Here is a 60,530-nt window from a genome sequence, read left to right as displayed (position 1 = left end):
TAAAAAACGTAAAACGTCTCATTATATTATGACCTCTTCATAGTGTCCAGAGAGTTATAGACAAAAATAAAAATAACGTAGAGGCAAAAACCACGGGTGAAGAGTGAGTGAAATATGCGACCTTCGAGTCGGGAGAAAGGCTCATTTTTACTGCGGCCGCTTCTCCGCTTCTCCACTCCGTAACTCGAGAACAAAAAAATTATCTGAACCCGCGGCTTCCATCTATCTTCTAAGTAGAAAATTCCCTACGACAAAAATACTTTTCTCTAAACATCTAAATATACGTTTCATTCATTATGTAAATAAACATTTCATAAATACACTCTACAAGCTGATTTTCAAAACCCATGCTTATTTGCGAAATTGAGGTAATTTGTTTCCCTACTTCATGGTGGTTTAATATACTATATTCTCGAGAGATGAATATGAATCGCCTGACTCTCGGAGAGGACTACAATTCTTCAAGTTCACAAAGCTGGCACGGCGACCGATCAAAAATACGTAGATAAAGCAAAAGTGTGGTGATTTTATATTTCTAATAGTTTTGCGTTAATTTCATTCGCTAGAAATAAATTCGAAGGGTCAGAGCTCTGACCCTTCGATTTATTTCGCATACCTCTTAGAGAGCACAGTGCCCATACGTCGCCTAGGCTAGGTAAATGATGTAAAATGGTTGTATACAAGTCTGAATGTTTTTTTTTTTTTTTTTTTTTTTTAGGGATGTCAATGTAGTTCATCTGGAAGACGGAATCAACGGGTTGAAATGCCAAGTTGACCCTGATTTTACCGATTTTTGTTATGAGAGCATCGCATCATGTATGTATTTTTTCCTTGTGTTTGCTAGAACTGGATGAACATATTAGATCGGTAAAAAAATAGCGCAAAAAGACGAAGGGCTAGTAAAAAAAAACACACAAACACAGCGCTGACTTACAACTGAATGTTTACTTCGGCGCCATTCAGCAAGTAAACTTGAAACGAGATAAACATACAAGCATTAGACCCGATAACACGTCATCTTCACATCAAACCAACACGTGGCTACACGTATTTACCCGCCTTTCTGATAAAATTTGTCTCATCACTAGCCAGGGCATATGACGGAACACTTATGAACATGCCGGCGTCAAGGTTGGCAATAAAAAAAAAACTTCGTCAATTTCCCGAGCATACTTAGCTTTATGTCGGGCTAAAATCTTAGTTTCATTAAACATTGGAGAGCATCCACATCTGTCACAGTGGACCGCTAAGTTGCCAGACGGGGAGGAGTGTAAGGGCAGAGAATGTTCTCACGCCCGGTCATTAGCACATCTCCCCGTCTGCCCAATGTACACTTTTCCACAGTACAACGGAATTAGATACATCACCCCACATGCGCAGGCAACAAACCGGTTGCGGTGCTTAACTTGACATTGTGCACCCTCGCGACTACCTCGATTTACGGCTGCACACAGCCGCCCTAACTTAGCTGGAGTCGAAAGCACAACTGGTACGTTGTACCTACTTGCAACCTTCTTGACACAGTGGGACCCCCTGCGCATATACGGCAAGACCTTAGGTCTTATCGTTGGTTTTTATCTTGCCTCAGTGCTAGCAGGCCCTCTAAATACCTTAACCAAAAATTCTAAGACGCCCATGACAACTCCCAAAGCGAAACCAGCATTTGACAACCTTTTGACTTGCAACAAAAAAACTGTCACCTCACCTATGGTGGCACGACTTAAACAAGGCAGTGCGGAGATTGGACAGTGCAATGGCTCTTTTCACTGTCTTAGAATGTGCGGATTCATACACTAAGAGCCCCTTCTTAGACCTAGGCACATGGGCCCAGCACAAATCCGAGGGCTTACATCGAAGATTGAGATCTAAAAATTGTAGGGCACCCTCGGAAGTGATCTCAGACTTAAACCGTAGTCTCGGAGAGCAATCTGTAAAAGCATGTAAACCACGCTTTTAATATCTGTGTTATCGTTGCCTTTCAGCACAATCAGAAAGTCATCAACATACCTCCTCACTTTGACCTCCCGATCGTCCAGCCGCTCAGCAATTGCCCTATCACACTTAGCCAAATAAAAAATTGAGAGTAACGAGAAACAAATAGATGTTGTTTTTAATGCATAAGTTAAAAACTAATCATCTGTCGTCAGTTTCGCTACTGGCATACTGAATAAAACAAAAAGAGGTCTCACGTTCTTGTATAATTCCTGTGTGTCCGCGATGACTTCTGTTTGAGATACACATATAAGGTGGAATTTTCTCTGGCCGGAAACATACCACTACAGTTATAGTTACAATATGATAGAAACTTGAAGTACTTATTTTAAGATTTTATTGAATTTGTTGTAGATTCTCTGGTCCAACGGAAAAATAAACATCGTGATTCAAAATCAGGGCGAAGACAAGTGTGAATCTGAACTGAAAATACAGAAACATCTCGTATCCCCTCTTAAAAGCGCCCGACGAATCATTTCTTATCATTATGCTGATGGCTTTATTCTCCCCCTAAAGTTTTCAGGGAGTGGGTATGGGGTCGCGCTGATGGCTATATCGTCTAGAGTAACACATTTGGTTCAGGTAGCGATATTCACTTTTATTTTTCCACACCACGACAAGTTGGACGAAACTCAACTATTCCAGCTTGTTTATGTTGCTCAAGTGACAGCCGAGCCGTTCTTTAATTTCCAGTTTATAAAGAGTATAAGATGTGACTAAATAATATAACCTGAAACAAAAGGACGCTGTGTTATAATCGTACTGTTCCATTCGCGGTACCAACGAAAAAAAATATGGCCGCCAAGTTTGCTTTAATTTCGATCGAGTTTTGATTAGATCGTCATGTTGACGTGGACTGAAAAAGTGCAAGCAGAGGTAAACGGCGTAACAAAAAAAAAAAAGCGTGTCTAGCAACCATTATTTGCGGGTACTTACCTCAAATGAACATATTCATTAACCGTGGAAAGAATTTTGGTGGTAAGTCAAAAAGTATATTTACAGCTTTGAAGCTGCACTATGATGCCGGTTGCGCTGCGAAATCCCAGCACTAAAGCATAGAATCACGGAGAGCACATAAAGTTTCTGTTTTTTTTTTTTTTAACTTTAGGGTTTTTTTTTTTTTTTCTTTTAGCGGTATAATTTTTTTTTTTACTGAGGAGATACACAAATTACAAAATACGGCTTTCTGTGCCAATTGAAATACACACGGTAGAGAGTTGTCAGGAGCAAAGTAAGTTTACGCTACGTAACAAATATCGGCATAAGATTTAAAGGTAATATATTCTGGCGGTTAAATATTCAGGACTAGTGTAATAGTCAACTGAAGTAATCTGGCGTCAGGGTGAGCCAGGAGTGCGAGGTTGCAAGGGTACCTCTAAAATCCCCGGCCTCTCGATTCAACCGGTTCGCCGATGATCTTTGTAGGCGCAAGCGATTTGTTGTTTATACGTTTTTTTCTAGTACCTCTGAAGGATTCAGGTCAACTGTTACCGGTTTAGTTTTGCCTAGGAGGTGTGTGTTTGAGAACTCCAGGCAGTCTTCACATTCGATTTGTGCAGCTGCCTGAATAAGCATCCGAAGAACAATTATAGGATCCACTGCTTCTTTTAAATTAGTATCCGCTAAAAAGAAGTAAAAAACAATTATTTTGCAGACGTTTTGTAGGGCTGGGCAATTGAGCGATCAACCTACCGATTCATAGATTAATGCTTTAATAGCGATTAATTTGTTTAACCAATTAATCGGTAAAAATTCGACGAACCAAAATTTAAAAAAAATGCTTTCACCATGCAGACATGGACGAGCACACCTACACGAAGTGAAAAATTTAGGTGAAATATTAACTTAAGGTAAACTGTAAAGAGGAGGTTTGCAACTTAAGACAAGTCCAGAAGGTTACACGTGTCCCAGCGATTTCAACGCCGTGCGAGTGTCCGTTTAGCGCAGTAGAGACTACTGCGAGCAATCAAAGGAGGCCGCCCTTCCCGGAGAATATCAACGAACATTTTTGCCTCTTGAAGCTGAAATAATAATACGTGAGTGTGAGTGTTTTTAAACTGTTCTCAACTGTATATCTAACTTGATTCACAAATAAGATTATTGCGTCTTTTAACACAAATTCAGCACAAAAAAGAGATGCAATTTTTACTTTTAAACAATAATATGTACGCATGAAAATGAACGAGACCGATTAATCGATTATTTAATCGATTAAAAGGTGGCGATTAATAGGGTTAAATTTTTAATGGACGCCCAGCCCTAGTTTCAGGTTCCTACCAATTCCGTAAGGCATTCGCAGGACCTCAGCCTGAAAGTCTACACAGTATATAGCAAAAACAAAAACAAAAACGAAGCAGAAACACTGGAAGTTTTATTTGGAAAAATGCGCACGACTATATCGGTCAATAGAACGTTCCTTCATACAAATATTTTGCGAATTCTTATTTCATATATGATGACTAAAGCTCTTTTTGTTATATTCTTGCTCCCTCTGGCGAGTGCATGCATAAGCGGGCCCATTTACTCGCTGTGAGCGCCCAGTGACCCAAACCAGTTTCTCTTGAAACCTAGACTACACAACACACTGGGCAAGGCATTTAATGTACAGGGTGCGGCCGTAAAAACTTTCAGATTTCGCACACCTGCAAAAACCGAATTTCAACCGTACATACCTGAAATTGGGCACACGACCTTCGTTTATTCCAAAGTTTTTTGCCTATATTTTTTTTTTTTCAAACGTCAACTCGGGAGTCACGAATTATGAGAAAGATAACAAAAATGACTGACGTGCATTTCCTATTGCCTATACCCGCCCGTTCACCGTCTGCAATCTGGTTCGCGACGCCGCTCCCAGGTGGCGCACTGAACGCAAAACGCGGGAAACGCCGCACGAAAGGCTGGCGTCAGGCAAGATAATCGCGATAAAAAATGATTTTAACGAAATATATGAACGATTTTGCCCTTTGACTTGAAATTTAAAAACTGACAGACGCCCTCCTTTAATAAAAATATATTCTAAAGCAGACGAACGTGTGTCTTCCTTTGTCGTCTCCTTATCTGTTGACGGGTTCGTTCCCGGTCATTTGGAATCAAGAGTGCCGCTGCTGAGGCATCTTGATTTCTCCTATTTATTGTTTTTGTAGCACTCTCTGCTGCAGTTTTTATCAAAATATTTTCCGCTCCGCCCTGCGATACCGCAATACTCGGCAAATGAGTGTGCCCAGTCAGTGAAGTGGTACGTGGAGCGGAACTTGGTGGGCCACAGCACAACGAAAATTTCGCACTGCATTTCATAAACGCCCGCCTTCACGCCCGACAATTTTGACTTGGGCGGATCGTTTTGTGGGCGGAGAAGACTTTAAAAAGAAGAATCCAGTCAGTGAACGTGAGAGCCTACCGAAAAATGAGGAGCTCATTGAAGTGATGCTTGCTGTCTTTGAGAGCGACTCGCAATTGTCAACAAGACGAGCAACCAGGTTGTTTGGAATTTCTGAAAAAAAAGCGTACGACGGATTCTGCGGAAAAATATTTTGCACCCGTACAAGATGCAAGTTGTTCAAACCCTACACGACGGCAACAACGTCCTGCGTTTAGAATTTTTCGAGGAGTTGTTGCGAATTAAGAGCAACCTGCAATTTCTTTTATTTAGTGACGAAGCAAACATTCACCTTGATGGACGTGTGAACCGCCAGAACAGCAGGATATGAGCTCACGATAACCCTCATGCCGTGGACGAACCGCATCTAATTTCACAGACGGTGACAGTGTGGAGTGGGATTTGGCATAAAGGCATAGTGGGCCCCTTTTTTTCGATGACACCGTTAACGCAGAGGCCCACTTGGACATGCTCAAAATAGAAATACTCCCTGAGCTTGAAAGGTACCACATAACAAAAAAAAAAACTGCTTTTTCATGCAGGATGTAGTGGCTCCCCATTACTCAAAGAGTGTGATGGCATGGCTCAATAACACGTTTCTTCGGCGGTGGATGGGTCGGGGGTTAGACTAAATGGACTGGCATCCACGATCCCCCGACTTAAACATGTGCGACTCTTTCGTATGGGAATTTATAAAAGGACTTGTCTACAAGAAGAGGATCCCTAACATGGAAGAGCTAAAAAAAAAAAAAAATTGAGGGCGCGTTCCTCGAGATTGACGATGGGATGCGCGAAAGAGCTTTCCTGGCGCACGAAGCTCGACTTCCGCTTTGCGTGTCTGTGAAGGGCGGGCTCATCGAATCGGCCGAACCCTAGTGGTTTAAAGGACCATGCACTGCAGCATCAACATTATTTAAAATCGCCGTAACAGAAGAGGCGTATCAGAAGATGTATTTTTCAAGAATAAACAATTGAATGAACGCACAACTTCCACTTCCTGGCGGAATTTAAAATATTAGTTTCCCTCTTACTTTTTCTCTCGTGCAGCTTGCGGCACGCAGAGAGTAAAGTAGAGGCTGCTCATAGAGGTACCAATGGGAAACCAGCAAAAGGACGACTATCTCTCTCAAATACCAGCCATTTCATCACCGGCCCGCCGAAATGACTCTAGCGCCGTAAATGGAGCTCTTATTAATATGATTGTTTTTCTCCAAATATTTCTTGCGACATGTGTGTTAATTATAGCCAAGCTGTATGAAAAAAGATATTACTTCATGAGCTACAGCGGCCCTGTAAAAATCAGAATGAAATGATAACTTAATACAAACTTGTCTGCAACGGTAGCAGCACCACTTGTTATTCCATGTTGTTAATAAATTACCTCGTCACATCATGGTGCCTTCTTGCTTGCATGGCGATCTGTCAAAACTTGAATTGAAACAGGTAATTTCAACAATCGTTTATACATTTCGTTAAAATCACTTTTCATCGCGATTGTCTTGCCCAACGTCAGCCTTTCGTGCGGCGTTTCCCTCGTTTTTGCGTTTAGTGCGCCACCTGGGAGCGGCGTCGCGAACCAGATTGCAGACGGCGAACGGGCGGGTATAGGCCATAGGAAATGCACGTCTGCCATTTTTGTTATCTTTATAATAATTCCCTACACCCGAGTTGACATCTGAAGAAAATAGGCGAAAAACTTTGGAATAAACGACGTTCGTGTGCCCTATTTCAGGTATGTACGTTTGAAATTGGATTTTTGCTAGGCGTGCCAAATGTGAACGTTTTACGGCCGCCGCACCCTGTATATGCTTTGTCATAGCGTAGATTGTGTTTCCGGGATCGCATACGTATTCCACCTTGTCAAACCTCAGTGCACACTGTTAGCGAGGCAGACCATGTGCACTGGGCGTAACATCTTTGAAACTTTTAACATCTTTAGAAACAGGTCACAAACCATTATTTATAGCGCCCTTTCTTTACTGTTTCTGATAACCCACAACTTACTGTGTCGCAAGCCACTCGGTGGAAATAGTGACACCAGTTTTATTAAGATTTTTAAAAAAATGAGAGCACAAAACATCGTCGAAACACGATTTTTAAAAGCAATTTTTTTGCTGCAACGCCTGTTTTTTTTTTTTAGGCGCAGAATAATCTATTACTTTAAAAAAATCCATTAAGACTGCAGGTGAGGTGGTGTCAATTTGCTACATTGTTAAACAACCTGGGACCCGTGTGTTAATTTTTTTTAAACCATTCAAATATAAAATTTACTGCTAAAGGAAGACAGACAAACGTCTATGAGACGTCTGTTTATATTATTTACTGTCCCTTCCACATTTAAATATTTTCGGTTTCCTTACTCCAGTTTGAGCTTATTTAACATCGATGTAAATATATACCACATTTTGAAATTCTACCTTCTTTAAATTTACTTCAACATTTGCTTTGAAATAAAAACGGATGTTGTGTACTGCAGGTCGCCGCTGTGGGACCAAGTCTTCTTTGCCTGCTACAAATTTTCGAGGCAAGGGGAAAGAGTGGAAGAAGGAGGATGATCATGGCAGCCGAGTTATGAGGATGTCACATTAAACGTAGTACAAACTACTGCTCTATTCGAAACGTCGTTCTATGGATGCAGGAGAGGCTCCTATCCTTTCATCTTTATAGAAGATGTTACCTTTTGGTCAACTTCAAGGTGTTGAGCAGGAAGCCGCAAAGGACTATAGCTGCTCGTTTTATGTCCATCGTTGACTATCCGTCCTTGTGCTGTATTTCTAAACAGGTCTTGTGCATTACAAATCAAAAAGGCGTCGGGAAGAAAAATTATTTTCCAGAATAGTGTTATTTGGCATGAATGCTCGCGCGGCATAAAGCTTTTCTAAACTGCTTGCATGCGTCGATATTACATTCCTTATATTTATATATATATATATATATATATATATATATATATATATATATATATATATATATATATATGCGTAAGTAAATCGAAAAATACACTTCTTTATTGTTATTCTCTTAGATCAAAGCTCGTAAGGCAGCAAGAATGAGTACACCGTACATAACTGCTGACGGTGCTGGCATGGAAGATCTCGAAATGTCATTTCCTTCGAGTGTTTTTTCTTTCGAAGACGTCTTCCTGGGGTCCGAAGGTCTGTGGCCGGGTGGCGTTTTCACTGTAGGTGTCGTCGTCGTCGTTGTTGTTTTTCTGTCACGAATAATAAAGGCGAATGTGAGAACACAGCAACTACAAACAGCTCAAAGTGAGTGGCAGAGACAGAGCGGCGTTGAAGGTAAGGTAACTATGTGGCATGCTCATTTCTCTTTAACACTACCCCTAACGGTAAACCCAAGTACTCCCTAACTAAATATCTGTTTCGCAGTTCCATCACTTGAAAGAAAGAAATATAAGCGATACAACGAAAGCTCGCCATTCTTATGACCCGGAGCGCCGAAGCGTATCCACTTTCGAACTACGACTTCAGCCATTTAAAGTGAGCAAACTTGTTTTGTTTTCCCTCTTTATAGCTTTAGAGGGCGCATATTTACGCTGCCACATTGGTGATTTTAAAGTATTCGGGTGTTTTGTTTATTCCCAAAAGATCTCGGCTTCTTACTTTCGTCAGTGAAAACGCATCATCTGCGATTTACATCACGCGTAGACCCGCTAAATTCGCAGGAACATAGTGGCACCCGGCGACGGCATCGAAGTGGTCGATCTTGGGACAATTCTGCTGGCTTCTCCAGCTTGAACCATCGCTGCCCTGGGAACACTTGCTCGCGCATTCCCCACCGCTCCCCCAAACGAAAAAGCGGGTTCCGCGAACGGAGAACCGGATACGCATCGCCGAGTAATGCGAGCGAACACGTGACCCTCCTCTCCTTTGTCGGTTTGTGATTGGTCTATCGCAACGCTTTCCCACGACTTCTCCCGCGTCCAAAGTTGAGCCGCTCTCTAGTCCCTTGCGGCGCGTTGCGAAGCGCTATGCGACGGCGCCCATCGTGCCGCAAGCAGCCGCTTCTGGCCGCAAGCTCGCCCCTCCGCGCACTCAAGCCGTGTTTACATGAATGCAACTTAATCGCATCGAATCCAGTAGTCGCATACAATCGGGTCATGTAAACGGCATAATGCGCTAGGGAAGCGCATCGCATTCAAGTCTCTAGACAGAAGATGATCGAGATGGCGAATAAGCATTCATTCAACCCATGTAAAGGAGGTCGCATCGCATTTTGAAAAGGGGAGGATTATGGGAAGGCGCTGGCTGTAGGAGCGAGTGAACAGCTGAGAGATGTGGGTAGCCAACTTTGTCGGCCGCGGCGGGTAGAGGTACGGTGTTGTCGCCCCCAGTTTTCTCCCGAGGTAGGAACGAGAGCTTTTATTGCAGAACTAAATGAGCGGAATATCACTGAGCTGCTCGGAGAGGGCGGCCCCCGTCCAGGACTTGCGAAATACGACTTACGCGTCCGAGGGAGTTCCTAGAGGCTTCGGCGCAAGCACGAACGACGCCGAGAGCTCCGAGCACTGCAGGGTAGCGCAGAACGAGCAGCTCCTACCTCGGAGCCGTTCCTGGCTGCGCCGGAGCCTTTCGGCCTCCGGGTCCGGTCGCGGTTGGCAACGTTAGGCGAGGCGAAGCGCACTGGCGTCCACAAAGCGGTTGGAAACAATCTCGCTCGCCAGGCCGCGCGCACTCACATCGCCTCTGATCCAGAGTGGCCCAGCGGCCCGACCCGGAGCCCATAACGCTTGGGTTTTGATGTTTCTTCCGTCTCGTAACTTTTTGCACAGCATTGAAGAGAGCGGGCACGATCTTTTACGCTCTCCGGAAGCGTCGAAAGGCCTTTCCGTGAGATGCACCGGAAAATGTGGTCACGAGGTGCGGCCGGTGAGCTTTGACACGGCGTGACGCCATCTTTGCATAGGGCTTGGTGCGCATTCATGTAAACGTTGCCGCGTCGGCTGTATTCGAAGGACGAGTGGAGTTAATGCGCTGAAGTCGCATATATGTAAACGCGGCTTCAGACGAGTTCTAAACTCGAATGTGCACATGGGCCGTTACACGGGCCCTGTAATGGTAAACGTGTTCATTACTACGGTGAAGTGCCAATGTGAATATTTAGAACCATGTTATAACGAGGCTGCCGGAACTGCCACAGAATCGATGTGAGCCAGTGTTCAGAAATTTTAGTTATGCCTATGGAATCAACTACTTAGTTTGAATCTAACAGCTACTTTTATTTTCATTTTACCTGCAACAAGGGTTTTTCCTCAACGAGCTGGTATTCTAGATTCTTAACAATAAAAAAAAAACAAAAACATCTTAGGCTACTTACTTTTTCAGCAGATAGGGCCGCCAATATTCGCAGCGATCCTTCTTTGGACCTAATCCCCGGGTGTAGTTGTTGGGCTGAAGGTAGATGAATTCGGGGTTCTCGGCAGTGTACTTGGGCCACTCAGCGTCTGACAGTGGAATCGTTGGTTTCCTGAACACAACACAAAAATAACGATCCTTATGACGCTCATTGTAGACGCATCAGCTTCTAGCACTATGCATTTTGTGGGATACCGGCAAGCCTCTGATTTCTTCGCTTTTGCTATTTATGCCGCCAGTGTAGTGATGGAGCGAAGAATTGTCCGATTTATGTTAGCAGTCATGTACTATGGCGTGCTAGCGGGAGCTCCGTGAAGTGCAACTTCCCGATATTCCAATTTATCGCAGTTCGATGGCTCATACGTTGTAGGCTTGTTGCAGTTAGTTAAGGAAAGCCTCGAATCTCTTCATCGTTTCATGGTACCAAAATATGCCAGGAAAACTGCTTCAATTATCTTCTGACAAATGCCCACGCGTCTCACGGCCCGTAAATCGTTCGGAAAACGAATAACCCCCATTTACGGGGGAAGCTTAGCGTTTATCGCGATACCATTGCAAAGCAAATACTTTTTCTTTTTTAATTAAGGTCGTCGATGTTATTTTAGGCATCAGAGATTACGCGTTCAGTGCGATATACCGGATGACCTTTCAACAAGGCATGGAGTTGGGCTAGTTGGTGCATTATGAAAACTAGAAAACAACGCGAAATACACGAAGAGCAAGAACTAGAAGTGAACGAACACAACGCTGTCTGGCAGCTGAAATTCATTCCTGCAAGGAAAAGAAAACTCGTTCTTATGCTTTCTGTATTTTGCGCTGATTAGCTTTCAAGTTAACATTTTATATGCGTGTCTTTTGCCAAACTCCCTTCAAAAATCACAGTTTAGATCTTCCATTGCGTTTCGACTAGTTTGCATGGAAGTAGGTAGAAAGTAAATTTTATGGTGTAATACACACGCAACACATCAATTCGTCGGTTCCCTGGAATACGAGTAGGCAATGCGTCTTTTACAAATAAAAACAAAACGAACGTTTCTACCAAAACAGTTAGATTGGTCTCCTTTGGCCTTTTGCTTTTATTGAATGGGCTTTTTATATGCTTTTATGTTGTTTCTACGCCTCGCAGTACATTATCTGGCTCTCTTTGTTATAACGAATTATATTTACTGTTACGTTGCACAACCTAATGTCTTTTCGCTTGAACCAGAACGTTTAGAACTTCTAAGTGAGCTATGTGACTAGTCACAACTGTTTCACCAACTCGGCCTTAACCTTCCAAAAAACGTGTATTCTTAACCTATCTATATCCACATAGAGAAGGAAGCTATGTTTATTCGGAATATTTGATAAAGCCGAAAACACCCAACGCTGCTCGTACGGACTCATCTTTCCCATAGTAAGCTCGCGTTTATTTTGTTTTCTTGTTTCGCGCCTTTCACGAGTATAAAACTTCCATTCGAGTTCTCCAATTCATTACAGCTAGACCTCGGAAAAAATGGTGGTGTCCTTCTGAGCGGCAGTTAGGTCATCCGTCCCACTCAGATCGGATATATTGCACGTCACATAATCGACGGACGCATGTAGAAATCAACATGTCATGAGCCTCTCCGATTCTACCGGCTTAGGCGTGTTAACGAACGTATTCTATTCGTCTCTCTTTTCGAATTTCGCCGTGAATTCAAAGCTTAGACTCAATGTTATTATAGTACTGAAACAAAGATGTCTAAGCAGTGCGTCTTTGTTATACCTAGATCACTTCGCATAAATTTGAAGTCATGCTATAGTGACAAAGCTTAAGAAACATCGGTCTTGCCTGCCTTATAATGTTCACGCTTTGGGATTTTTGCTTTGGGATTTTTTGTTATGTGTTCTTAACATCTCATTCCGCAATCCCCTTGGCTGAGGAGCGATAAGAAGGTGTTCTGTGCTCTCCACGTCCTGTACTTTTTAAGCTGTCACAACTTTTTCTTAGTGCGCCGCGTCTTCGTATTAATATTGTTATTTTTCGTATTATTCGGATGTCTCAGAATGGCGTCTATTCTGAGCAGTGAAAATGTAAAAATACAAACCCTTCGTGAACGAATGAGTACAAAGTCCCAAGAAGTTGATGCATAAAAGTCATATCGTCTTCAGAATATCGCATTTTCTTCAAAAGAAGCTCCCGCTCCTCGCGAGGTGCGTTAAATCGAGGCTCGTTGACGAATATGGGCAGAGATCCCAACAACATGGGTATTTCAGAGCCGTGTCCGACGCCGATCCATTTTGGCCATACACTGTAGGATGCCCTGTACGCGATCACGTATCGGTACGTATTGACGCCTTGTTGAGCAGCCTTCTCGGCAAACAAGTTGGTGGGGCACACGAAGCCAGCATCGCCGATGATTTCCGACAAGATTTTCACAAGCGTTTCGTTGTCAGGGTTATCACTGTACCCCTTGAAGTAAATCTTAACAATTTCTTTCCCAGATGCGATCGGAATATCGAGCATAACCTTCAGCCCAAGAGAGATACCGAGCGAGTGGTCGGAGTTCAGGAGGTCTAAAAAATATGGAATCGTTTTTCGAAGTGCATGGACCATGAAAGTTCCCTCGTCCTGGACTGTCCCAATAAGAATGTCTTTCACGTTAATGTTCCAATCGCCATCTTCGAGGGGATCGTATGGAAGAATCTCGTCGCCATACCTGGGAACGAATGTTCTTCTTGCCGGATTTAGTTTGCTCAGAGTCGACTTAATCACAGATGCGTCAGTTTTCTTTAAACAAACGAGTATTTCTTCAATCTGAGTGGGTAGGTCTTTTCGGACATCGTAGCAACCCAATGCAACGGAGATATCCACAAATTTTCCGATTCCTTTGAATGACAACATCAAAATCATCGTGAGGGGAGTTCCACTCGCGATGACGAGTCTGTTGAAAAGCCCTTTGCTCAGGGGAGAAATGGAATGCAGTCCCGCCGCAATGGCCCCGGCACTCTGACCACTGAGCGTGATGTCGTCCGGATTTCCTCCAAAATAACCGATGTTCCTCTTGACCCACTTGAATGCCATGAGCTGATCCCAAAGACCCATGTTCCCGGGCAAAGCGGGTGAATCCGCAGATAGGAAACCGAAAATGTTAAGGCGGTAATTTAAGGAAACGAAAACGACGTCCGTCAACGCGGCGAAATTTCTGCCGTCGTACACGCGGAGGCCCGAGTCCCCGAACTGGAAACCGCCACCGTACAAAAAAATCACAACGGGAAGCTTGACTTGGCACGATCCGACCTGCCCGCAGTCTCGCGTGGGCCTCCAGATGTTCAGAAACAGGCAGTCCTCGGACGAGTTAGAATAATTTAGCACCATATCGCTCGAAAAACGGAAGTCCAACTGCAGGCACGGTGTAGGCACTTTCGTGGCAACGAATGTTGCATTCCAAGGTTCCGTAGGCTGGGGTTTCGCAAACCGGAGATCGCCCACTGGTGGCTTGGCATATGGAATTCCGTAAAATACATCCACGTCTCTACCGTCTACACTCAGTGTTCTTCCTTCTACAATGCCGGAGTGTATTCGCACAACTGGCTGCTCGCTTGAAGACACACGGTCGAGATAAAACACTGAGGTTGCGCATGTCACCATCAGAACTTGGAGAATCATGTGCATACTCTTCGAGGGACTCACGGCCGCAGATTTCTCCTTTACCTTGCCAGGCCCTAGTGGGTCTGCAATGACACTCAGCGAGTGACCGTGAATCTTGGTCGCATACAATATAGGAGGGCAGACAGAGGCAATATAATTCTCCGCATGACTAAGGAATCTAAAATGCAGATTCAAAGGCCGCACGAGGAAGTTAGATTAACAAGATTGTGAGTGCAGCAAACATTCTCCTGATTAACGAGCAATTTGTCACCGGGCAATATGCGTATTATAATTACTCTTAACGAAAGCGAAATACTGGACTCTTAAGAATTCTGACCTCTTACGTAGCGTGTGGGAGTCGCTAACTCTTAAGAGTTAATAAAAATTTTAAATATAACGTTGTAATGTACGAAGCCATTGGCGCCAGGCTATGTCATATCACAAAAGTAGGCACAAAATAAATAAACATAAAAAAGGTTATTAATTTTTTTTAAATAATAAAGGCGTAACATATTTACATATGAACTCAGCATCTGTGTATTTGTGTAAGGTCTCGTGCCTAATTTGGTTTTACGATTATATTTGCCTACAATATGATAGTTACAAATGCATATTTCAGCTTTTGCTCTGGTCAACTGAAATTATTACTTTACATTCAACAAATACTTTTTTTTTATTTGCGTAGAGTTAAAAAAAATGTGCTACTCCTCGCGCATATTTATCTGCATGATATTGCCTTAGTAAAAACACGAGTGACTCGTATTTTTTATTGTATTCACTTTAACGCTCACATTTTTCCTGTACAATTCACGCATGTATGCTCAACCATAACTATCTACGGAAGTCGGCAGTAATGACGAGGCGCGAATCATTGTTGCGCGCGTAAAGGCAATTCGCTCTGCGACATTAAGCGTGACGATTTATCGCATCTGTAGTAGTCTGTGCTTCCACTTTGCGCAACCAGAATATATGAACCTTGTTGTATTAAATATATGAATCGTCCGTTGTTTATCCAATATCTTGAGCTATATAACTCAATAGCACATAAACCTACCTCCTGGTTTTGTCTACTATTGATAGTAATGTATGACGATATAAAATTACATAGCAAATATTCGAAAGTGACGTTACATTACCCGATAGTTTCTTGTTGCATATATTATCACATTCAACGCAGCGCATTTTTGTGTTGCACTAGTCTAGCGATACTGTGTTGTGTTGCTTCTTAAATGATGTATGCTGAAGAAACTAAATAATTCAAACCATGACAGAAACTTCTGTAGAGTGTATCATTTCTATTATATCAACGTAAACATAAGGTTTTTCCTAGTATTGAACACTATCGAATGGGACTAGCTGTAATATTGGTATCCAAGTAATTTATTGGAGGTTTTTGTCTTAAAATAAAACACCAACAACACCGGCCGGAACTGCCTTGCTCTGAAATAAAAACTATTCTTCTTATTTAGAGTGGTTCAAAACATTTATTGGCACACAATCGAGTTTTGGAGACTAAATAAAGAAAAATAATGGAGTTGCAAGACAAATAATAGTGGACTAAATCTAGCAGCAAGTAAAAATAGAATTGTCTGTAATCCTGACTAACCAGTTTATAAGGTCTGAAATGTTTTGTTTTTTTTTCATATTGAATACATTATTAAGCTAAAAATGGTTGAAATGGAATGAACGGCGCTTGATATTGTGGTATGGCTAAATAGGAGTGACAAGGGACTCGGACGCTGTACAGCATAGAAAAGCTCGAGCGTTAATGTGGGATGGTTCTTGAAACACAACAAAATGAGGACATAGGTGCATTGTTTGATATTCAGCCTACATTATATGACGTGCACATCAACGTCACATAACGCAGATAGCGTAAATTTATGTTGTGTCTAATGACGTAGAAACAGAAATGCATACGAATTTATGTAAGATGCTGGTTTTATGTTCTTATAGGATTTAGGTTTGTTTTAGGCAAATTACGTGAAAAAGCCAGAGATAGAATATTGTGAGGGTGTTAATGTCAGTACTCAAGAAGTACAAACAGAGGCGGTCGCTCCGTTAGAATCTATTTGTCGAAGTACCCCCCCCCCCCCCCCCCCAAATCGAGAATTGCGCGGGGCACCTCATGTCACGTTTCCCGTGGTGTTTCTTCGCCAAAATATTTACATTTCTTCTAAAAAAAAAAAAAAAAAAAAAAAAAAACATAGGAAGGTTGATTCAACATATGTCCATGGAGTCTGTGCTTTACAATTATCGTCTATTCGTTTGGCTCTAATGAAATTTGTGTATTTACATATTTAGGAGAACTTCATGAAACGCTTTTCACATTGGCTTCAATGCACGCCCCCATTATGCAAAATGAAGCAAAACATCCCGTTACCGTCTGCTAAATATTTTCACTTTTTTATATAATTAATTTTGATTTTAAAAGGCTCCGATATCTGCCAGGTCAGGTTGACAAACTTCACTTCAGCGATCAGGGTTTTTTCCTCCAGGCGCTTAAGCTAGTAGAAGCGTCACCAGTAATCAATTTTAATGTCTTGCTAGCACTCATCCAAGATGTAGTAGATCTTGGATTCTTAGTGACGCCCCCGACTAGATCCTACTGCTTAAATATTTTTACAGCCTTATTTTTCTCTAAACTTGTCATGTGACGTAAAATTGTCAAGGCAATATATTGATCCTCAATAATAGAACGTTATGCTGCATTGCCTATATAAACCACAAACATGTCATCCGCTTTAAAGAACTATTTTGTCTAGTTAGAACACTTACGTTAAAAATTTTTAAACAGAGTTGTTTCATCCAGTAATAAAATAATCGAACTTTCAGCGGCATTCAATGCGTTTTTAGAACGTTTTTTTATGAAGTGCATAATATTTCTTTCTTGCTCTCAAATACGGGTATTGTAGACATCTCTACATCATCACGAAATAGTTCAAAGGAACAAAATGCAACTTGATATTATAAATAAATGTAAATGGTAATGCTACCCTCAAATTAACCGAAGCATATTATGCAAAAAAACATAAAGCCTTCCGAAACCCACCCTGTTCTTAAGAAAGATGACATCAGCAGCAGCAGGTCGTTTGTGAAGTTCAACTCTTGCGGTGAAACCTTTGTGCGGGTGGGCACGTCAGCTGATTGTCCCGTCAAAGCAGAGTCTCGATTCTGTGCACCACTGAGAGTGACTAGAGACCCTAGCATAAAGGGCAAGTCATCGGCATGGCCCACTCCAACATCAGTTGGCCAACGGCTGAACGAAGGTCGATGAGCGAACACGTACTTGTAAGCGCCTCTTCCCTGCTTCGATGCCTTCGAAGTCAACAAGTTTGCCGGGCAGTTAAACACCACGTCTCCGATGGCCTCGGCCATGATTGCAAACACAGTTTCGTCATCGTGAACAACGTCGTAGTCCCCGAAATAAGCCTTAATAATTTCTCTTCCAGCCGAGGCAGGTATATCCAGAAGACCCGATAGGACGAGAGTCATCGCGAACCTGTAGTCGCTGTCCTGTACATTGTTCAGTTGAGGCACCACTTGGCGCAGGTAGCGCACAACTAGTGTGCCTTCGTTTGAGGTGTGTCCTGCGAAAATGCTCTTGACGTTTAAGTTTTCCCACGAATCCTCCACTAGTGGGTCGTTTGGCAGAAATGCATCTCCGTGGCCCGGAGGGTAGACTCGGCTAAGTGGAGCTTCCGCGCAAATTGTTTCAACTATCTCACGCGCGTCTATCTTTCTTAGGCAATCTATCATATCGGGCACCTGAGACATCCACTCCCTTGAGAAGTTATAACATCCAAGTGCACTTGAGATCTCTAAAAACCTCGCAACTCGCTTGTGAGACACTGTGAGAATCGTAAAAAGAGGGGTACCACTTTGCAGAATAAGCTTGTCAAACAAGCCTTTACTATGAGGCGAGACGGCATGAAATCCTGCGGACGCAGCTCCAGCGCTGTGTCCCCACAGCGTCACGTGCTCTGAGTCACCTCCGAAGTAGCCTATGTTGGCATGCACCCACTTCAGCGCAAGGGTCTGATCCCAAAGGCCTACATTACCGGGAAGTTCGGGCGTGCCGAGTGACAAAAATCCGAAGAACCCGAGACGATAGTTAAAACTCACGAAAACGGCGTTGCACGTGGCCGCAAAGTTGCTGCCGTCATAGGCAGGGAGGGAGGAGTCTCCCCATTGAAATGCGCCACCATGAATGAAAACCACCACCGGCAACCTCGCCCGGCACTTCGTTAATCCGTTGCAGACACTAGCTGGCCTCCAGATGTTCAGATAGAGGCAGTCCTCGGAAGTATTCGAGTAATTGACACTAGCTGCTTCAGAGAGGCCCACGTAGAGTTGGATGCATGGCGTCGGCTTATTCGTGGCGTTGTACGTTACGTTCCAGGAGGCAGCTGGGATTGGTTTCCTGAAGCGAAGATTTCCCACGGGAGGCTGTGCGAACGGAATACCACTGAAAACATCGACCTCACGCTGGCTCACCGTCCGTCGGTTCCCGGCAACCAATCCAGATGTGGTAAAAACCAATGGCGTCTCAGCTACTGTAACTGACGCGAATCTAAATATGCAAATGCAGGTTAAAACGGTTTTGATCTTGACAGGCTTGGATACGCTCATCATGTCCGCTGTGTAGCGAGCAGGTATTTCTTTCTAAAGTGAACAGCGGTCATAGCGAGCAAAAGAAAACTTCCATAATAGAATAATGGTTGCTGAGATTAGTTCCCTCTTTCAAATTGCCTTCTTTCTCCCCCATTTTAAGTTTTAGCCAACCTGTCCAAACCCGCATAAACAAAAAAACATGGGGAAAGAGGACTGTGACAGTTGCAACACAATGGTCTTCTAAACGTACACAGAGGTAAACAAGCTGCCATTCCTGATAAGAGCACAATTAGAAGCCCGAGGTCAAAACCGGTTTCGTGAGGTTGGCAAGTGGCCGGAGACTAGCGTCGCGTGCACAAAGGTCTGACCTCTTGCCTCGAGGATCTTGACATGAATACCCAAGGTTCTCGGAAATCTACGGTCTGCGTGAAAGCTGAGAATGTTGAAATAGCTTCACCTGAGGGCCATTTTGACTCGTCCGCACCTCCACCCTACTTAATCCGTGAGACGCCGACCCCGGGGGGTCGAGTTTTCAAATAAGCGCAGCAGAATTTTGCTCAATGGTAACTTTGAATACTTAGGGCAGAGGATCTGCAGAAAACATCTCTGGATTTTTTGAAGTTAGCAATCATAAACAAAACAAAAGACGTCACCAATAAATTAACCGTTTTTAACACAGTAAAATATATTGTTCAGCTGTCTTTAAAGTGTAGCTCTGCTAAAAAAATCGGCTCAAACTTAGTTACTGCTATCGCGTTAGCGACACGAAATATAATCCCAGCTAAACTATTACGTCAAAGCGAAGCCGCTTACTAGGTGAAAAGCGATATTAAAGACGCAGCCAGCTTCTCTTTAGCAGGTGGACTGCGGGTTAGCTGTTGATCAAGCAACATTGGGCTATGATGTAGTACTGGTGCTTTAAATTATTCCTCCATGCCTTTCCTTAATTGTGTAAAGTAGTAATTAAAGCTGCTTCTGTTGTTTTCTTTTTTGCGTGGTTTCCGTTCATTTTGAGATATTTGTTTGTATATTAGTGTTCCTATGTATTATTTATGGAATCACGCTGTACTTTTCTGCGCTGCGCCACCGCATGAACGCCCAGAATGCTGGCTATTGCCCCAGAAAGTAGCGTCTCCTGAGCGGAGAATGAACACTCTACACCACGCGACATCCAAGAGCGTCCACCGTAGGCACTGCGCGTTTAAATCAACCTAGCGATAGAGTCAACTACCCCACCGCGCAAACTCTTGTGCCTATAGTAGACAAGTCCGGAAGCACCTACACGCTAAAAAATGTTTGTGCGTCTACTTTCCCGCACAACCATCGGAGAGCCAATCAACGTAACTTACGGAGGCAGCTCAGCGAATGACAAAGCCGAAATATATGTTGAGACCAAAAAACGCCGTCTGAGTTGAGACATTGAGCAATGCAAAACGTCAGGCTTGCATTGCTTAATGTCACAACTCAGACTGCGTTTTTTGGTCTAAACATATGGTTCTGCCTTGTCATTTGCTAAGCTCCCTCCGTAAGTTACGGTGATTAGCTCTCTGAGTGTTGTGCAAAAAAACAGACGAACGGGCTTCTTTTTTTTTTTTTTTTAGAGTGTACGTGCAAACAGCCGGACAGCCAGTGAAACTCACACCGCTCAGTCCTACGATGCTACAGTATTAAAATTCGTTCTATTGATATCATTTATTTTCATTTTCAGTGGTCCGCACCCAAAGTGCTCTTTTCTCCAAGTACGCAGCGCGTGGAATTCGTTTTTTAGCCTCTGACCTTATGAATACGCACCGATTTGACTACATTCACCACACGTTTTTCAGCTGCTAACCTTATGAATACGCACGGATGCTTCCCACATATACGCTCTATATGCCCTTACAAAAATTATCAATGAGTGTCTCCTGAGTTTCTTATGTAATATATAAGAATACAGAGAAACTTTAAAGAAAACTAATTTATAATTTTTGTAAGGGTGTACTTTGCAAAAGACTGCAAGAGAGGCAGCTTACCTCACTTCTTAAAATGAATAGCTTCGCTACCGGTCAGCCATGCCGTATCACGAAGCGCAGCAAAAGCGTGACGTCGTTGTCGCCTTACAGCTGATGATCAGTGTTGTCAACATTCTCCATTTGATAGCTTCGGCCTTGTCGGCCCAAAAATCAAACTTTGAGCCATGATGTTTACTAAACTTCACGCGATATGGAGCAAAACAAATATAAGCAAAGTGTTTGTCCGTTCATTGCGCACTTCGTGCGTTTGTTTACCCCCAAATGCGCCCACGTGCCTTTGTTTCCCCCAGACCTCGATCAATGACGGCGCGCACTTCGCTGCTTCGTGATCGCTCGCTGCCGCTCGCTCCCTGCGCGTTGTCTATAGTTGCCTTTTGATTGGCGTGCCCCTGCTTGCGCTGAGATGCGCCAAGGACGCATTTTGGAACAACTTGCTCAGCGTATACCTTTTGATCCAAGGACACTATGCAACAGAATTTGCAAATGGGCTAGAGCGCTTCGTGCATTTATTCCTACTTCGTTCTCCTCGTTTTTCGTTTTTTTTTTTTTTTTTTTTTTGCGTTTTTACGTTGTAATTAGCGACAATAACTGAGCTCTTTTTTTTTTTTTCTTTTTTTATGGCCGCTGTTGTTTTTTGTTGTCTTTTATGTGTGTGCGCGATTGGTATCGTTTACTCGGAAGCTGATAGTGTCAAGTGAATCGATGCCACTTTTTTTTTTCTACCAAGATTGAACACTTTTTCTTTTTTGATCGCCAATGATTTGTCATGCATGCTTGCTGTGCGCTAGGTTATCGTGCTTTTTTTGTATGTCTGTCTATGCCCACCCCTGCCTTGGCTGCCAACAGGCGGCTGCCAGTATGTCCAAATAATAAAAAATGAAATAAAAAACAGCCGTAATTCCAAATTCTAACATATCGACTGGAGTTGCCCTTCAAGGCCGAAAAGGTCAAGACTCACACCGCAAAAAAAAGAAAAGAAGAAGAATGGTTCACCTTATCTGATAAAACATTTTCATTCTTGCATATACTCGTTTTTGTTTCGTCTTTTTATTTATTTGGTATATTAAGCCCTATTTTTCACCAAGTTATACAACATACGAGGTGGTCACGACTTAATCATCACATTCATTCGACGCCCTCTAACAAAAAATGACAGCGGGTATAAGCCGCAAGGTCGTTCAAACTGCAAACAGTAAAAGTAAAACTCAACAAAAAAGAACTGCATTTTTGTTTTGTTTTTCTTACACTTGCGTAGCAGATGTATTGGTGTGTCAAAATAAACTCTTTTCTTTGATTTGCTTAACCCAGTTATCCGATATTCAATTGGCAGAAAATGTTCATCCATACCAGTGCTCTTCCTTTTAGCCGAACAATGATACTATATGTTCAAAACCAGCGTCACGTCACCGACAGCTATCATTTCATAGTCACTGCCATCTTAAACGACGCTGGTCCTAACAGAATTCTGGCATCTTATCATCTCTCCGTGGCCAATGGGAAGGCGGTAATAGCCAATAAAAACGTTGAAAACAAAACCATGAGCCCGGGCACAAAAAGACACGATCAAACATGTTGAATCTAGTAGTTGTCAGAATTCAGCACGGTCCCACCTAAACAAATGCGTCGCTATATCTAAGGCGAGATTACCAATACAATCCCTGCATTTGTTTCGGGCAAAAAATTAAATGAGCGCCATTCATAGCAATCAGTCTCAACCATTTATCGCGGTTGGCTGAAACAACCCAAGGGGCGTTTTCTTTTTTTTCTCTCTTTTTTTTTTTTTGTTGACATGGTAGGACACCGGTCATATCCGCTCTCATGGGTAGTGCTCAAGAGCTGTGTTCAACTTGGAGCTGTGTGAACATTTCTTCTGCATCTCCTGTACAGTTTTTTTTTTTTCTCCTACATACCGTGCTGTTTGAAGGCTATCAGTTCGTTTTGGAAAACCCTCTTTCTTGTCAATATCAAAATCATCAGCTCAGCTGGCTTGGTATAGTTTTGACCAAAATGTTTTTACTTCTGCTGTTAGCTTTTAATCGCATACCTATATGGATCATCATTTGGCATTAACTGCAGTTCAAAAGCGCACATGCTCGCGTCAATTTAAAACCACCTAAATAAAAAGAGCTGTGCATATTTAATACTTTTTTCATAATGAATCGCATTACATATATTCGTAAACTTTTGTCAATAAAAAGTATGTCGAGAAAAATAACGTTGAACGATATTTCGTCATATTACTTATACTCGCCAATGTTTAAAATAGTTAGTGTAATATAAGCAATCATGAACTTGCAGAAAAAAAAGCTATCGGTGTGGCGTCATTAATAATAATTCACAAGCAGAGTTACCCTTTATCCCAAACTGACGAAAAACAGACTCATCAGCTTCCTTTCGCTTGTTTGTGTGTTGGACCTTTTTCACTGTTGCCTAATTTGTCTGGTTGCAAGAACTGGCGCAACATGGAAATAGTGCATGGCATCTCTGGGTTGTTTGATGCTTGGCAATACAATATCCTAACGAGCCATACTTTTTTTTTTTTAACAAACACCTGCAGAATTTTTTTCAGTATAAACCTAGTGTGTTACCGTTCGGAGCACGTAGAGCGAAAGCTGGCGCAGTCGAATTCATGAATTTCGGGTTCGATTCGCACCCCTGCCCATTCCAATCTGGATGAACATCGTGCTGGCGTGTGATCGGATATCACTACCGCGTAAGGCATGTTAAATACCCCAAGCCAGCAGTGGCACTGCACTTGCTAAAATTGTCATCTACAGCGATGACTCCAGACGCCTATTGGGGCTAACTAATTTCCCATTGTATAAACATTGTCTTTTCAGTTGTTGTTGTTGTCCCTTCAGGTAGCTGTCTCTTCAGGTAAAGTCGCGCGTTTGTTTCAGTAAGTGCAGGTAATTAATTACTAAATAAGTTCTCCAACAGTAAAACATAAATGTGAAAAAAACAAGGTGCACCTAAGTATTCATTTGGAGCATGGTATGTATGTATTCAACACGAACATATATTTCACCTACTTACAAGCAGGGCGTGGCAGTTGGAAATTAATTCAGGCTCTCTCTAGCCGGCATTTATTTACCTGACCACTGACGTTGAGATAGTGTTCTAGTTCACGTTCAGTTCACGGGCGAAATAAATGGGTGGTGGTTTAAGCGAACAAGCCGTGTTAGTGCAGTCAAATCTACGAACACTAAACGCCCTGATTGATTTTACAGATAACCCCGCCCCCTCCAGCCTATACGGAGAGGAAGTTCGCGTGGTCGGTGCGTACCTCCTGCGTTTCCCCCCAAGTGCGCCCACGAGCGTTTGTTTCCCGTTGACCTCGTCCAATGACGGCGCCAGCATGACTGCCTCGTCATCGCGCGTTCTCTAGGCTGCCCTTTGATTGGCGGGCCCTCCTTTACATTTCAATGCGCGACAAACGCATTTTGGAACACTTGCTCGCCGCATAGTTTCTGAGCATCCTTTTCCAGCACCACTAACGCTTGTCCTTCGGGATATTCATTGTGCTCGTTCACCTTGAATTATCTCACACGCAAACCAAATGCTCATCGTGCGCAATGTAAAATTCACTCAATTCAAAAATACAAAATTCGTACGCACCCGTCCTTTACGAAAGTCGACACCATATCCATGAGCTGGTCCATGAAAGCAAGCTCTTCCTGCGTATAACTTACTTCCGGAATATGTCTTCGGACCTCTTCGGGCAGGGCCGCTGAGATTCGACCATTGTGAAAAATAGATTGCAGAGTACCTAGTAGAAATGGCAAATCATCGGCGTGGGTTACACCAAAGTTCTTAGGCCAGGCACTGAATGAAGGTCGATGGGCGAACTCGTACATGTAGACGTCCACTCCCTGCGCCGCAGCTTGAATCGCGATATATTTGTTCGGGCAGTCGAACATTACGTCCCCCATCACTTCACCAATGATGGAATACACGGTGTCGTTGTCATGTTGAACATCGTAATCACTAAAATACTCGCTCACAATATCTCGTGCCGCAGAAACTGGTATGTTCAACATGACCGAGAATACAACGTTCAGAAAAAATCTGTAGTCAAAGTCGTTCAGATTTTGGAGTTGTGGAACCGACTGGGTCAAAAAACGTACCATTAGAGTGCCTTCGTTTGACGTGCGTCCTATTAGCAGTTTCTTAGCACCCAATTCTCGCCAGGCATTTTCAACGAAGGGATCAATCGGTAAGAAATCGTCACCGCTGGTTGGTATATAATACTGGTTCCGAGGATGATCTTCGCTTATAATATTAATAATCTTGCGAGCGTCCACCCTCTGTAAGCAAGCTATTATGCTAGAAACCTCTGTTTTCCAGTTGGTGGATGCATCGTAGCAACCAACGGCTCCAGAAAGTACTAAGAATCTCGACGCTGGATCGTGCGAAGTCATCGAGATCGTCAGGAGGGGGGTCCCGCTCTGCATGATGATCTGCTGAAAGAGTCCCCTGCTCTGAGGAGAGAGGGCGTGGTAGCCAGCCGAAGCAGCACCGGCGCTTTGACCCCACAATGTTAAATGGTTCGGGTCTCCGCCAAAGTAACCGATGTTGGTCCGAACCCACTCGAGCGCCAGACTCTGGTCCCAAAGTCCCATGTTGCCAGGCAGCTCCGGCCTTCCAATCGACAAAAATCCGAAAATACCGACCCGGTAATTGAAGCTTACGAACAGAACCTCCGACGACGCAGCGAAGTTACTTCCGTCGTATAAAAATAGAGAAGAGTCCCCCCACTGGAATGCTCCACCGTGAATGTAGACTACGACCGCCTGTTTCTTACTGCACTTCACAGCCGCAGAGCATAGCTTGGATGATCTCCAGATGTTGAGGTAGAGACAATCTTCCTGAGAGCCGGAGTAATTTAAAGGCGCCACCTCCATGATATCAATGTCCATCTGCACACAAGGCTTGGGTTTACTTGTTGCCTGATACACGCCTTGCCAAGACTTGAAAGGCACTGGTTTTCTGAACCGAAGGTCTCCCAAAGGTGGCACCGCGTAAGGAATTCCGTAGAAGGCGTCCACATCTCCTGCGCGGACTGTCAAACGTTCTCCAACAACTATTCCGGAATCGGTGTGTACCGTCGGTCTTTCTTGGCCGGCGACTGCTCCCGAAGTGACTATGAAGTTAAACATCAGCACAAAGGCACACCAAGGCATGTTATCTGCATGCATGCGGCGAAGAAAAAACAGCGTTGTGATCCTCGTATGCTTTCCGCAGCACGACGCCATAGATTCACCTGACCTTCTAGTCACGCAATATCCGTTTCTTTTTTCGTCTGCTTTATTTGTTTTTATTTATGAGGAAACAATTATTGAGGAGCACTTAGATATCCTCTGGTAAAGCTTCGCATACAAGAAGGGTGAATATAAAATTGATTTGGGAATGGTGAACGCTGTTCCAGAAACCGGTTTATAAGCACAAATTTGCATAAACTAGCAGATTATCTTTCCTCGCCTGAACTTTTTTTATGCGTAAGAACGGTTCCTTGCCAAGACACGATTCTTATTCTAATAACACGCAAACACGCAACTCTAAGCAAAATCCTTCGTATATTCCATGGTCCGTGTACAAATAAAGCATTATCATTCACTCCAGCTGACATATAAATTAGCGACATATAGTAAGCGTATAAGGTATACATTTTATTTGTACCATATTTCTCTGCGTATCACACCCGACGAAGAGCAACATCAACTTCATACTTCTTTTGTACCGTATTCGTCTTAAATACAACTCTTGAGCCAGGTTTGCTTTATGGCGCAACCTACGATGACGAAGACCATATTTTGTCATGAGGTGCCACTTTTTAATTAGTTTCAACAAGGTTGTTAATTTGGTGAAACAAAAAATAAGGGCCGTTAATCTTTATTATCTTGTTACTAATGTGTCTCGCTTGAAAATCCCCGCCCCGTCACCTTGAAACTTTTAGATTTTCGAGACAAAATGAAAATCCTACGAAACTGTCAGAAGCTTAAAAGATCCAAATTCTTGATAAACGAAGACTTTTCGAAAAACGTACAAGAAGTCAGAAAAAAAAAGATGCTAGAGCGAACGAAACCAAACAAAACGTCCGGAGATAAGGTCACTCTACGCTTCGACAAAGTGAAAATAAATGACGAAATGTACGCATGGGATGAAAACAAAAACGACATCACTCCCCTGCCTGGAAGCAGTACCCACAAATGACGGCGTCCGAGGGATGATACTAAAAAGTCTGCAATAAAAATACTAAACGTTAACGCCTGTTGAACAAATTGGAAAAGCTTGAAGCCATAACCATGACCCACGATTCAGATGTTTTGATAGTGATGGAAACCTGGCTTTCGTCGCATATTCAAGATAACGAGCTTGATATACCCAACTACTTAGTAATAAGAAAAGATCGACAGTCACGCGGCGGTGGGATAGCTATCTTGTACAAAACGTGTTTTAAAGCCACGCTGATGCCGGACGTGACAGGCGTTGAATCATTATGGTGTAGACTTTGCTTTAATGATTTTACCCTGTACGTTGGTGCTACTTACAGGCCTCCAAACGAAACTGCTGATTTTTTAACATTCTGTATAAGTACACGCAATCGAACGTACAGCCAAATGATAAAATAAAACTGGCGGGCGATTTCAACCTGCCTGAAATTACTTGGCCCGAACCTCAAGACCCCTTAGCATGCCTTGACGGAACAAATCCTATGTGCGATATTTGCTTTAGTTATGAGTTGACCCAGATTGTGTCAGACTTTACGCGTACACAGGCTTCTTCGCAGAGTGTCCTGGACCTGATATTCGTGAGCGGCTACTTTCTAAAAGAACTAGACGTGAACATCGTTGACGGAATATCTGACCATGACATTGTGGTAGCCTCGCTTAGACTATATACGGTGCCAAAAAATACAAGCAAAGTTATTCAAGTTTTAGACTTAAATCGTGCTAATGATGTAGCCATCCTGGATTGTTTCGATTTTTACTTTGACCCTTTTTATGAACTTTCCCTACGATCAGATAGTTCCACAAATGACCTTTGGAATTCCTTCAAGTCAATAATTTCCCATTGTATGAATATCTATATTCCAACTAAAATCAAAAGAACCGCTAAGCGAAATCCTTGGATAACGCGTGAAATTATTCATACTAAGCGCAAAATTAACAGACTCCGAAAGCAAACAAAGATTACGAAAGGTGCATCGAAGAAAGAACAAATCACGAACTTAACTAAAGAACTCGGGAGCAAAATAAATTGCGCTAAAAAGAAGTTTTACAACGAAACTCTTTATTCCTTCATCAGAACAGCCCCAGATAAATTTTGGAGGTATATAAATCCGCGCGCAAAGGGAATAAACGATACAGAAATCGTCAATAGCCCGGACAAGGCTAACAACTTCAATGATTATTTCCTTTCAGTTTCTATACGCGACAACGGCGTTATGCCACCCTACATGAATAGGCAATTACAAGATACCGGGGGCAACATAACAATATCTGAGGCCGGCATACTCTCTCTTCTTAATCTTGACCCTAAATAATTGCAGGGCCAGATAATATTACAAACGCATTTCTGATAAGGTACGCAGAATGGGTATCAAAATACTTATCACTAATATATAGGAAATCGCTGCAAGAATAAAAAATTCCACCCGACTGGAAGCAAGCTAAAGTTATCCCAATTCATAAATCGGGCATCAGAGAGAGCATTTCAAACTATAGGCCCATTTCACTTACATCAACATGTTGCAAATTATTGGAACATGTTATCCTAAAGCATATCACTGGTTTCGTCGAAGAAAACAACGTTTTAGGTGTATGCCAGCACGGTTTTCGATCCGGATTGTCAACCATCACCCAGTTAATTGAAAGCGTGCATGACTTTTCCTCGGTTATAAACCGAAGAAGCCAAGTGGATGTCATCTTTCTAGACTTGTCAAAAGCGTTTGACAGAGTCTCCCACAACAAACTAATTTTCAAGTTAACGAAAATCCTAGGCGACGGACAAGTTGTAAATTGGATTAAAGACTACCTCTCTGGACGATCTCAAATCGTGAAAATTGACGTAAATAGCTCAGCTAATAAGGCCGTGTGTTCAGGAGTACCTCAAGGTTCAGTACTCTCCCCCCTTCTCTTCCTGCTCTATATTCATGATATAACTGATAACATCGACATCAACGTTAGACTCTTTGCTGACGATTGCATAATATATTCTGAAATAACAAATTCTTCGGACCACTTAAAAATACAAAGCGCGCTAGACAAGATCTCAGACTGGTGTAAAGAATGGCAGATGCTTATTAATAAAGACAAAACAGTAGCCATGTCCATAAGTAGGAAAAAAAACATATTTAATCAATCTTATAAGATCAATGGAAACAGTATACAAAACGTTCATGAGTTCAAGTACTTAGGTGTCCTGTTCACAAGTGATCTTGAATGGGGCATGCACATAGACGCAGTGACCAAAAAAGCGCTAACGAAATTATGGTGCATAAGAAGGCGATTAAAATACGCTTCCCGCGATACCAAACTGTTAGCCTACACGACACTTATTCGGCCTGTGCTTGAATATGCCAGCCCTGTTTGGTTCCCCTTCACAAGAACTAACATACAAAAATTGGACAAAGTGCAGAGGCTCGCTGTAAGGTTTATTACTAATAAGTTTGGCACGCGAGATTCACCATCTGAGCTGTGTAGAGTGCTCGGCGTGCAGCCATTAGAAATAAGAGCTAGGCTCACGAGATTAAAATTAATTTACCAAATAGCCAATAACTTGACTAAAATAGAAAAATCTAAATACCTTATTCCCCACGATGGAAGAGAAACCCGTTCAAACCATGGGAAATTATTCAGGGAGTTCCAACCTAAAAATAATTACTTTGAATTTTCATTTTTTCCGCTAGCAGTCCAGGAATGGAACAGTTTGCCCCGACACGTTTTTCACGCTAGCTCCCTGAAACAGTTCATGGATGATGTCGAAGCGCTCATGATGTGAACATACCATGTCTGATCCACTCCGTTTGTTTCATATACTTTCTATCCTCTGTATAACTGTTTTTTCTGCACTATGGTTATGCATCTGTGTTTTTGTACCACCCTACAAAAATCCTCCAATGAGGATTAGTAGTATCGATAAATAAATAAATAAAAATCAGTGTGTCGAACCGAAAAAAATACGGGTTCGGTTACGGTTCAGGTTCAGGTAAATTTATTTTGTTCCGGTTCAGTTCCGATTCGATTAATTCGATCCGCGAACCGGTTCGCGAACCGGTTTGGGGCGCTGAACCGGTTCGCGAACCGGTTCGGAAATTATAAATGACAAATTGCAACATCAATATAAATTACAAATAAAACATCTGAAATCAGCACATACGAAACGGGATACATCGTAGTGTAAGGCTCAGGGATTTCTACCAGGAATGGTTTTTTTATGTGCACTCAAAGGTTACCTCACCGACGTTTGCGCATTCGGACTTCATCTAATTAGGTCCGACGCAGTAGCTGTAAAATCCGCGACCTCCTTACAAACCCACTTACAAGTAGAACTCGCTAACTATCCCGCCACCTCGGCGTGTAAGCAATTGAAGGAACAGTGGGGAGAAAATACAGCTTTCTTTATTTGAACTAGCCTTCGGTAACCCAAACTAGACCCTTAAATAAGTTTTCATTAAACAAGATACGGAATATGAAAAACACTTCACCGAACGCAACGCCAGAAGGACGTAATAGGATAAATATTAAAATAGAGGAGTTCGCTGTCTCACAAATATGTTAGCTTCTAAGTGCGTATACGAAACCGGATGCATTATTATCAAACTCCACAGCCTTTTCTTTTCTCATTCCGATGGAAGCAAGCTTCAAGAACTCGTGCGTTCTAGAAACGTGTTATGAAATGAGCACACAGCAGCATTTAGGATTTACGAGATTGTACGAAAATGAAATCCCGTGACGCGATTTTCTTTTTTTTTTTTTTTTGCACAGCCTTCTAATTTTTTTTTTTCCGTGCAAGCCGCGACCAGCGCAATACTGGTTCCTATGTCAAGATTCATGGATGCAGCGTTTGTCAAGATTCATGGATGCAGCGTTTATATTCCTAAGACTGAGTGGAGAAGAAAAATATGTAAGCGAGGTGTGTGTCAGTTGACGGCACTTAAAAAACAAATGGCATTGATAGAACATTCATTGTCAACAGCGCGTGGCGGAACCGTTTTGACATGAGCCGGTAATCGTTATTTTTTTTCCGGTTCAGTTCCGGTTCGGGTTCATCGTGATAACAATATAACGGTTAGGGTTCGGGTTCAGTTCCGGAAAAAATACCGGTTCGGTTCCGGTTTTCGGTTCGGTTCGGTTCCGGTTCGACACCGTAATAAAAATACAGTCAAAAACGTTTTTCTGACGACTGCGATTTGTCAGAAAAATCCTCACAAGTTTTGGGTCTAAGTTTTACGAAATGCTTAAAGTGCAGAATCGTAGAACTGCATGACAACGTCCTCAGGAAAAGTCAGAACTTTACAAAGCTTTAAAAATAAGAAAGTACATTTATAGGCTTTTGAAAACGTCTTACTTATCTCCATAGCTCAGCTAATGACTTGCGCAAGCGCAGGCTCATTACACCCACATAAATGTTCAGGTTGCCTTATGTCATTACACCACCACACACACACACACACATATATATATATATATATGTGTGTGTGTGGGAGGGGGTGTTTGTTTTAAGCTTAACATTTTTTTTAAACCATGAAAGCTAGATTAATGCGGTCGGCGCATTAATCTAGCTAAATTAATCAGCATTTTACGGCATTCTGTAAAAACGCTCCATTTGGATGCGTTTCTAGATTTCGGTTTCTTATCGGAGCGCATCTACGCGCCCGCGATCCTGCTCCCCGGTGGTCCCGGCGCGAAGCCACCTCTTCGCCTCCCTCGTAGAATGGAGGGAAGTACGGCGCACGTCTGTTGCGCGTCTCAGCCACTGGGGAGCAGGACCGCGGGCGCGGTTATGCGCTCCGATAAGAAACCGATATCTAGAAACGCGTCCAAATGGAACGCTTTTACAGAACGCCGTAAAATGCTTCCCCGGCGTTATAGCTTTCCAGTAACAGATGATTTAGTGGTTTTCGCTGATTCTCTACAAGTTTCTAATTGAAACTATATGTCTATTTCCACTAATTAAAAATTTAATTAACGAATTTTAATTAATTAGCCGACTTATCGCAAAGATTAGTCACCCACATGATGTCCGCCTGGTCGTATAACCCACCTGCACAAACCGCGTTAGTGTAGCTTTCATGGATTTTTTTAAACAAGTGTGTAAGAATAAAAAAACACCCTGTATATATATATATATATATATAGAGAGAGAGAGAGAAAGATGAACAACACGACGTGCCATGGGCTCCCAGACGTCGACCCCACACATCAGACAAACCTCCGGAGCCCCTGATGCTGATAAAAAACATGGCTTCTTGTTTGAGCCAAGAGGTAAGGAGGTTGAAAGGGCACTGGATGCTAATAGGGATAAGCTATTCGGGATAATTGGGGATAAATCGACGTGCCCCACGGGGGCAAGTGCGGTTACGTACCCACCCGGCTGAAGCCTGAAGCTGGCTGTTGCCTTAACTCGGCTGGAAGTTTTGATTCGGCTCCGCGCTCCAGTTCGGCTACATCCTCAATTAGGCTAGAAGTTTCTATTTGTCTGGACGCTTCAGTTCGGCTACATCCTCAGTTTGGCTAAAAGTTTCGATTCGGCTGCTCGCTTGATTTCGGCTAGATCTTCAGTTCAGCTACAAGTTTCAATTCGGCTGAATTCAGTTTGGCTAGATCCCCGTTTCAATTAGGCTGGACGTTCCAAGTTAATTAAGTTTGACAGCCAAGCATAAGGTGCCCCCAACTTTGTAGAGAGGCGTTAACTATACCCGCCTCTCGCCTAAACATTGTAGCCCGCGAATTAAAATCAATAAGTTCAAGCAGATAAGAATGCTTTAGGCATAAAAAAAAACATTTTTGTTTGTCTTGTGTGTCTGTGGAGCTGATGTGCAAACACCAGATCTCTGCTTCAAAATGAAACAATCTATTCACTTGCATAAAGAATTAATAACAGCAGTCTAAAGATTGCTTCTTTTCGGGCGAGTGAATAAATTATTTTATTTTGAAGCAGAGACCTGGTGTTTGCACAGCAGCTCCACAAACAGACAAGACAAACACAAATGGTTTTGTGCCGAAAGCCTTCTTAGCTGTATGAACTTTCTGATTTGAAGTCACAGGTTGCAATGCCAAGGTGATATGCGGATATAGTTAACGTCTCGCAATAATATTGGGGCATCTTATGCTTGTATGTCCAACTTGATCAACCTAGAACGTCCAGCTGAATTGAAACGAGGGTCTAACCAAACTGAAGCATGCCGCCGAATTGAAACTTCTAGCCGAACTGAGGATGTAGCCGAACTGAAGCGTGCCGCCGAATCGAAACATGTAACCGAACTGAAGCGTCCAGCCAAATTGAAACTTCTAGCCGAATGAATGATGTAGCCGAACTGGAAAGGTGAAGCCGAATCGACACTTCTAGCCAAATTGAGGCTTCAGCAAGATTGGGATGACAGCGGCAAGGGCACTGGTAAATGTAACATTGAATTTACGCCTTCGAATTGGTCAATTGGGACCCTTTCTGTATTTATGCTCTTAGTATAAGTTCCTTGTGTCTCACATTAACTTAGACTACCTGTTTTATTGTGCTATCCCGTGCTTGTCGCCATGTAAATTCATTTCGAGCCCCATAACAACAATCCTCCTTTCGATGGCGCCTTGTTCGTAGGACTGTCTCTTTAAAGTTTTCTTTCGTTACGGCAGGCATCTCGCAGTGCACGTAGGAGACTGTACCTGCAAACTGATACTGACAGAAACAAAGGTCCTTTGAAGGTTCCTTGAGAAGAGCTCAAGGGAACTATACGAGGCGAAGATCATCAAAGAAAAAAACAACTTTTGTCAGTGCACCATCAGTGGCATTACGTGAAAAAGAACTTCATTACCTTAACTTTCCTACTTGATGTTGTTTCAGTAGTTTACTGTCAGGAACTTCCTCCTTCTTTCTGCTATTTCTCAGTTTTTTTGTTTTTTTTTAACGTAACATTTTGCTTTTTTATGTTATTTCTCAGTTCTTTCAGCGTAACTTTCCCTTCCCGTTCAGGCAATTTCATTTTGGCAAGGTTTTTTATAACCTGTAAAGAAAGAAGAGAAACGCTACCTCTTTCTCGTCTTCTGCATGAATATTAAAACGACAGTTGTGAGCTAGAGCTTGTTTTGTCAGTGTGCACTTGACCTTCGCGCTATTCATTTGTAATATGCATATCGTACTACCCCACCTTAATATTTTAGTACCGCAGGTCGGCTGGAGGCCCACTCACGCCCCTTATTTCTAAATGGTACAATGTTCTGGTTGATTGCGACGGCAGATTACACATGCCCCACGGGCGAATATCGGTACGAGGAACCTCGTAGGCGGTTTGGACACGCGTTGTCACATCCGCTTGATTCACGTTAAAGATCCCAGATCAGCAGTCTTTTTGTACTGTCCAAATTGCCCTTACACAGCGTTGAACAAGTTTTAGCGTTTCTCCTGGGTAGACTGACCTCTTTTGGGGATGTAATTTTGTTCTAAATTTGGTTATTCGCTGAGATTCCATGTTCGGTCACAGTGATTGACTACTTGCGACCTCTGCAAAATATGGAATGTTTGTTATTGTTGCTGTTGCCGTTGTTGTAACTGTTTTTTTTTTCTTTTGAGAGATGAGGGCGAGTTGATTTTATTCGTTTCGAACCATGCTGTCCGGGCTTGTGCCATTGGTGTACTCGAAGGTACAGCGAGCACGCAAAAGCAACTTTGACAGGATTCTTTTTATATATGCTTGTCCACACAAGCAGGAACATGAGCGCAGCCAGGATGTACCGTAAGCACTTGTGCCTAACTGCTGCCAAAGCACTTCCCAAAGCTGTGCGTTTGACGAAATTGTGCCCGAGATATCTTTTTATGGCCTTGGCATTTCAACTGGGTAGCTACGGCAGTAAATATATGAATAAGATATGATTACAAGCTGTTTATTTCACGGCCACAATTTGAAAGTCAGAGAAGTGTGGATTAGACCAACTTTCAAAATTAAATCTGCCAGGCTATAGATGTGACTCAGACGACTCTCAGCTAATTGCTGTTAGCTATTTCGCTAAAACGTTTCGTTCCAGCAAAATAGCTTTTTTTCGTTTGCGGAGGCGGACAAAAGCCTCAGAATTCCTACCAGTAAGCTCAGAACTAAGTGCACATAATCCCTCTTCCTTGCATTTTCTCAGATATCATACACAGAAGTAAGCTTTTTTTCTTCTTCTTTTGCAGATGAAACAAGCTTACACATTCATAGGCCTGCCCTCTATTTATCCGCTCCCCACCATACTTTTGTTCACTAAGATATCAGAAAACACTCCTGTTAGATTTAGACTCTGGATGATTGACTTCCGCGCTGAAGAATAAATAAAATAAAAGAAGAATCTGAGGCAGGTAAGGAATGGAAGGGGATGGGGCTTGAAAAATTACAGAACAAGCCTGGACATTGGGGAGCTGTCACTGCTAGAGAGCTGTCAACCAGAAGCAACCGGGATGCCTTGCGTTTTACTTAAAATATGCAAGCAGCTCAGTCACAGATTGTGTGCGGTGCAGCAGGCATTCGCAAAGTCGTACGAGTGGCTCTCTCATTCCGCCTCCATAGACAATGCGAATCGACGGGTTTGGTGTTGCACGAAACACCGGCTTTGTGGTGGACAGAGTCGTTTTTTTTTCCTGAAATATATATTCGTCCCCGTCGATTGGATCAGCTATTTCTCCGAATTTAGAGTCCAAACAAACGTTGCTTGAACTACCCGTGCATTAAGTGGAACATTTTTGTTTGTATGTGTGTTTCAGGAATGAGCTTGTTTCATACCAACTTCAAAGTCCTACAACTAGAACGCGTTACCCTAGGAGCTGCGTAATCCCACTATACTTCTCAACTAATAATGACTACGCTCAAAGGGTATTAGCAATCTCGGCGAATCATTGCACAATTATGTTTTTTTCCGCAAGTTTTAAAATAACACGTTTTACACTTACCATACTATACAACCAAATCCGAATACGTTATCCCCTTCCCGCCTCAACTATAACCATAATTTGAAAGGTCTATAGAGAAGGCTTGCATTCACTAGCTATTTTTCTCACTACAGTCATCGCATGGAATAGCCTTCCTGAAACCATCGCCTCCAACACCAGTTCCGTACTGTTGTGCCAAGAGGTCACAAAAACCATGAGTTTACATTTCTTTTAATGTTGTGTTTTACCTAGCTTATGTTTTTGGATCGATGTCTTGTTTCTTTTTGTATTAACCTTCGTGTAATGTCATCGATTCTTTATGGATTAACATGAATAAATAATTCATTTTCGTTTGTTCGCACTTGGCTCCATGAACGCTCTTGCAGTGTGAACACCAGTCAGTGCTACCTGCTTGTGCAGGTAGCTTTCACTGCACTATATACAGACAGACTAGCCGTCTTTACGATTAGTCCATGTTTAGGTGAGACGAAGCATGACGAAACGACACTCGATTTTTGCGTATCCGTTTTACTATATTGACGCTAAACGCCAAAATTGGTTTCAGTGGTAACGTTGCAGGCTGCATAAATAGTTTTTGTTTTAAATCTATACTGTGTTTAACGCCCCAAAATTAATTTGTTTACCTTATATGTAACGCCCAATAAGCTTGGTTGAGCTGTATTAAATACATGTCCTTTTTTGTGTTCTATCCTGAAAATAACTGTAGTAGTAATTCTCTACTTTTCCGATAACGTGTATACGGGTGCGCAAGGGCAGTAGAATGAATTGGTAATATGCGCAGGTGTGTGGGCGAGCTTGTTTAACAGAGCAGCGAGAACTTTACATAGCAGTGTACAATCTAAGTTGCTTCTTTCCACTCACCCAGTCTTGGCGAAGTTTCCCAGGGCTCGAACAGTTTGCCTGCTGAAGGCAAGCTCCGCTTGAGGAATGGACATTTCTCGGAACCAGGCCGGAATATAGCGCCATCTGTCTTCTTTTAAATTTTCGCGCAGCATAGCCACCGAGCCAAGCATATAAGGTAAGTCGTCACCATGTACAATTCCTGTCCAGTTTGGCCAGTGGCTTAAACTCATCCGCTGACCATAGACGTACCGATAGACGTCGTGGCCTTGTCTCGAGAGAAAGTCACCCCAAATATTTGTCGCGCAGATGAATACGACGTCACCGTACGTGTGGCCGAGCCGACTTAGCATATCTTCTTTTGAGACGTTTTTTTTGCCGTGAGGAAAATAGGACTGGATATACCTACGAGCAACGCTGGACGGAACATTGAGGGCTCTGCCCAAAAAGACGGATACTACAGTATCGTAATATTCAGTTACTAATCGACCAAACTCTTCGTTTATATCGAGCATATGCTGGATAAATAGAGACCCTTCGTCCACTGTGGAGCCCATCAACATTTCTTCGCCATTGATCCGCCCCATGTTGTCTTCTGAAAACAAACTACGAGGTAAAAATTCGTCTCCGTGCAACGGGTAGAACATAACAGATCCTACTCTGCCCCCCTTCAAAGCAGATAGGATCTTCTCTGTTTTGACCTGGCGCAAACAATTAAGCATAACTGAAATATTTTGCGAAGGACTTGCACATTGGGTGGAAGCCGCAATGTCGTAAAAACTACTCGTTTCCTCCCCAGTAGGAAGCGTAAACAGGGAGAGGGGTGTGCCGCTCTCGAATATGCATCTTTTGAACAAGCCTCTGCTAAGAGGCGATAAAACATGAACCCCCACCGCCATAGAACCCGAGCTTTGGCCATACAATGTCACAGAACCTGGGTCCCCTCCAAAAGCAGTCATGTGCTTCTGAACCCATTTCAAGGCTAGCAGTTGATCCCAAAACGCCAAATTTCCCGGTGCTTCTTTTGTGCCAGTGGTGAGAAACCCGAATACGCCCGTTCTGTAGTTGAAACTAACAAAGACAACGTCATTTACCGAGGAAAACACTAAGCCGTCATTGTAGAACATTGAGGTATCACCCCACTGAAAAGCTCCGCCGTACACGTACACGACCACAGGTAACATAGAATTGCACTTGTCAACCCTGGCGCACGATGGTTTCCAAATGTTCAGGTACAAGCAGTCTTCTGATGACAGAGAGTTGTTGAGAACGACACCATAATGGATCCTAAAGTTTAGCTGGCTGCAGGCGGGTGCATACTGACTTGCACTGCGAACGTTTCCCCACGACGGAAATGGTAAAGGCTTTCTAAAACGAAGGTCCCCCAATGGAGGCACAGCATACGGGATTCCAAGGAAAGCATCGGTAAATTTGTTCTCGAACGACAACCGCACCCCAGCAAGCCTTCCGCTGGGAGTGTTAACCACAGGTGGTTCTGCCCCTGACGCACAGACCATTATAACGTTCGCTAGCAGAACAAGCGTCTTGAGTACAGAGGGAACAATTTGCAAGACCATCTTGATCAAACGAAGTGCGATGGAAAATGATGTACTCACATACTGTCGGTTCGAATGAAAACATCGCGTCATCTACTGCAATACAACACAGCGTTCTTATCGGTAAAAAATGCAGCGTTAAGGAAGTGTTATTAATACCATACACACCTACCGTTTCCTGATCGTGTCATTTGCGTTGCTGACGGGCCTTTTTTGCATCGCATTCTTGCACAAAACAAATGCGGGCTGTTTCCATGCATCCGTCTTCTTTTTCCATTCCATCTATTAATAGGCAGTTTTTAAAATAATATACGCACAGAATAGCGTCCTCGTCACTGCCGATACGCCGAAGGCTTACAGGTTTTTGCGCTTTGGTGCGCTATTTTAACGTACGCTATTTCTCGGAAATTGTGTGCGTACGCAAACAGTCTTTGCGTTCCTTCGAAAAGGAGTCGTGATGCACGAGAAGTTGGCAAAAGCCAAGACGAGCACAGTTAGAGAATAGTCGCTCCCAGGACCGCGGTTGCGGCCGCTTTGGGGGTCGTCGTGAGCGCGACGTCGGTGGCATCCTCGCTTCTGCGATTTTCAATCCATAACGGCATTGCAGTTCTACGGGAGGGCACGTCCCGAACGGTTTGGAAGACCCGTCAAAGTAGGCAACGATCGCCGGTAACCTGCTGCTTCCGACGCGTACGGCGGGTACGTGTGCGACGATAAGTGTCAGCACTCGTGACCTGTCTTGCCGAGGCGACTAAAGCGGACATGACCAGTTTACGGTTCTTGTCGCATTCTCATGTTTAAACAAATCTGAAATGTTACTCCAGATCAAACAACTTGTTAGTTCTCAAGTTACCGCATTGCGTGCGTGAAATCAAAATTGCTATTGTGTCTTGGTGGCATTACAAGCGCGAGATGCTTGGCGTTTTGCGTCGCGGCGTAGAAACGCTATTCTAAAACTCTCATGCGTGGCGTGCTCTAAAATTGCGTACGATATTCTAAAACTTTCTTATAAATTATCGCATGAATAACGACTTCAGAACACCAGATTGCAATGTGAAAAAAAAAAATATATTCTCAGTATACTTTGAATGGATCGTACTTTGTTTTCACAATTTATTCATTTTTTATAAAGAATTAACATTTGCGTGTGTGTTTTCTTGCTTCTGCATGGATATCCTAACAACCTGCATGTTTCTTCTGCTGTTGACACCTTCGCAACTTCAGTGAAACGACCCAAACTCACTTCAAACATTTTTTTTTCTTCTCGCTTAAATAGAGTGATACGCCAACGTAGGTGTAGCTTAAATCTTCGAGAAGATTTGGCTTATAATTGCTGACACATTACTGCAAGATTCCGGTAAGTTTTTTTCATTATAAAGCTGGCCAAAGTTTAGCATTTCACATTATTTGATTTTATTTCCGTAAGATGACCTCGCGCCTTAGTTTAAGGCGCTCCTTCCCTTGAACACGTATTGTTGTTCTTTGAGGATGCACTGTACAACCAACTCTCCCGGAAATAAGCGGATTACGGCCTTGCGATTAATCCCAAAGAAGACCGAGAGTATAATTTCTTTCCAGGAAGCTTTCCGCACTACATGGTTTCCAAGGACGTCGCCGATGAGGCAATGTAAATAGATGGCGGAAACTGTACGCGACTTTCCTCGGAAAGAAACAAACAAACGTGGCGGTCATAATGATCTATTCACGCTAGAGACGCCTCTTTTCGTAATAAACCGAGATCATGATAGGTATGGTTTTGGGATTTTTCGATAATATATAAAAAAAATGTAAAAACACTGGTGAGTATCAATTTGATCTTTTTGAGCCAATCCCAATGACTTCAATATTTGAGTCCACGGAAACAATGCAAAATGACAGGAATCTTAACATTTGTATTTGTAGAACACCCCGTGAGAGGTTCGAATGAGTTAGCATTCGAGTTTATTTTCTAACCTCAAACGATTCACAAAAATGAACTAATGTTTTAAAATTGCTAAATCTCTACAAGAGAAAAAAAAAACACATGCATTGCGTTATTCAGTCATCGAGTGCCTAGCATTCGAAACTGAGTTAGTGCCTTTTATAAATGGTAATCTCTAACAGGAGACTGCATGCTGTTTCGTGAATGGCTGGTGCCATTGCATTTATGAGGCAATGACTTCAAGCGTATACTCATTGATTTTTATGTCTTCGTTGCAGATATCGCAAGGCCATTGCTACCACCAGTGACAAATACCATTACAAATCATACTAACAAAGGATACATCGAAAAACTTACCGAATTCAGAACGCGTTAAAACTTTCGACGCTTTCTGCCGAGTATATATATATTAATAGATTTCGGATTAACGTCTAAATGTAAAGGCCAAGAATTTAGAATCAAGTAAAATTTCATAAAAGCTCAAAACGCCATAGAACAATTAACTCCAGTAGCACCCTAGCAGCTTAACTAAAACATAAACATCAAAAGCATAGATTTCGTGGTGGTCGATGAACTAAGAGCAGAAGAAGGCAGCACAAAAAATCAGGACGAACGTTCACACGACGTCGTCACGCGCAGTTGAGTCGGTCAACTTGCCTTGTCAACTTCACAAGTCTGTCGGAAGCAGGCGTTCTCCGGAAACAAATGGAGGAGTCAAAAATACCTAAAAAACGCACTCCCCGGCTCTGCCCGCTGTACCCTACACCTCAAAGAGTGTTCAGTGAGCATCTGTTTCTACGGATGATTGGTCGTGTGAACCTTCCTATTTTCAATAAAATTGTGACCGAAGGCGAAGCATGGGTTCTCGAGTTGGACCGGAAAATATCAATTAATATTTTGTGACATCAAGAAGGAAGCTTCACAAACCATGGGCCCTGTGTTGTGTAGCTTCTTTTCTGTCCTTGCAATTGCCTGTGCTTTCAAAACTGCAGCAATTTGTTTTGTTTTGTTGTTCGCTCATATTGTGCTCTTAGAAAAGCACTGTACAAACTCTTGGACCATCTATATTTTCCCTCTTGTGTTCGTTCTGTCATTGTTTCTTTCTCTTCCTCTATATCAATCTTCTTTCTTCTTTTTTTTTATAAGATAGCGAGCAATATTTTTTTTTATCTTACAACTTTCTCTTAGTACAAGCTTTATTATCTCTTTATCTCCACTTTTCTTGCACCGGTGAAAGTCTCCGGTGAAAACCCGTATTGGTGTAGCTAAATTCGCTTGTCTGGAGTGCTGATTACTCGGAAAATATTTACTTTTCGACACATACCTATGTTTATAAAACTGTGGTGCATCGTCGTTCGCACTGACTCTATCACGCGCGAAGTGTGCGTCGCAGAAGAAGCACATTTTGCTTCTCTCCCGTTGACTTCATCGAATCGGAACCCTTCGAAGATTACCTGATTCGTGCTTTTTCGCCTTCTGGTTTTCCATGATGGGTTTGTCCTTGGGGTCTTTAATAATGATATAATACTCCATAAAAGAGGTTATGGCTAGCACATTCCCATTCGCCCAACTGGCGGAAGTTCTTCTCCATTAGCGAAAAGTAGCCGAGAATGACGGTCATCAAGGAAATATTCTGAGATTAATTTATCCCCGATGCATCGAATGTTCCTCTTCGTTTCTCTTCTCGCAAGCCACCAATCAAACGACCTAAACAACCAAGCAGCAAAAAGATCTTTTCCGTCTTACCTTGCTTGGGTTTCAGCGTTTCTTCATTTGTTTCCGTAGACCCCCACTTCTGTACCGAAAAATAAGATAACGATATTCTGTTTGAAGTAGACCAGGGATTAAGCTGTGGCCGTACAACCACTAATGCTGCGCCACTTTTACAAAGAAAAAAAAATTACGGTCGTCCTTTTTGGCTGGTGTCATGTAGTGGAGGTCGTCCGACTTTCGACACTTCGCTTGAAACCTACTCACGAAAACAAGGGTGTAGGCAATTTTATACCCGTTCCCCTGTTTCACATTTTCGCCGCCACACAACAGAACTTCTCAATTCACGTTTCGACAGGAGCGAACTTCCTGAATGACGACTTTGCCGTTGGGTAGCGCCGACGCCGCATTCTCTGGAGGGTAGCATCCGCCTGTGGGGACTGCATCTGTCTATTTCCCGCAAATGCATTCCTTCTAACCCGCCGTATCCTCTTTCCTTACATGTTTCTTATTTCACGCGCACTCTCAACTCCAAAATGTATAATTCATTCTGCACCCGCGTGTTTCCAAATCACCTAGACATTCTTCTTCACATTTATGTTTAATCGCGCCGCTCTTAAATTAGCAGAACGATATTCTAGAACGTGTCATTTAAATGATGATCGCAAAAGCAAACTTTAGAACTCTTCGTGTGTTTTTTTATTTATTTTTATGAAATACCCCCATGGCACTCACTAAAAAGTAAACCATTCTAAAATCTAAGTAGTCGCTTGAAATATCATTAGAAACTTTTTTATGCGAAGACGCTCAAAAAGAAATCGCGTCAATTAATCGGAAGCTGCGCTGCTACAATTTCACATTTAGAATGCACCAGAAGCCGGCAATCAATACGCCCATATAAGGTTTCCGTCATTTCGCACCTGCTGACCTAATTCTGGCCACGTTCTTGCTCACAGTTTTTTGGTTTTCAAGATCCTCCCATGTTTTCCACGTTCTGTTGCGTGACGGATGTCACAAATAATGCAAAGGTGCACCTTTGTATTATTTGCAGCATCCTCATAACCGTAAAATGCAGGTTGTTCACCTTTGTTGGTGTTAGACTGGTCGCAGCTGTTAAAACCCGTTTGCTCTACTGACGTCTAAGTCCTGGTTGTCTCAGTTTGTAGAGAAAAACACTGGAAATGGAGAGGTCCCTGGTTCGATACCAGGAGCAGGCGGATTTTTTCAGTCGCTCACCATCATCTAGCCATGTTTGGAGATTTGTGTTTGTCCTTTGTCCCTCTTTTCACCCTTCTCCGGGGATTATTATCGTTATTTTGGTACTTGAAATTAGCCCCCGAACCTCCTTAAATAGGATGTCTGGTTGGCATTTTTCTCATAAATGCCTTTTTGCTTCACTGATGATGTCTCCCGTATGAGAGACGAAACGTCTTATTAAATTGCTATTTGCGTTATGTCAAGTGGTGTAGTTTGTTTAATCAAATATAGAATAGTTTATACTTCTGGAGAAATCGGTATAAATAGAACACCTTGACGTCACATTGCGTTACATGATCATGTGACGTAACAGTGTTATGTGACACCTTTTCACGTGATGTCCCGATTTCTGAGCTAAATTTAGCGAAGAATGTGTTACGTCACGTGAAACTGTAATCTTCGAGCCTTCGCCAAATTTTGAGCGGTGGTAAAGATTGAGTGTGTGTAGCACAGGAAACTGCAATGTTTAGACACCTTGAATGGATGATAAACTTAACAAAGACTGGTAAATAGTAAGTAATAAAACTTTTGAGTGTATTTTTTACTATAATTAGTTAATCTCTTATGCGCCACAAATCCTTCTCTGCACAGCAGGACTCTGTTGTTACTTCTTAATTGAAACCGTTTCTACGAAAATTGCTAGTTATTGTCGCCTACTTAAGAAGTATACCAAGAGAAATTATACATCTTTTTCAAGTTTAAAGTGATAACACGATCATTTAAATTGTTATTCTAGTGAATATTTTACGCCGCACGACATGGTCTCGCTATATTCGAAACAAATCTATACTGGTCACTGGGACGACATAGATTAATCGGCGTGAAGTGATCCGTCCGCTCAAGATGATGATGATGATGATGGTTTGCGGCTGTTCCCTTTTGAATCGGGCGGTCCCGTAGAGTTTGGGACCTAGCCAGTGGGGATTTGGTTATCCCCGTTGGTGAACTAGCATCCACCAGTTCTCTAGCCTTCGCTTCGTGGCTTCCACCTGCTCACGCCACCCTCCGTTGGTTCTCGGTGTAGCGTCGGTGTTGTTGTTGCCGTTAGTCCCACCCGCAGAGTCTGCCACTGAGCTGGAAGCAGACCCAAAGCCGAGTGCCTCTGCCAGTGCGAGCTCCCGGGTTGCCTGTCCACACTCCGCCGGTTGAACTGGTTGCAGACCGGTGCACGACAGCACAAGGTGTTCAATTGTCTCATCCGCCTGACCACACACACGGCATGCTGCAGATTCCACCGTCTGGTCGAAGCGACGGCGATACATCTGCGTTCGCAGCCCTCCTGCGCGTGACTCAAAGAGGAGCCGGCTGCCCAGGCTGTTGTCGTATAGCCTAGTCTCTGCCGAGATGTTGTGCTTATATCGATGGTACATATATAGCGTCGACTTGGACTTCGCCGTTTCTGCCCACCGAGCTGCCTCCTCCTCTCTCACCCTGTTTCGAATCTCCATTTCCCACTTCCTGTCTGATGTGATAGTTACTGGGGTTGAAAAGAAGCCGTATTTCTTCTCTAACTGGTACAGCCGCTTCCTCCAGCCAGTCTGCATTCCCGTGAGATATGTGTAGACGAAGAGTCTCTTGGCCCACCGGCCGCGGTCCATGAGACGGAGACGACTGTCGTAGGTTATCTTACTGGTCGCCTCCCTGGCCTCAAACGACGACCACCCAAGATCTCCCTGGACCGCTTCGGTGGCCACCATTCCGTGACAGCCCAGAGCCTGTCTCCCGACCTCTCGTTGACGACGTTCCATTACTTCCCGCACTGTGCCAGGGACACAAAGAACCGCGTTGGCGAAGGTTAGTCCAGGCACCTCAATAGCGGGACATACAGCGCCCTCCTGTGTAGGTTTGTCAAACTGCACAAAAAAAGAGACTCCTGCTAAAGAATAGTGTTCAAAAGCTGTGCACTTGGTGGCGCTGTCTGTCTCTGTAGTATTTTTGCGATTATATCCGCGATGACTGTTCGCAGTCATCCATTGGAGCCGAATGTTTTCTCTTCCGTATTAATAGTGACTTCTCTCACTGATTTTATTCCAAACCGACATATGTATAAACGTTCGAAACTAAAACTGTTTTCAAGACACAAGTGATCTGGATTGAAAGTGAAACAATAAAAACCTGCCACTCCCTCCCACCGCCTTCCCTCCACCTATCCTCTTGTTTACGCACAGATATTTTATATATTCCATAGACTCGAATTATTTCAAGATAATCAAGAAAAACGCGAGGCATTTTGGTAAAGTCCGGCTTTCTGACAAGAATTCTGTTCGTTTACGGACGCCAACAATCGAAAGTGTAGACTGATTATACCAGGAAGTTAACTGAAAGGATCTATCTCCGGTGTGAAGGATCACCGCGTTTTTGTTTTCCATCAATTTCCGCCTGATAAGTTAGGTCAGGCTTGTTGGCCAAATGCAGATTGTCGGGCAATGTGGGTGTCACCGACGTTTGGGTTCTATTGGCATGAGAAAAGACGGCAAGCACACGCTTAAACGCATCGAGAGAAGAAAAAAAACAACAGCAGAATAAAGTTTTAGCATCCAGTGGTTTAATTGACATTCCTGCCTATGCGTTCATGACCGTGCGTCTACCACGACCAATCACCACAGTCTATGCCGTCTTTTGAGAGTCCCTATGAGGTCATTTGTTACGATAGATAGTTAGGTCAGAGACAGGTCCTCGGCAAATTGCTCTCTATTAGACTAGCTGACTGGCGGAGCGCGGAGAAGAGGGTAGCTCGGCACAATATAAAGGGGCTGTAATCGCGGGCCACCTCTTCCCCCAAATCAACGTTTCGCGTGTCGTTGGGTCCATTCTTCTTTCTCTTTTCCCTCTCGTGGAGTCCGTTTTAGAATAGAAGATTTTTTTTTTTTGTGATTCATTGATGTATTGGCAGTTACGGCTGTACACGCTGTATTCACTTTCGTGGCAAACGCAAGCATGTTAGACGTGGATGTTTAGACAAGGTCAAGTTGGTTTTTCTTTGAGGTATAGCGACACTGGTACGCGCTGTAGATGAAAAAAAAATAGCCAGCCTAGTACGATGGCTAATTTGAGGTCTTTAACTTGCATCATGCAGCAGTTGTTAATTAAGGCACGCCTGTACGATACTCATTTAAATCGAAAAAGCGCACTGGCGAACACCGAGCCCAGGAACCCTTAGTTCAGCAGTGTGAGCTTTCGCTCCGTATGCCCTTGCGTTTTCAGGATTATGAATGTTTTAACGCAGCATATGTTTATGATCTGAATTTCACGCGAAATGTGTCACGCCATAGTGTAACAGAAAAACGTTACATACAGTCTAAGGCAGCACAAGGCATACACTGCCAATATTAGGCAATGCATAAGCTAAAGAGGGGGCATTCTTGGTCATACTTAATTATGTGTGTCTATAATTACGCGTAATTAATTGTAAAGAGAAAGATTGACCAAGCGGCTAGTTGGAATCGAACTCCGGACCGGGGGATCCGCAGCCCGGCGCCTTTGCTCAGCTCTACGAAAGGATTTTTTTTTTTATTGAATAGTGCTACGAGAGCGGCTGGAACAGAGCGCAAACAGCAGGACCTACTTTGACTCACGGGCGCTTGCGTGAAAAAGCGACCGTCCGCGTGTGCAGCTCGCTCCCGAATGACAAAGAGTAGCTCCTCATGTGATAACCCTCGCGGTCACGGGGCAGATCATAAGACACCAACGGATAGCGCGGCTGGCTTATGACGTCACGACTTAGCGCAGCAGCCGATAAATGAGGGGGCGCAATAAACCTCCTTCCGTCGCCATTACTTCAGTTACCAGTGGCTTCGCATAATCCAAGAGCACCAATGGCTTAAGGCACTACGCGTCCCTCGAAAGTAGCAGAACCAAAATACTTTATACTAGGAGAATGCATTCTCCTTCGCTCAATATCATTAGATGGTGCGCCTTCAGCGGCATATCCTCCCCGTGCGGTCTGGCGACCCCCTCCGAGAAAACGCATGCCTATCGCGCTGTCGGTGCTGTAGCGCTTACGCACTGCGCCAGGGCAGCCCACCTGAATAAATTTTACTTCTTTTGTTCCTTCTGATAAATCCAGTGATCCTCGTAACTGAAAGTCCTCGTAACTAAGCAGAACAAACCATAACGCACACAAAATACACGCGCTACAAATTCTGTGCACCCCGCAATTAACACGATGATCAGGACAAGTTTACATTCTTTTGTAAGAAATTTAAGATCCGGCTCAGTTTCAAGTGAGAATAAGAAAGAATTGCCGAAAAACTATAAGTTAGAAAAAGAAAGGAGCGTTTTCATGCCGATAAAGCCCTCATATCTCGAATGAGAATGTCAGCGTTCTTTCTCACGGCATCATCCTCTCTTAACATGAAGAAACGTTAGACCATCTAAAATTTACCACGTTGTTCTTTAGTGTCACGAACACAACCGGCATACAAATTGGACTAATTCATGTATCAAGATTTCCAATCAGTGGCGTCAATAAAGTTTCCTAGGCGCTTAAACCTGCTTAGATCTCATTTACAAAAACCCCGTCACACTAATAATGTCTTCACTACTTCCATCGGCGGGACGGAGTGAGTTGAAAAATTGGTGTTATCTCGATGCATAAACATTACGATAGAGACAAGTTTCCCGTGCTTCAGGGAAGCAGATATCCATCTTTCAGCGTTAAGAAACCCATAATTGACCGTTGCGTAACGGAGATTAGTACGTCACTGTTGAGCGAACGCGTATAATAAAGAAAAAACGCCTTTTAAATCGAAGTAGCCTGCATACTCGTACAGCGTAACGTGTAAGAAACTATGGGGAACAAACAAAAAACAAGACATTTGAGCATATCAGTGTTGATACCCAGAGTTTCGGTAAATGTACCTTCGGATCTGCAATTCTTGTTCGACCATATTTATAGCGAGTCATAAAATGTGTCGTCCTATCGCAACAAGGATCGGATGAGCTAATGAGCCTTGTAACTGAATGCCATAATATGTTGCGTTGCCTTGTGAAACCTTCTTGGATTTTCTTTCTGCCCGCTCCGTTGGACAACGGCGTCAAACCATTCATTCTTCGCGCTCTCGCCGACGTCGGAAGCAGCAGAGCGAAAGCAGAACGAACAAACGTGTCAAGGCTGGAAACGAATTGTGAGCGTGTAGCCCTTGTCGGACGGTGAACCAAGAAATTCTTTGCGGCGGATCATCGACTCTGGGAGGAACACCAGAGCAGTAGCGCTTCAGAGCTACTCCAAGTACGAGAGTGGGTGAGTATAACTCATTCCTAAACATAGTTCTCGTGCGCGTTTCGCGCATTAAATTGTTCTGCCTTGCTTCACGTATATGGTGTATGTTTTTCTTTAAACACTTGTACTTCATTTCAAAACGGCGGTGTAACGCCTTGTGAGAAACATGGACGCGACAGTATAGCAGTAATAAAGAGCTTTTTTTTTCGCGCGAGGCTTGTACCTTTTATAGCACTGTCCACAAATCGTTAGACGGATCGTCTATTGCAATAATTATATGGTTTTAATACCGAAACACAATATCCGAACATGAGCGCATGAAGGTCTCAGGTTATGAGTTGGGTTCCGTGTTTTCGGGTTAATCAGAAAAGGCAGTCGCCGGTAAATCTTCTGTCAATTCAGATTAATTCGAAAAGCTAAACATTTTCAAATCACGACCGCGAAATAAAACTAAAAAGGTGGTGTTTTATAGATAAATTTCACAAGAGCACAAGGTCAGTCGTCATGAGAAAAGGCTATACCTTTAGTTTCTTTTGAACACTTCAACTACTTAGCTTGTGAAGGTTCGTGAGGGCAACGTGTATTGAAACCTCTGGGTCACGTAAAAGGTCGTTGTTGATGTTTCCAGTTTAGACCGTTTTATTTGTGATCTTTTAAAGAAGGGAGGGAACGTGCTCTTATAACAGTCAATGCTATAAACCCGTGTATTCTAATGAAGTGGGAGTGCAGCTTAAGCACCCACCATTCACAGCGACTACGTTAAAGGCTTGCGTTATTTTAAAATATATCGACTCTTCTTGAGGCAACACTTCTTCGCAATATTTGTTGTGAGATAGTATTGCCAATGGTAAGGATGCCGATACCGAATACAAATTCAGAAATGTCATTCGGTACTGGTGAATTCTTATTATGTTAGGGTACGCTTGTAACTGGCTTTTATTTTAATTTTATTTTTATTGAAAATACACTAAACTTTATCTTTGAATTGCAGAGAATTGGGAATATGACGAAAATAAACTCTGATAAACCCAAATTGGTTTAGCGAAGAATAAACTTCGGCAAGCAGCCTACGAATTGCACCAGAAATAGACTCCAAAAACAGAGATTCCTAGTTATGAGATACTCTGTTTTGTTAATTTCATGGTAGGATTTCGGCTGTTGAGAGAAAGATGTCTGAATTCAAACTAATTTAGAAGTTATATAAAGTACAGTATTACCCCATTTCATACCATAATAGCACAGGTCTGCTGTCATTCGGAAATAGATATCTTCTCATTGTACGACAATTTTAACTAACGAACCTCTGCAGTTGTAACTTCGACAGCTATTTTACGCGCTCTTCTCTCCGATCCAGAGAAACCATGCAAACGTTATGCAGCTTGAAATGATGATATGTTATCTGGCGTGGCCGGAAAGAGTAGAGGGTATGGAAACTCAAAGATGAACCCCAGATACTGCAAGGGAGGTGTATACACTGAGCACACTGTTATACACTACATCCACATTCTAAAATTAAACATAATGCGCCTTCGTAAAACGAAAAAAAAAAACACGAGTCCTTTTGGAGTCTCGATAGACGTTGTGTAAAAATGACGTCAAAAGCGAGGTGACAGGGTTGGTGAAGCGAAGCGTCACCTTATTCAAACGGTAATATTCGTCCATTCATCCAGTATACTGCGTATCCACACGTGGATGAGCACATCCTTCAGCTATGTCTAAAATTGGCCATTTACTGTAAAAGCCTTTGTCGTCACGGCCCCTATTCTTCGCGAATCGGTCACACAGGACAAATCACGGCCACTAAATTTCGCGAATTCCAGACGCATGCATTGAAACTCTTCAGGACCGAATTTTAAGCGTGCCGTTAACTTTAGCAAATTTTTCAATTAGCGAAGTTCGTGAAAATTAAGGGCTCACGAACATTAAGGGTTTTATAGTAACTATGGTTATTTAAACCTTTTTTCTTTTTATTTCCTGCTAACACTTTTTTGTTTCGCATGCACTGCGGAAAAACAAACAGGTAGGGTTTTCTTTTTTTTTTTTTTCTTATCCATCCGGTGCTTTATTTAGTCTAGTAAATATTGTGAATAACTGTTAATAATCGTATTCGATTCAACGTTTGAGTTTTGGCGATCTAATATTATATAGCAATTTCTTTCGTTGTCGTTTCAAAAGGAGGCAAGATCAGCCTGACGCTGCGGCAACTAAGTGAACACAATTATGTTGTACAAAACTATTTGTCTATTCAATTATAGTATACACACGTAAAATTTTTATTCTGAATCCTATACAAAAATATAGTTCCGCGAACTTGTGTCTGCGCAGGATTATAAATGCTATATGTGCAATGTTTTCTTTAGAATAAAATAACGTTAAATAAAATCTCTATGGTCACCTTTTTTTTTACTTGGTACGCGTTCTATCAGGATATTATCCTGACAAATAATGATCAGATTTCACTGTATTTTTTTTAACTCTCCCTCTTTTCAGAAAATGTGGCACCCAGCATCTGTGGCAGTCTTAATCTGCGGAGTCCTGTCCAACTGTGCAGCCCAATCAACTCAGGACGTCATTCTTACCAGTACGGGTCAAGTACAAGGCATCGCGCTCTCAACCACGACAGGACGAGTGCGCGCATTTTTAGGAATACCGTACGCTGAACCTCCAACGGGAGACCTTCGGTTCCAAAAGCCTACGCCGAAGCGACAATGGGAAGGCATCCTGAATGCCACATCGCTCCCTGCTCTGTGCTCCCAGCCCGTCGCACAAATCAGCAAGTTTCTTAACATCAAAGCAACGGACAAAATATCCGAAGACTGCCTGTACCTTAACGTGTTTACTCCCATGACCAATGATACTTTGAAACCCGTCATTGTATCCATCCACGGTGGGGGATTTTCTTCGGGGGGAATTTCTCTGGAGGCATCAGACTCCTCCGAGTTATCCGTACGTGGTGACCTGGTCACAGTCGCCATCGCGTACAGACTCGGAGCTTTTGGGTTTCTTCACCTGGACATTGAAGACGCCCCCGGTAATATGGGGCTGTACGATCAGGTCATGGCTTTGCGCTGGGTGAAAGAAAATATCCAGTCTTTCGGTGGTGACCCAGACAAGATAACTCTGATGGGACCCAGCGCAGGCTCTGTCGCAGTGGGTGTCCACATCTTGTCTCCGTTGAGCAGAGGACTTTTTCACCGCGCCATTATGCAAAGCGGGAGTCCCTTCTCAAGAGCGGTCCGCAGCACAAAAGACCAGGCGAGTCTACGGTCAAGCAAGCTGGCAACGGCTCTAGGCTGTGAGACGTCAGACACTGCTGAGAAATCGTTACGAGGGAAGGAGATCATAGAGTGCCTCCGTTCTAAGGACGTGGCATCAATCCTCGTCGCCACCAAGAATTTCAGCGGCGGCGGCGTCGACGCCTTCTTCCCCGTTTTCGGGGACGAGCTCGTACCCGAAGAACCGGAGGAGGCGTTAAGAAAAGGGCACTTAAACAGTGTCGATCTTCTTGGTGGAGTCACAGAAGCTGAAGGAGATTTCCTGATGTACTACATATTTAATCCCATTCGCAATCTTTCTAGCGCTGAAGGTGTGACCAAAGGAGAGGTAATGTTTTTGCTAAAAATGGCTCTGGTCTCATCTGTTCCGGTTGATTCAAATATTGTTCTCGATCATTATTTTGCGGATGTCGAACAGAACGACAGTGTCAAGGTTTTGCACGCTGGCGCCGATATTTTCGGCCATCTTCAGATTGTGTGTCCGACTTTGGAATTCGGGAAGAGGTTAAGGCTGCAGAACAGTTCGGTCTACATGTATCAGTTCTCACACAGACCCTCGTATACCGACCATCCGGACTGGATAAGAACAACGCACGGGGACGACATTCCCTTCAGTTTGGGATCCGTGTTCAAGGTGGTCGAGGAACCCTCAGCAGCTGACGTGGAAGCAGCTGATGACTTGATACAAGCTATATCAAGCTTCAGTCATACAGGGTAGGTTATGTTCGTTATTTTATTAAGCTCTGTGTAGCCTGCAAAATAGCAAGTAACGTTTTAATGCCGTTTATGCAACAACGCGCTCTGTGTTCACTGGGTGTAAGAAAAGTATTATTTTTGTTTATTATATGTCGTTCCTAAGTGAAAAAGTTGTAGACTGAACGATAAATTTAAATGAGTATTATTATTTTACGTTCCTGCTCAGGTTAAATATGTCTTACAAGTTTATAATTGGCCAAGGTGGATGGGTCTGAATAAATCCGAACGTTTATTTTAGAAATTTTGAGGGCGAATATATTTATAAAAAATTGGTTCCATTTTTATTTTTGTCAAATACGAAAGTAAAAATTATCATCTTTTATTTTCTTTCCCTCCCTCTCTTTTTATTCCTTTTTTAGAAATATTGTGTTCCTCTTGGGAGGGTTTGTAAATAATGTCATTTATTGTTCGCAATTTGACATCGACGATCTCGAAGACGTTCTATACCAACCACAACACTTTTAAATACCGAATGAAATATCCAGGTTGGTACAACAATCGTGATTCCTTATTGGTGCGTTCACGTTATTTTCCTTTTTCTAGAATATCAATGCATTCTTGCATAATTCGGAATGTCCAAGTAGAGCACGCTATTTAACAAAAAAAAAAAAAAACTTCGAACATTTTATATTATGACATTATTGATAAAAACGCCAGGTTACGCAGTATGGGGTGCCATGAACATTTGAACTACGAAGAGATAAACAACAACACTTTACGCCTCCCCTTGGTGGACTAAATGTTTCGTCGAACGGATATTTTAGTGGTTGCATCTGCCGTGTGAAATAGCACAGCAATTTTTCGTCCAAGTAAAAAAATCACCGCGAAATTCCTGAAAATATGGAACAGCAGTTTGAGATACAGACAAGGAGCGGTTATCTGTGCTGCTCGAATCCAGAGGCTCTGCTACGTGTATTGCACCATCGTATAAAGCAGAAATTGGCCTAATCTGTTACAGAAGAACTTAAGACGAAACCTCCTGAAGCTTCAGAGCGACAGCAGAAGCTTTTTTTATGTGACAACTATGCTCTATTTCACCATAACTTATCAAACTGAAAAGGTTACTGTCTCATTAATCTAGTCAATGCGTCCGAGCAAGGCGCGTGGAAACGTATTAGCTAAGTACACTCGTGCTGCGTAGACCTGCTTCGCTCCGTCGCTGTGAAGGACTCTGGGACTCCGGAATGTTTCTTGCTAAGTTCTAGGCTTTAAACTTTTGCTTGATATAAGTAGACAATCAAATTACTTAGTTTGCCGCATTAAATTCCCAAGTAAAAACTTCTACGAAAAACTCGGGTGAATATGCCAACAAAAACACCTGGGGTTCCATTCCGAATATCAGTAGGCAGAAAATTGAAGGGATTTGCTAGTTTCATGTGCCTAATATACTGGCCTATCTACAGCAGTTGATAAGTTTAGGTAAGTTATGTTTGTTTAAGAAGTACTGTCTTCACTTTGTTTATGTTTGCATTTGAACGGTAATGATATACCAATCAGGGCAGTGTCGTATCACCGGTTCTCGGCTGTTTGATATCCACTAATGACCCACTTGTAGCACAAACACGTAATTAATATGATTCACTTACGCACTGAACAGCAAGGACTATGTTTTTGCATCTATATTATAAATAAGATCATCAAGAAAAAAAAAAAGCGTGACACAACGCCAGTTCTTTCAGACATGTGGCTGCAATTTTTGCGTGATCAGGAAATAAGAAGACTGCCAATATATTGCTGAGACAGAATGCAAGACCATTTTTTAGATAGTAGAGGCTCAAATATTTGGATGCGCTAGCAATTATCGGCATAATTGCCGATAATTGCTAGCGCATCCAAATATTTGACAAAAACAAAAACGGCAAAAATCATTTCGCGGATCTGGCGACGTTTCAAAACAAAACAGGTCCGGACACAACAGATTTAATTTATATAGCCTGTGTTGACACACATTGTCCTTTGAATTATTGTATATTTTTTGCGCAGTTTTGGTTTTGCACTGTACAGAGAGCCGCTAAAATGCAAAGTAAATTTAGATTTTCACAAAGTTTGCCATTTTTGTTTTTGCTTTTTTTCTTAATTTCAGAATTCCAAGGATCACAGGACAAGTTCCCTGGCCCAAATATAACGAAGAAGGAAGTTACGGCGACATCGGCACGAAACGTTTCTCGTACAAAAAAGATCTATTTAAGTCTGAATGTGCCTTCTGGAACAGAATATTGCCTATTAATTGATCGGCATTATTTTTACGAACATATTTTTTTGTAAACCTTATATATCTCTTGCGAAACGTGGTTGCGTATCTGAACGCAGGTGAAGTATCAGAGGTTGCACTCACTTCTGAAGCTTAAACTGTGGTTTCTCCATTGCGCTTCAGTGCCTCCGGATTACGTACAAGCAAAAAATAATGGCTCTAGTTTACCGGCAATAAACACACCAGATATTAATGTCGGGAATATTGTCTTGCGGTGATTTACATTTGGTTTACGTATATGACAAGGTATTCCAAAGGGGCAAATCTGCCAATATATTGACCCCACACGCGACACTCAACTGTTCAATCGTTGCCTATGACCCCAAAACAGAAAATCTGCGACCTATTTCCAAGCCTGATGTGGCATACTGAGTTCAATTTCTTCAAAGTAGAGGGTAATGCACAAAAAATTGCGCCATGGTCGAGGCGGAACCGAACTAAGCAGAACTACGGTTATATGAGGCATCACGTATTACATAACAATGCCACACCTTCAAAATAATTTATGAGCATGTTTGCTTTAACTCTTTATCAGATGAGACACACGAGTAAAGAGTAAACGTCTTGGGCGATCACACTCAAGCATTAGCTCTTAGTGAGCAGATAGAGCAGTTTTATTGAGATACCAAAAAAAAGTTAAACAGTCTCCAGCGAAAAGTACAGCGCAGACAGTCCTTTCATTTAAGAGAAAACTGGAAACCGTCTAGTTTTGATACCAAACCTCTAGACAGGACTAGAGGTTTGGTATCAAAAATTTAGTGTTTATCGACGCCTGGTTAAACAACTGTATAAACAGGGCAAGCGTATGCACCTTAATAATCTTGAGTGTAGTTTGTCTAAAAATCCTAAAGAATTTTGGAGATACGCGAAACAACACCTTCGGGAAAAGAATTCGAACATTTGCCTTCGTGATGGTGCTGGGTACAAATCGTTACCAGCTGAAGTAACAAATCCTTTTGCTGAGGCAAGTAGCTCTTGCTTCTTGCCTCAGCAATCGAGTTATATTAAAACCTTGGGTGTAGAACGTGGTGACTTTTTGACTTCTTTTGCTGTCGACATTGAAGATATAATCGAAGCAATAGATCAAATGAAACCGAAATGCTCTACGGGTATTGACGGCATACCCACTTTTATCATCAAAGGTTGCTGTGCTATATTTTCCCTTGTTCTGTGTCATATCTTTAACTTATCACTTAAACAAGGACTTTTTCCTGAGCTCTGGAAGTTCGCCGTTGTTGTCCCTGTATTAAAAGGAGGTGATTCTTGTTTAGCTAGTAATTATCGTCCGGTGTCATTATTATGTGGATTTGCGAAGGTTTTTGAGAAAGTAGTTCATAAGCGTGTTTATTTTTACCTGAACACGGTGATATCTGATGAACAACATGGTTTCATAAAATGTAGGTCTTTAGAGTCCAATTTGTGTTCGTTTTTAAGTTACACCGCACCAATAGTTACTAGAAGAGGTCAAGTTGACGCCATCTACCTAGACATGTCTAAAGCATTTGACTGCGTTAGGCACGATTTATTGTTGAGCAAGCTGGCCTCACATGGTTTCAGCCCGCATTTGTGTAGATGGTTTCATAGCTACTTGTGTGATCGTCGCAATTCTGTTTGTGTCAATGGCATCTTTTCTGTACAGTTTATTTCAACGTCTGGCGTGCCGCAGGGCTCAATTCTTGACCCGCTTTTGTTCCTGTTGTTTGTAAATAACATTGCTTATTGTGTCAGCAATGCTAACATCCTTCTGTTTGCTGACGATGTTAAGTTATTTCTAAGAGTGGAAGTCACTATCTGACTGCTCTCTTCTCCAAGCAGATCTAAGTCGTGTTTCGAGATGGTGTTTAGAAAACAGCTTGTTCCTTAACCCCTTGAAATCCAAATCAATGGTAATATCTAGGAAGCGTGATGTTATTTGTTTTGAATATTACCTGGATGGCGTGTTAGTTCGTTCTGTCTCCTTTATCAGGGACCTTGGAGTGTATATTGACAGCTCACTTTCTTTCAACAATCATGTCTTCGCTACCGTAAATGCAGTGTTGAGGACGTTAGGAATGATTTCAAGAACTTGTTGTCAATTTTCAACTTACCGTTGCTTGCTACTCTTATTTAAGTCTCTAGTTCGATCGCGACTGGATTTTGCCTCAGTCATTTGGAATTCATTGACTCTGTCGCAAGAGCTAACTATTGAAAATGTGCAAAAACGAATGGTAAGAATTTTATATGACCGCTGCATTAGAAGGAGATGTTTTTATCACTACAAAACTTTGCTTCGTAAATTTTCGCTGCATAAATTGGCCTTGAGAAGGCAGTACAGAGATTTTTTATTCCTTCACAAAGTTGTTCATGGCAGGGTAAATTCGGCTGCTTTATTACAAACTATTGAGTTTCATGTTCCCGCTCGCCCGAGTCGAAACATTTCAACTTTTTATCCAACTTGCATGTCCGCTGTAAACCCATTGTCGAGGTTACAAATTGCTTTTGATTCAAAGAAATTTAACCTCGACATCTGTTTATCCACCCAGGAGTTTATGTTAAATCTTCGTGACTGGATGTTTGTGAATTAATCAATTATCAATTTTTGCATTACGATAATGTTGCATGACTTTTATTGATACAACTTTCTTGTTTCCTGTATTTCTAGGTTTTATTCCATGTATGTTTAGTGCACCACACCGTAAACCGAGAGGTTGTTTGTGGGCACGAGAAAAATAAAACAATTTATTATTTATTTATTATTATAACGTCTGCTAGATTAATATAATATTAAGCTGTGGCTGCCGTTAACAATTGGAGATCCAACGTGAGGAAACACAAATTTGCACGCTATTGACATAAAGAGAGTAAGAGACCGACTTATCTAACTTAGGAGAGATTTCACTTGAAATCGTGCAGTAAAAAAAGGACATTTATCCAAAAATTCTGAAAAAATATACGTCGAGACCGGTTATAACGAAGTCGATAGGAATCTGAAATCACTTCGCTGTTGTGATGTATCTGCTTATGCTATAGCAGATGGAGAAACATGTTGGGGATCACGCGGTCACCGCGTGGGGAGAGCGCGCGGTTTGAAACAGCACGGGTCTCGGTCAGTCAGGAGCAATGATTAAAACGAACGAGTCGAGCGACTAACGGCTGCAACTGGGTTCTTACTCGCGATGCCTGACACTTTTGGCGACGAGGTCGGTGAACGGGCACCACAAGGGTGACTGAACGATGACTACTCAGGGCAAGCTTGAACGATTTGATGGAACAGCGTGGCCGTTTTGTGAAGAGCAACTTAGATTCTACTGCGAAGCAAACGGAGTGCTTCGCAGACAAAGAAGAAGGCTTTACTGCTGACCCTTTGCGGAGCAAAAACCTATGAAGTTGTACGAGCGCTAGTGGCTCCAAAGACCCCCGGTGAGGTCAGTTTCGACGAGCTCATGGCGATATTGAAGAAACACTACGACCCGCGGTCCTCAGAGCTTTTCAGCAGGACGAGATTTAAGCGAAGGGACCAAGAGGCGGAGGAGTCGATATCGAGCTACGTCGCAGTTTTAAAGAAGCTTGCTGCCGACTGCAATTTCAGACTTCTGACGGCCACCCCAGCGGCGGTCACAGCTAGCACCAGCACCGCAGGTTCCGCTGGTGAAGCACGATCTCCTGCACGACAGCCAGAACTGAACCCAACGTTGCTGCCTCTCGGGGTAATGTTAAGAGATCATTGTGTATGCGGCCTGCGCGACGAACATTTACAACAGCGACTGTTCGCAGAAGTAAACCTGACTTTTTAGAAGGTGCATGGCATGGCGCTGCGGACAGAAAGCGCCGCACAACATCAAAAGAATTTGAAAGCAGAGAAGTCCGAAATTCACGAAGTTCGGAAAGATAAGACAACACTTAAAAAAGAGACACTAAGAAAATTCGAACATCCGAATCGACAAGATTTTACAGATGCCAGGAACAGCATTCCGCAGCTTCCTGCAGATTTCGCAACTTCTGTCACAAAACGGGCTACATTGAAAAGGTTTGCTTCTCGAGGACAGGACTCAAAAAATACCCGCACTCCAGACATATCGTCGAAAAATGAGATCATGCATCTGAAACCGAGAGTGCTTCCCTTCGAACTTCGGCAGATCTATACGAGCTTAATGCTGTAGCAGCATCAAGCACATCACCCAAGTTCATGATCAAGCTCAAGATATAAAATCGAGTCATAGATTTTGAGGTACACTCGGGAGCGGCCTACACCATCATCAGCAAGGAAACATATCGTCAAATGTGGCCAAAACACTCTCCGAGGCTAGACCAAGAAGATGCGGCCTTACACACCTGGTCAGGCGAAGGAGTGGGAATGCTCGGCACAGCCAATGTCCAGGTACGACAGAAGTCCACGGACTACGTACTACCTCTGCTAGGACGTGAGGATGGGGCTGCAACCTGCTAGGAAGAAACTGGTTCAACGCACTGAGAATCCGAGTGAGCGGAATACATTACGGGGACGCCAACGACAACCTTGGAAGAGTTCTAAACACACACGACAGAGTCTTCGATTGCAAAATCACCGTACAGGATGGCCCACCTGTGCACCTAGAGTTGAAAGACGATGCCAAGCCACATTTTCTCAAGGCATGACCGGTGCCGTTCGCATGCGGACAGCACTGGAGGCCGAAATTCAGATGCTCCAAAATCAAGGCATCCTCGAGCCAACTCAACACTCGGAGTTGGTCACGCCAGTCGTAGTCGTACGGAAAAAAGATGGTACTATCAGACGGTGTGAAGATTAACGTACCACGCTTAATGAAGAAGTAAGGACAACGGTGTACTCAATGCCTACGATTTCCGAGATACTAGCGAATCTCCTGGGCGGATTAGTGTTTTCAACTCTGGATCTCACTCAGGCCTATCAACAACTGAACCTGACTGTTGAAACTGCAAACGTGCTGACCATCGACACCGCAAAGAGACTTTTCAGGGTCAAGAGGATGCCTTCTGGTATTTCAGTAGCTCCAACGATTTTTCAACGATTTATTTAGACGGTGCTAGCAGGAATTCCTATAATCAGAATATACTTCGACAATATAATTATCAGCGGGTCAACACAATCGCAACATCTGGAAAGGCTGAATGCGGTACTATCGCGACTTTCCCAAGCAGGCCTTCGTCTCAAAAGGGAAAAGTGTCGTTTCGCAGTTGATCGAGTCCGGTACCTCGGACACCTCATAGATGCGGCAGGCATTCATGCTACCGACGACAAGCGCCAACGGACCCCACAACGTCGCAGTCGTTTCTCGTGCTGCTGGCACTCTACGACCGATTTATAGCAAATCGGGCAACCATTGCAAAGGAGCCCTACGCTCTCCTCAAAAAAGACGCTCCCTGGAAATGAGACAAAAGACACTGGGAAGTTTTTCGACAATTGAAACAAGCCATTACACAAGAAACGGTGTTAGCACATTATGACGAGAAGAAAGGCTTGGTGGTATAATGCGACGCGTCACCGTATGGCGTTGGGGCGGTTTCGACGCAGCTAGATAAAGACGGACACGACGCGCCCATTGTGTTTACCTCGAGAACCTAAGAGACGCGGAAAAGAACTATTCGCAATTGGATTGAGAAGGACTGGCGATTGTGTTTGCCATGCAAC

At 42.9% G+C, this 60,530-nt stretch overlaps 5 protein-coding genes across 5 annotated transcripts; 1 reads left to right on the top strand and 4 right to left on the bottom strand.

The window, feature by feature from the left end:
- Nucleotides 1-8,389: 8,389 nt before the first annotated feature.
- LOC8040146 (acetylcholinesterase-1) lies at nucleotides 8,390-14,371 on the bottom strand. Its single transcript, XM_040504930.2, has 3 exons — nucleotides 12,810-14,371; nucleotides 10,703-10,852; nucleotides 8,390-8,579 (listed from the first exon to the last, which is right to left on the bottom strand). Exons 1-3 carry the CDS (start codon nucleotides 14,369-14,371, stop codon nucleotides 8,390-8,392), a joined length of 1,902 nt encoding a protein of 633 aa, XP_040360864.1.
- A 2,985-nt stretch (nucleotides 14,372-17,356) lies between these two features.
- LOC121836736 (acetylcholinesterase-1-like) lies at nucleotides 17,357-18,988 on the bottom strand. Its single transcript, XM_042291864.1, has one exon. The coding sequence runs from the start codon at nucleotides 18,986-18,988 to the stop codon at nucleotides 17,357-17,359; it is 1,632 nt and encodes a 543-aa protein (XP_042147798.1).
- Nucleotides 18,989-24,572: 5,584 nt separating this feature from the next.
- On the bottom strand, nucleotides 24,573-26,162 carry LOC121836735 (acetylcholinesterase-1-like). Its single transcript, XM_042291859.1, has one exon. It carries the CDS (start codon nucleotides 26,160-26,162, stop codon nucleotides 24,573-24,575), a length of 1,590 nt encoding a protein of 529 aa, XP_042147793.1.
- A 10,812-nt stretch (nucleotides 26,163-36,974) lies between these two features.
- LOC8040145 (cholinesterase 1-like) lies at nucleotides 36,975-38,534 on the bottom strand. The gene has a single exon (XM_040221384.1). The coding sequence runs from the start codon at nucleotides 38,532-38,534 to the stop codon at nucleotides 36,975-36,977; it is 1,560 nt and encodes a 519-aa protein (XP_040077318.1).
- Nucleotides 38,535-48,602: 10,068 nt separating this feature from the next.
- On the top strand, nucleotides 48,603-52,406 carry LOC8040144 (acetylcholinesterase). Its single transcript, XM_042291856.1, has 3 exons — nucleotides 48,603-48,643; nucleotides 51,113-52,208; nucleotides 52,402-52,406. The coding sequence occupies exons 2-3, from the start codon at nucleotides 51,116-51,118 to the stop codon at nucleotides 52,404-52,406; spliced, it is 1,098 nt and encodes a 365-aa protein (XP_042147790.1). The 5' UTR covers nucleotides 48,603-48,643; nucleotides 51,113-51,115.
- Nucleotides 52,407-60,530: the final 8,124 nt, after the last annotated feature.

Source organism: Ixodes scapularis, unplaced genomic scaffold (assembly GCF_016920785.2).
Source record: "Ixodes scapularis isolate PalLabHiFi unplaced genomic scaffold, ASM1692078v2 PGA_scaffold0__279_contigs__length_252992795, whole genome shotgun sequence".
Taxonomy (NCBI): domain Eukaryota; kingdom Metazoa; phylum Arthropoda; class Arachnida; order Ixodida; family Ixodidae; genus Ixodes; species Ixodes scapularis.
Note: the sequence above shows the minus strand (reverse complement) of the source record. Positions and strands in the feature narration are given on the sequence as shown.

Bases quoted from the DNA above. Each gene is read 5' to 3' on its own strand.
- LOC8040146 (XM_040504930.2), bottom strand. From the start codon at position 14,371: ATGATTCTCCAAGTTCTGATGGTGACATGCGCAACCTCAGTGTTTTAT. The intron at 10,853-12,809 runs GTTTGTATTTTT...TGTTGTGTTCAG, and splicing joins TACTCATTCGTTCACGAAGG to GAAACCAACGATTCCACTGT. The intron at 8,580-10,702 runs GTAAGTAGCCTA...TATTCGTGACAG, and splicing joins CGGCCCTATCTGCTGAAAAA to AAAAACAACAACGACGACGA.
- LOC121836735 (XM_042291859.1), bottom strand. From the start codon at position 26,162: ATGCCTTGGTGTGCCTTTGTGCTGATGTTTAACTTCATAGTCACTTCG.
- LOC121836736 (XM_042291864.1), bottom strand. From the start codon at position 18,988: ATGATGAGCGTATCCAAGCCTGTCAAGATCAAAACCGTTTTAACCTGC.
- LOC8040145 (XM_040221384.1), bottom strand. From the start codon at position 38,534: ATGGTCTTGCAAATTGTTCCCTCTGTACTCAAGACGCTTGTTCTGCTA.
- LOC8040144 (XM_042291856.1), top strand. From the start codon at position 51,116: ATGTGGCACCCAGCATCTGTGGCAGTCTTAATCTGCGGAGTCCTGTCC.